General features: G+C 44.9%; 2 protein-coding genes across 6 annotated transcripts; one reads left to right on the top strand and one right to left on the bottom strand.

Annotated features, from left to right (window-relative positions):
- Positions 1-6,271: 6,271 nt before the first annotated feature.
- On the bottom strand, positions 6,272-33,100 carry ACSM5 (acyl-CoA synthetase medium chain family member 5). 5 transcript variants are annotated; one of them, XM_060282357.1, is made up of 14 exons: positions 32,780-33,100; positions 22,776-23,006; positions 22,053-22,407; positions 20,640-20,847; positions 19,509-19,652; positions 17,804-17,960; positions 16,289-16,368; positions 14,299-14,422; positions 13,875-13,955; positions 12,997-13,098; positions 11,429-11,556; positions 11,253-11,352; positions 10,453-10,572; positions 6,272-8,246 (listed from the first exon to the last, which is right to left on the bottom strand). In XM_060282357.1, the coding sequence occupies exons 3-14, from the start codon at positions 22,117-22,119 to the stop codon at positions 8,160-8,162; spliced, it is 1,398 nt and encodes a 465-aa protein (XP_060138340.1). In that variant the 5' UTR covers positions 22,120-22,407; positions 22,776-23,006; positions 32,780-33,100; the 3' UTR covers positions 6,272-8,159. The 5 variants fall into 5 exon arrangements, with proteins under 5 accessions (XP_060138340.1, XP_034987164.1, XP_060138339.1 ...); XM_035131273.2 differs by lacking the exon at positions 22,053-22,407 and adding an exon at positions 26,107-26,373 and having other exon boundaries at positions 22,776-22,986; positions 32,780-33,099; XM_060282356.1 differs by having other exon boundaries at positions 22,053-23,006.
- On the top strand, positions 29,903-57,576 carry PDILT (protein disulfide isomerase like, testis expressed). The gene is made up of 11 exons (XM_035131275.2): positions 29,903-30,157; positions 39,384-39,590; positions 41,553-41,686; positions 42,969-43,106; positions 45,005-45,115; positions 46,471-46,596; positions 47,344-47,541; positions 52,823-52,943; positions 53,465-53,646; positions 56,937-57,014; positions 57,362-57,576. The coding sequence occupies exons 1-11, from the start codon at positions 29,926-29,928 to the stop codon at positions 57,431-57,433; spliced, it is 1,599 nt and encodes a 532-aa protein (XP_034987166.2). The 5' UTR covers positions 29,903-29,925; the 3' UTR covers positions 57,434-57,576.
- Positions 57,577-65,596: the final 8,020 nt, after the last annotated feature.

The following is a 65,596-nucleotide window of genomic DNA, read 5'->3' as shown; positions in this document are numbered from 1 at the left end:
ATGAAATAAATAAATATCAAAAACATTCTTCTATCAAAAAATTCTATCTTTGTCGACTTCCTCCAATCCCTCCCCACCGCGTTTCATTATATTATTTCCTTAGTACTTCCATATCTTGATTCCATTCTTCTTAATAATTATCTAAACAAATTATATCACTTACTAACTTATCAATCTTATAATCACTTATAATTATCTCAAAATACAATTCTATTCTTATTAAATCTTAAAACTCAATACAACAACACTTAACTAAATCTTAATATATAATAATAACAACTCAACTATTACTCTTCCACAACCTCTTTATACTTCCAAATCTTTTAGTAAAAACTACTAATCTTAGAATTCTTTTCTAAATAAACTTTAAATTTCTTCCAATCTTCTTCCACCGATTCTTCCCCCTGGTCTCCCAGTCAGCTCGGACAGTTCCATAAAATCCCACAATTTTTGTTGCATTTCCCCACAACTTCCCAAACCGCAAAACATCTGTTTGCTAGCTTAAAGTGGATTTGTTGTGCCAGGGTAACAGAGTGCTTTAATTGCGCAAATCCAAAGTTTGTAGTATGTGCTTGAAACCCTCCTGCAAAGTACTGACAGTCTGGAGGTGAGCGGCGATAGATCTCTGGGTGACTTTGAATCACAGAATTGTGGAATTAGAAGAGGCGTCAAGAGTCACCTAACCCAATCCTCTAGCATTACGGTCCTAATATATGTATTAGGTATTTCTGCCTCTCGGTTGTCTAAAAATAGCAACAACTATAAATAAAAAAATAGCAACTAAAAAACTCCCCACCACCACTGAATTTAGGTTGCTGGAAAGATAGCGCTGGACAGCTGGGTGGGGAACAGGAATTGGTTTTTGTGTGGACAGACTTTTGAGCTAAGTTTTAGACTGGTACTGATTACAGATTCCTAGTCAAAGGCATTCCATACCTTAATTCTAAGGATACATCTACCAGGCCGAGCCACTATTGTTTCCTGGAGTTTCATAATGACCGTTCCCCACATAAAAGGGGAGGCACATTTTGTGCAGTCGCACACAGCTCCCTGGGGTCCCTGGGGCAGCCCTAGAAGTTTGGAGGCCGGCGCTGCCTTCCCGGGCTGGATACTGGTGGACTCCGCCCACGCAGTTACCTGTCCAATCCAGCTCGGGGAGGCGTTGCCGGGGGATTGGCCAGGTAGGAGGAGGTAACCTTACAGTGCACACAGCAGAAGCAGAGTCATTCTCAGGAAGCAGCCGACGGATTCAGAGCTTTCCCACCCTCCACTCCCCCCAAAATTAATGCTTGCTTTACTGGTTATTTCTTCCACAGGTGTACATGCACGCAGGCGCTGCTACGACAAGGCTGCTATTGAAGGGCCGGAAAGGAATTTCCCTGCATTGTCAGGTTTCACCTTTCCCGTAGCAATTCGTCACAACTTTGGCGGATGCAGGCCTCCTTTAGTCATCTACATAAATGGGGGGGGGGCGTGGGGGCAGTGACCCCCACCCCCATCACGGCGGCGATAACAGGGTAAATGGGGCTAGGGGGAGGCCTTGACCATACACCCAGAGGCTGTCATTGCCCTCCCTCTCCAGCGGCGCCGATTGAGGGGGGCGGGCTATCTGCTTGAACATATGTTCTCCAGAGCTAGCCCAACCCCCACACATGCTGGATAACCCGAAAATTACCCAGACCCCAGCTGGGGGCTGGGAAGGATAAACGCCCAGTGCCTGAGCCAAGGTCTCCCTACATCTGAATTTTAATAAAGTTGTGGCCAATTTTAATCCCATAGAACGTTGTCTTGTGTCATTATTTCCGCTCGGGGGCTGCATGGGGGTTCTTGGGGGATTCTGTCTGACCGTGCAATTGTCAGAAGTTTCCCAGAGTGGCTGGGGCAACGCAGTGAGATGGGTGGTATACTACTACTACTACTACTACTACTACTAATAATAATAATGTGTTGTTGTTGTTGTTATTGTTGTTGTTGTTTCCTCCCACTTCTTTTTATTGAATTGACAATGTAAGTGAGTTGATAACAGAACTATTCTCTCTCTCTCACACACATATATAGAGGTTTATGTGTGTTTTTGTATATTATATCATATTAAAAAGGTAAATGACCCCTGACCATTAGGTCCAGTCACGAACGACTCTGGGGTTGTGGCGCTTATCTCGCTTTACTGGCCGAGGGAGCCGGCATTTGTCCGCAGACAGTTTTTCCGGGTCATGTGGCCAGCATGACTAAGCTGCTTCTGGAGATCCAGAGCCGCACACGGAAACACCGTTTACCTTCCCGCCAGAGCAGTACCTATTTATCTACTTGCACTTTGACATGCGTTCGAACTGCTATGTTGGCAGAAGCAGGGACCGAGCAATGGGAGCTCACCCCGTCGCGGGGATTCAAACTGCCGACCTTCTGATCGGCAAGCGCTAGGCTCTGTGGTTTAGACCACAACGCCACCCACGTCCCATGTATATCATATTAAAACAATGCAAATACATACATATATAAAATAGACTGGAAAGAAAAGTTGCTGAACTGCAACTCATTACCAAACTTGGAACCATGGAGAGACCTGGCCTGAACAAAGACATTGGATTCTTATCTCATTATACATGATAAAGCTATCTTTAGCCATCTCACTCCTTGCTTTTTCCTGTAAGACAAATTGCAGTCGTTAACAGTCATCAACGAGTTTCCATACCTATCAGTCAAACACCCATTCCCATCACCCTCCTGAGAATACCCCTCCCCCACCCACCCACACTATATATATCAGGGTCTGGAGACTTCTGTTTCAGTGTATCTGAAGAAGTGTGCATGCACACGAAAGCTCATACCAATGGCAAACTTAGTTTTCCATTTTCCCCCAGTAGTGATGTATGGAAGTGAGAGCTGGACCATAAAGAAGGCTGATCGCCGAAGAATTGATGCTTTTGAATTATGGTGCTGGAGGAGACTCTTGAGAGTCCCGTGGACTGCAAGAAGATCAAACCTATCCATTCTTAAGGAAATCAGCCCTGAGTGCTCACTGGAAGCACAGATCGTGAAGCTGAGGCTCCAATACTTTGGCCACCTCATGAGAAGAGAAGACTCCCTGGAAAAGACCCTGATGTTGGGAAAGATTGAGGGCACTAGGAGAAGGGGACAACAGAGGACGAGATGGTTGGACAGTGTTCTCGAAGCTACGAACATGAGTTTGACCAAACTGCGGGAGGCAGTGGAAGACAGGAGTGCCTGGCGTGCTATGGTCCATGGGGTCACGAAGAGTCGGACACAACTAAACGACTAAACAACAACAAAAACAACAAAAGGTGCTACTGGAAGAAATTTTTTTTTTCGACTACACCAGACCAACACGGCTACCTACCTGTAACATATATATATATATATATATATATATATAGAGCTTATGTTTTATGACAGTGAAGAAGCTTCATGGCTGAGTAGGGATTTAACCCTGGCCTCCCAGATCTGGCACTTGAACCACTACACCACACTGCCAGAGAGAAAAATATGGGCTCACAGGTCTCCTGCTGAACAACAACTCCCATTATCCCTGACCATTGACCAAGTTAGCTTGGGTTATAGGGGGTTGTAGTCGAACAACGTATGGAAGACTTTCCCACCCATGCCATAAATGAAGAGGAAGAAAGAGAAACGCTCTTACAACGTCTGCTGGACAAAATGCAGTTTTTCAGCGCCATTTTTGCTGTTCAAAAGGAGTTGGGGATTTAGGCTAAGGTTACCAGACGTCCCCGTTTCCCAAGGACAGTCCCCGGATTTACAAATCAGTCCCCTGACAAAATCCTATCATTCCTACTGAAGTTGAAAAGTGTCCCCGGATTCATTGGGGGAAAAAATCTGGTAGCCTTAATTTAGGCCCATCTGCGCAGAGCACTAACCTGAGAGTTCTGGTAGGTCAGGAACTGGAGCGAAAGGTTTTTAGGAGAAAGGGCTTCCTCACTGGGCTCTGTCTCTTTTTCAGGGCACCTCTGTCTTTAAAGCAGTTGCGGCAGCTATTGCTTGGAGAACATCATACGCACTGAGGGTCCTGAATTGCCTTGGCATGTACTTCCACAGCAAAGAGGTGTGTGGCCAAGCATTGGATGCCAGCATCCTCTAATAATTGACATAAAATGTAAAAATGTGGTGGTACTTTGACCATTATATTCTCCCCTTCTCAGGCACAACTTGAGGAGGGAATGGAAGCAACAGGCTAAACATTTACATCTGCATACAGATCTCTTAACATTCTCTCCCCCACCCCCTTCATTCCTAGAGTGACCCAAAAGATCCTCCTTTCTCTCTGTGTTCCAAGGGCTACATTTCTGTGGGCTTTGAAGAAATCTCTGAGTTCTGTGCTCAGAGCAAATATATAGTGAGTCAGACCATTGGTCCATCAGCTTAGGTAGCTCAGTTGGTTAGGAGTGTGGCGCTGACAAGGCCAAGGTTGCAGGTTCGATCCCCGTATGGAACAGCTGCATATTCTTGCATTGCAGGGGGTTGGATAAGATGATCCTCAGGGCCCCATCTAATGCTACAATTCTAATTTGGTATCATCTGCACTGACTGGCTGTGAAGTACATTGAGCACTCGGCTGCAAACTATTATTGTACAGTGGTACCTTGGTTTGCATACGTCTTGGTTTGCATATGTTTTGGAATACAAACACATCAAACCCGGAAGTGCGTGTCAAACCCAGAAGTGGATTACAACCCAATTTTTTTGGATTACAAACGAAAAATTTTTGGAGGCCCCATTGGCGAAAGTGTGCCTTGGGTTGCAACCTGTTTTGGTTTACAAACGGCCCTCTGGAACGGATTACAACGGTACCTCGGGTTACAGGCGCTTCAGGTTACAGACTCCGCTAACCCAGAAATAGTACCTCAGGTTAAGGACTTTGCTTCAGGATGAGAACAGAAATCACATGGCGGCAACATGGCGACAGCGGGAGGCCCCATTAGCTAAAGTGGTACCTCAGGTTAAGAACAGTTTCAGGTTAAGAACGGACCTCCGGAATGAATTAAGTTCTTAACCTGAGGTACCACCATAGCTGCCAAGTTTTCCCTTTTCTCACGAGGACGCCTATTCAGCATAAGGGAATTTCCCTTAAAAAAAGGGATAACTTGGCAGCTATGGGTACCACTGTATAGTTGTAAACCAAGGTACCACTGTACTATGTACAAACTATTATTTTCATTTCTGGATGGCTAGATGTTTTCACTGCAAACCTAAATGCCTGCTCTGAATTTTCAGCCGTTTGAAATTTAGGAATATCCAAATCACGAGTATTTGTGGTCTGATTAGCTTAACATTTGAAGTGAGTCTGAAAATCCTTCTGAAACCACAGCAGTGATTGATTAGTTATTCTGCCTTCCATACAACAAGGACCCAATGAGTACAGAGATATTAGGAAAAGGTAAAATGGATGAGGAGGAGGATTTGCCTGCTTTTTGTTACCAGAAAATAGGGAAATTAGGGGGGGGGGACTTTTACATTAAGAGACTGACAGTCCCCCAAGTTTGTTATGGGTCAGAGAAGAATGAGCTAAGGCAGAATCCAGTGAAAGCAAGGCAGATTTTTGTTATTCTATTGCAGGCATCCCCAAACTTCGGCCCTCCAGATGTTTTGGACTACAATTCCCATCATCCCTGACCACTGGTCCTGTTAGCTAGGGATCATGGGAGTTGTAGGCCAAAACAACTGGAGGGCCGCAGTTTGGGGATGCCTGTTCTATTGCAACAGAATCCACCCCCCCCAGGAGGCGAGGACCCAGAACAACAGTGTGCAAAACCTTTTAAAGACTTTAGAAACCGCCCAGCTCCTTAGCCCAAGGACCACCCCAAAAGCATCATACACGTGTCACAGAAAGAGGTGGTCTACAACATAAATCTGAGAGTGTAGCTTGTCTCATGTCTGTGAAGATATCTGATAATGTTTCCTGATTGCCCTATCTTGACCAGTCTGGGTCATCCTTTTGAAAAGGTAAATTAGGGCTGCCATAGATCTGGACAATACTGGGACTTCAAAGGCGGAATTGATGTCCGGGAAGAATATCTGAAAGGTGGTTGCGTAGGCAAGTCAATACAGAAATCATTTTTTATTTTATTTTTTGGCATTTGGGGTTCGTCTTGAAAAGCACAACAAATTTCGGAGTGTCCTAGTTTTTACCTTTTGAAATATGGCAACCCTAGGTAAATACCTTTGTTCCTGACTCCCATTCACAATTTTGTACCTACTGATACACAGAAGATGCTCCATTGGCAGTCTGCTCTGGTTTTTTTAATTAGTATTTTATTAGAAGAATTTCGTTTATAAAAAGAGTGATGAAAAAGAAAAAGAAAAAAGAAAAACATGAATGAAAATAGAAATGAAAGAAAAACACTTAATTACATTTCTGTATGCTAGTATTGGTCTAGTACAAATATCTTTATCAATAACTTAATATATTCTCTGTAAAGTCGTTCCATATATCATTATACCCATCCAAAGAAAGTCTGTGTCTATATGCAGTCTGTTCATATGTTGCTAATGTTGTAATATTGTCAAGCCATTGATTAAGGGGAATCATAACTCTGTTCCTTCAGTTCATCAATATCAATTTCTTAGCCACCATTATGGCACGTAGAATCCATTTTCACTGTTCCGTTTTCACTTTCCATAGAATAGGTATGTAGTTCAAAAGAACGTTCACCTTTGAAAATCTTAAATTCCTCTGTAACGTATTATTTATACAATGCAATACTTTCTCCCAAAACTTAGTGTGGGACATTGTTAAAAACATGTGTTTCAAAGAAGCATTGTCCATATTCCACCTCCATTTTACACCTCCTGCTTAACAGATACTTGCCAAACCGCATTTGCAGAGGTTCCATTCCAAGCAACACAAAGGAGGGGAAATATATGAATGACTTGGGGATGGGATAGAGATTAGTTCAGTTCATATTTTAATACAAACCTACCACATTTGCACTTCCCGAACCAATACATGGGGGGGGGGGGAATGCAGCTCTCCTTTAAAACCCACATTTTACTGAATTTTGCAATGAAGTTTTCCAACCAAAGAATTTGTACATAGATGCACCAAGAAGTGCACACATGAAAATAATATTCAAAGATTTGATATATTAAGGGAAATTGATTGCCAAAATCTTTAAATTCGGTAACATTGCATACAAAAATGCATCTATTAGCAGAAATGCCGGCAGGAATGCCAATGAATTTTTCCGCAGACTTAAAAAACAATAGACAATCTAATCTAGAACCCGATTTAAGATTGGAAAAACAAGAAACCAGAATCAACAAATTTGCCCATCCCTAGAATGAGCTGAAGAACTGCAAGCTGCAGCAAACTACACATCCATTGCATTCTACACAGCAGGGTCTCTCCAGATGTTGCTGGACTACAACTCCCATCCTCTCTGACCATTAGCCATGCTGTCTTGTGATGGATGGGAGACTGAATCCACCAACTTCATTTGAAGGGCCACAGGCTCTCGATCTAATTTGGAAATAATAATAAAAATGTAACAGTGGAGAATTCCTGATGTATTGCAGTTTCACTTTGGCAACAAAGGCTGCATTATCACTGCAATTAATTCCATTCGCCCGATGTTCCCCTAGCTGTTATTTTGCCCATTATATTTGAGCTTCCACATGATGTAGAAAGGCAGTTCTGGAAAACTAAAGGAATGGAATGTAGTGGAAGTTTCATGCCCATTTCCGTGTTATTTAGGTCTAGAAAAAAAATCAATTTGCAGCCCCATCAACCTGGAAAATAACGGGAGTTTCGCATGGCAATTTGCCCATTTTTTTTCATGGGTCCATGCTGTGAAGTGTTGTGAAGTGGCACTCCCTGCCCATCTTAAGGCTCGTGCCTTTTCAAAACAGTTGGCCTGCTGAGAAAGCATGCCGGTATTTTGGCATAGAAAGTCATGCCAAAAAGGTAAAGCCAAGAAGAATGGGTAGAACGTCGAGATATTCATATGAAGAGAAGCAAACTTAGGAGAAAGTATAGTTATTGTTGCTGGACGACATGAATCTCTTTGCTTGAGATATCATAACTTAGCAATAGATTAGGGTATGAAGGCAAGATGGGGAAACTCTCCATCGTCAGAGCAAACAGCTGATTGCAGGACGATTCTGCATATGCAAATATCCTTCCAAAGCTAGACATTCCCCCACTCTCTTTTCCGTAAAACGTTCCTTCGCATTTTCCCTGCAGCCGTCTTTGGCAGCTCTTGGACAAACTCGACCTAGCAAAGTAAAAGACATTGACATCATTTATCGCAGTCACATTACCATGGCTCACAAGTGTTTAGTGCTTTTCATGTGAGTGGAAGTGTCAAGTTAATGGCAACAACAAATCCCCCCTGAAAACGTCCCCAGTCTATGATCATTGTTATTATTCATTAGACTTGCTCGTTACTTGAAGGCCTCCAAGCAACTTAACAGGATACAAAAATTAATATAAATATATTACACCTTAAAAAGCTAACAAAACAACTCTCGTAACAGCTGGAGGAAGCTTTGGTAGCACACTGGGAAGAAAAGGACAGCATCACAGCCTATCCCAAGGCCTGGCTGGAAAAAGGAAAGGCTTGGCCTGATGCTGAAAATATGTCAATAAAGGCACCAGACCTTACCTGCCAAGTCTCCCGTTTTTCGCGGGAATCCCCCGTTTTTAAAGCCATTTCCCCGCTGTTGTCCCGAATGGCAAAATATCCCGTAATTCCCCCGGATTTTAAAAAATCGGGCAGAGTGGCACCGGAAGTCGCTTCTACGCATGTCTGGACATGCGTATAAGCGACTTCTGGTGCTGCGCCGCTGCTGATCCCGGATTTTTCAGTCCAGGAGTTGGAGGGTATGCACCAGATGTACATTGCTGGAGGCAACATTCCACAGATGAATAGCCACAACTGACAAGGCCCTTTCCTTTGCCACTACCCTCCAAGCCTTCTGCAGATGTAAGACCTGGAGAAGGGTCTCTGAAGATCTAAGGCAGGCACCCCCAAACTTCGGCCCTCCAGATGTTTTGGACTACAATTCCCATCTTCCCTGACCATTGGTCCTGTTACCTAGGGATCATGGGAGTTGTAGGCCAAAACATCTGGAGGGCCGCAGTTTGGGGGTGCCTGATCTAAGGGCCCTAGTGGATCAGACATGGAAAGCCAATGCAGTCCAGACTCTTCTTTCTCACGATGGCCAACCAGGTGCCTCTGGGAAGCCTACAAGCAGAACATGAGTGCAATCGCTCCCTTCCCTTGCAGCTAGTAAGTTAGATGCTTGCTGCTATTGAAGCACAAGGAAGGAGTATCCCGCCACCATGACTAGTAACCATGGACAGGGCTGGGCAATATCTGGTTTTCAACATCACGATATATCATCAGCTAAACATTGTGCTATGCTGATATATCATGATGTCTGAAATAAGGAGGGAGCTATGCAGAGGCATTGGCTGGTTTCATGGTTTTCAACGCATTGTGATTTTTGCTGGAACCTGCTTTTGTGATATGCAGGACTCAGGGGAGAGCTGAGCCAGCAGAGTTAACAGGGGCTGCAAGATAGATAGATGGACTGTTGGTCTCACTTGGGGTAAGGCAGCTTCCTCTCTCCCTACACAAGATGATGATGATGATTAATAATAATAATATTTATACCCTGCCCATCTGGCTGGGTTTCCCCAGCCACTCTGGGCGGCTCCCAACAGAATATTAAAAACACAATAAAACATCAAACACTAAAACACTTCCCTAAGCAGGGTTGCCTTCAGATGTGTTGCCTTCAGATGTCTTCTAAAAGTCAGATAGTTGCTTATTTCTTTGACATTTGATAGGAAGGGATTGCACAGAACAAGCGCCACTACCGAGAAGGCCCTCTGCCTGGTTCCCTGCAACCTCACTTCTTGCAATGAGGGAACCGCCAGAAGGCCCTCGAAGCTGGACCTCAGTGTCCGGGCTGAACGATGGGGGTGGAGACACTCCTTCAGTTATATTGGGCCGAGGCCGTTTAGTGCTTTAAAGGTCAGCACCAACACTTTGAATTGTGCTTGGAAACGTACTGGGAGGCAATGTAGGTCTTTCAGGACTGGTGTTATACGGTATCGGTGGCCACTCCCGGTCACCAATCTAGCTGCCGCATTCTGGATTAGTTGTAGTTTCTGGGTCACCTTCAAAGGATAGTCCCACGTAGAGCGAATTGCAGTAGTCCATGTGGGAGATAACCAGAGCATGCACCACACTAGAGCATGCACTTAACACAGACCAGTGAAATCACTGGTGTCTTCCTGTACCTAGGGCCATGAGCAGGGAAAAGTCTCCCAGGTCAGCACCAAACCACTACCACTAGGGCGCATATCACATCTGTCCAACAGGAAAGTGAGACATAAGTTCTTAATTCCCCAAAGTTTGACCTCTCAACCCATTCTGTCATTTCCTGGTTAGGTCCTGGGAAGATACTTGCCTTTCTAGGATACTTGTAAGGAGCAGTCACCTTTTTCACATGATCCTGGAGCTCCTTGATTAATTCTTCTGGGTCATGTGATAAAAAGGCAGGTGACAAGACGACAAAAGCTTTCACCACCTATAGAATGCCAATTGTATGTGCTTTAATGGCTCAGAGAGAAAAAGTAGGTTTCAGTGTGATTAAGTGCTTGCTGTAGCAAAAGACACTCCTTTCTATTCCCCCTTCCCCTCGTCCCCTTACAGACAGACAGCATTTCACATCCACTAAGCATGCTCTATTCTCTATTCCCCACTTAGGAAATTCCCCTCTAAATATTGTAAATTTGGGGGTTCCCCTGAGCCTGCTGTTGCCCCAACTCTTGAGCACGGATGGTGCCATTTAATCTACAGAAGGATTCTCACTTGGAGTACTAAAGGCCAAGATAGATTCATAAATTCATTTTGTGTTGGCCATAGCCAGAGCATAGCAAATATAACTGTTTGGAGGTAAGGGAAGAGCAGGATTTAGGGATTCATAGAGGTTGGCAGCATCTCTAGGGACCATTGTGATCCTGGTAAGAACATGCATTGGGCTGTGTCTCCCCCCCCCAACTTTTCATTTGTACCCAGCTGAGCTAAGGTGCGTTTGCTCACTGAGAACATTTCATCGTTCCTCAACTCGGAAGCATCCCTGAAATGCAGCTCTGCCAGTGCCGCTGTCATTTTTCAAGATTTAGTACGCTTTCTCCGAGCAAGCAAACTGCATGCGACTGAGTATCGTGTGTTGCAGAATGTGTTGGCTGCCTGAATCTCCATTACCTCTCCTCTCACGGGATCCGGGCTGCTGACCACAGCTGATTCCACCACAGCCGGGTGCTCTATCAAGGCGCTCTCCACTTCAAACGGGCCGATACGGTACCTAAGAGAGAGAAGGAGGTCACTCCCGTGCCTTTTGTTGCAGAGCAAATGAAAAAGCCAACTGAACACAAACCTACCCGGCAGAATTAATCAAATCATCTGATCTTCCGACAAACCAGAAATAACCTTCTTCATCTTTAATCGCTCTGTCTCCAGTGATATAAAAATCGCCACGTTCACTAGCTGCTGTTTTCTCAGGGTTATCCTGGCAACAACAACCGGACAACATTTCAACCAATGCCTGCTGATCTGTCCCTTTTTAGTAATGGTGCCTCAAGATAAAATAGCAAGACTCTTGGGTTGATGACTGTGCCAGCTCCAGTTCTTGGAGGGTCCTTGGACCAGATGTTGTCACTTCCTCTGCTCTATCTGAGTGGGTCCTACCTCCTCTCTGTTGCCTCTATTTTCTCATACTCTCCACCGGACCCTAAACCAAACCTCCATGCAAAGGGAGAGTGAATGGTTTGAAAAGTGGCTTAGACAAATTCATGGATGATGAAGTTATGAATGGATTCTAGCCATGATAGCTATTTTCTATCTCCACCATCGGAGACGGTATGACTGTGAATTCCAGTTGTTGGGATTCACAAATGGGGAAAGGGCTGTTGCACCGAGGTCCTGCAAAGCCATTTCCTCTAATATAACACAGCTAGATATTTCCACTAACGTATGTGTTTTATGCAGTTTACCCTGGTATATGCCCTTTTTGGGGTACACATTCCACGACAATGCAAAATTCAGAGAAGTGCAAATTCCCAAAGATGGCTGGCTTTCAGTTTGGGTATTGTTTTGGGAAGTGCAAATGAAGAAGGTTCATCTTTACATGTGAATGGGATCAAATCCCTTCCCCCATCCCTTACCACAACCAAACCCTGTTACAAATGCAAACCCAGAGCAAGTGAAGCTGTTGGTGAACATTTTCACCAGACCTGCCGAGGAACACCAAATTGAGTTGTTGTTGTTATTATTTATTAGAAAACACTACACAAAAATGAACATAAAAACCCAAAATACCTCTCTCCCGCCAGAACAGAGAAGTACAACTCATTCATTAGAGCAGGGCCACAGGGGCGTACCCAGGATCAAAACTGGGGGGGGGGGAGAGGGGAAGAGAGAGAAGGAAGGAAGGGGTGAGAGAGAGAGAAAAAAAAAGGAAGAAAGAGAGGGAAAGGAAGGATGGAAGGAAGGAAGGACGGAGCCCCCATCTGCCCCCCCAGCTCAGGATGCTCCTCCCCCTTCCCACATTCTTGTTGCTGGCTGCAGCCGCGGAGGAAACAGCCCGATTTCCATAACCCGCAGCAACTTTTCCCCTTCAGTTTTCGGAGGGAAAAAGTGTGGGTTATAGTCCGTAAAATACGGCAAAAAATTTTTGCTTCTGGGGGGGGGCAGCTGCCCCCCTGCCCTGCTAGGTACGCCCATGCAGGGGCAGGCCACATGATGCCTTTCAGATGTTGCTAAATTACAGCTCACATCTGGCCAGGCTGGTTGAGGCTGATGAGAGTCAAAGACCTACAATATCTGGAGGGTACAGCTTTGCCTACCCCTGGCTTAAAAAGTTACACAGGAATGTGTAGCAAGAGTCTTACGTGTCGATTTCCTTCTCCTTCCTTAGTTTGCCCACGTCATCACCTCAAATAATACTTACTAAGTACCCTGGGAAAGGACAAAATGGTTGCTTGGGTTTGATCCTGATCGCAATGTACCCTTCTTGTCCTGGAGGTTGAACATTGCCTTCATCATCTACAATCTGTAAAAACAAAACAAAAAACAGAAGGAAGCTTCCCAAAATGCACATGTTATTTCAATCAATTGGCCTTGATTTAAAACTCATATGCATATCCTTGGTTCTCTGTGGCACCCATTAGGTTCTATGGAACAAAGAAAAATAGATAAAGCTTCTTCTCAGGGTTCTGTTACACTCCAAGAAATGGAAAAGAGTAGGAATATGTAGATGGAGAACTGAACTATGCAAGCGAGGATTGACTTAGTAATCAATGGTTCCCATTAAGCTCTATGGTGTGGGTGTGTGGGTATGTGTAGAGCATGCATAGTGTGTGGGTGTTTGTTCTCAGAGTTCTAGTACATGATATTCTATTGAGAAATGGAAAACATTTGAGAATATTTAGATCAGGCACCCCCAAACTCTGCCCTCCAGATGTTTTGGGACTACAGCTCCCATCATCCATAGCTAACAGGACCAGTGGTCAGGGATAATGGGAATTGTAGTCCCCAAACATCTGTTTGGGGATGCCTGATTTAGATAAAGAAAGAGGGGGCTAATAAATTCTCATGGATTCCCATTCAATTCTTTGGAACAAGGAAAATGGACTGCTCAGCTGGGACACAGCTGAGAAAAGAGCAAATTACTTGCATACACAGGACTTCCCCGCCCATGATAATAATGGGGATTTCCCTGGTGACAGATAAATTATAGGGAATTAAAGTTCAAGGATAAAGAATACTTTGTTTTCTTCCAGCCTTTCGATGGACACCATTCTGGTAAATATAAGTTTGTCTTTGTACCTGGACATCATATGGTGGAGAAGCCTTTCCTAGTGAGCCTGGTTTGATTTTCATTCCCTTTATATTGGAACATATTGTTACCTGTAAGAAAGAGAGAAAGAGAGAGCACAATGCAATTAATTGAAAATTGGGGTGGTTTTGGAGAGGGAGGAGATTGTTTTCATTGTGGCATGAGAGGACAGCATACTAATCTAAGACAAGCAAGGTTGGGTCAAGGAGCAAAGTGGATAGAGAGCTACATGTAGAAACTAGCGCCCAGGACAAAAGAAAGATTTACATTCCTTGCTCCGCCCACTTTTGTCCCTAGCCCCGCCCACCACTGGAATTTGCCCCCCAGAAGATTGGATGGAATGGAATGCAGCCCTTGGGCTAAAAAAGATCAATCAAAAGACCCACCACCATGCACTAACAAAGACAGACATACTGTTTCTGTTTGTCCATAGCCTTCATAGATATCCAGCCCCGTCTGAGCCTTCCACTGCTCCATCACTTTTGGGATGAGTGGTTCCCCTCCTGTCACACAGTGCTTCAGGCTCATGAATTTGCAGCTTGAGAGGAAATGGCAACCATCAGTAGCAATCCTATAGATCAGGGGTGAGGGAGCTTTGGCCCTCCAGATGTTGCTGAGCTACAACTGCCGTCACCTCTGATCACGGGCTCTGCTTGCTGGGTCCTATGCCCCCACCAGATGAATCCTCTACCAAGGAGCATCCGGAGCCCCAGAAACTCAGGAATAGCCCAGAACAATATCCATGGAAGAGTTGGGACCCTTGGGGGAGGCTGGCACGGTCCCCTCCCTGCAGAAAGGGAGCTTAGTCTGGGATGCAGAGGCAGAACAACACCTGTGAAGGCCTAGGGGTGATGGTACCTCAAGAGGCAGGCCGAGACCCTCGCAGTCACGAGAAATGCTCGGTTGCAGAAGGCTCCTCATGAGTAAAGGGCTATTTATTCATGGACCCTCCTCCTGAGTAGGACTCTCTGCAGAATCTCAAAGAGGCTGGAGCAGGGGCCAGGGTGGGGTTATGGCATCTCTGGCTTAACGCCTCAATGTCTTGCTACCACCGCTTTGTGTTGTACACAGAGCTAGCTGTTTTCTTCATGTATTTATGGTTTACATTTATATGCATTTCAATAGTAGTTTAACAGTAAATCAAACATTTCAAAACTTGACTTCCTTCCTCCTCTTTCTGCGGTTCGTTAAAAGTTTTTATCATCATTCCCTGCATATTCTAAATTATATCAAATCATTCTTTTATTTATCTATTTTCATATATCTATAATTTAAAAACTGCAGGTTATTACAATAGTCCTGCCAATGTTTTTAGAGCTAGCTGTTTTCTTTGACCTTGCCCTTTGATCTGTTCTTTGTCTGAGCTGCTGGTGAGCTGAACCTTGGGCTCCCTTCTTGTCTGAGTTCTTGTCTGAATCTCTGCTGCCCTAGACTGGAGCTCAGATGGACCCTTGCCTGAGCGCCTCCTGGAATCACTGTTTGCCTGGAATTGGACCCTGGGCTGGCGTTGGGTGTTCCTGCTGCCCGTACCCACAACAGCCTTGGTTATCTGGAAAGTCTCCTGCAACCTGGGACTCACCTAGAGCAGGACACTGGGGCCGATGCCAGTTGTGTTCCTGAAACATCTAGAGGGCTGAAGGTTCCCCACTCCTGCTAGAGAAGTACCAGCTAGAGCCAGCTGGATTTGTGCTGGTGTTTTCTTTTCACCTAATCCCTTGAATTGGATTAGACTGTGTTTCATAAACCACTTTGCAGTGGTATCATGCTTAACTCGATTAAGCAAATGGATTCTGCAGGGAACAGTATGCAATTTCTCTAGTCATGCAATTATTCAAATGATAGACTAGGTTAAGCATCTGTTTTCGTAGCATTTGCCATGGTGTACAGGCCAGGCTCCACCCCCAAGAACCCCCAAGCCTCAAACTACGGGCAATGACTCAAGAGTGTCTCTTTCTCCCATAATGCCATAGGGTGGAAATGAATTACAATCTTTCCTTACCTGCCCACACAGGTATTCTACAGTGTGAATAAGGTAAAAACACATACCCTTCAAATGTTCCGGTTTCCCCGGAATATCATGGAATTACAGAAGCCACCCCATCTTGCTGAGCTAACTAGTATGCTGAGCTCAGCAAGGAGGATGAGCCAGCGGTTGCATTGGTGCTGTGCTCTCGCATGAGTCAGTTGGCTCCTGCAAGAGCACGGCACTGAAATATGCTCATGTGCTAGCAAAATTTTAACAACCCATCTCCATCAAACAAGGACAGTGATCTACTCGGAACTAGGGCTGTCTGTGGTAAATGTGAGCAGCTGGAGCAAATGACAAGAAACGTTTGCTACCCATCCAATTCTCATGACAGTTCTACTCTTGCGTTCACCTTTCCAATTACACATTATAAAGTACCTGGTGAGATCGTGCTGAACCAACATCCGGTATGCAGTAGGAGCTGTGCAGAAAGTCGTGATTGGGTATCGGTTGAGAGTCTGAATGGAGGCAATGGAAGTACAGCCATTATTGCAACCTCAAATTCTGGTTTTGCAGCATAGGGTGAGATCCAACGTTAGGAGGCTAGCTTTTTGGTGGGACGTTAGAAGGAACTTTCGAAAGAAACTCTCTTTAGAAACATCAGAAAAATGGGTATGCAGTGTAACAATGTACACAAAACTGATTGCCCATCTCCTTAGCCTCTCCCTGCTGCCAGGTGGACCCTCTTTTGACAGCCCCAGATCACTCTGGGTGGACTTGATCTGATCTGGGGTGATCCCATGCTGCCTCAACCTGATCCAGCTGAATGTTGGGTCTACCAGAATCAGAAAGATAGAGTTTGGGACCCAGTGCACAGCTCTAGATTCTAGGCCACACCCCTTTCCAAGCCACAACCCTCACTGGTCCTGCTTTACACCTCTAGATTCTGCACACTCTCACACCCCTCTCTATCCTCCGCCCAGGGAATCAAGAGGCTTTATCAGAGTTGAAGGACACATTCTAGCTGGGCAAAAGTGGTCAAGGAGGGTGCAAAGCAGGACCAGTGAGGGTTGTGGCTTGGAAAGGGGTGTGGCCTAGGGGGAGTCTGGTAAGCCTTCTTTAGAAGCATAGAGGGCTTTATTTGGGCCCCAACCTTGAGGTTCCTCATTCCTGGTCCACAGACCCTACATAGCCTGGCAGATCCTCAGGCTCAAGTCTTTTCCATATTTGCCAAAGCTTGAATCTGAAACTTTTTGCATGAAATGCTCATTCCTTACCACTGAACCCTTTCCTTGAAAGGGAACCTATGACCTGCATGCAGGGTGTTATATATGCAGGCATTGTAGACTGAAGCCAGGCTGCATGAATGCAATGCAAGCCTGGAACTCAGGATAACAAAAGACAGAGAGGATTCTAAAACCCTCCAATGACACTGTTAGCAGCTGGCAGGCTGCCAATCACTGCTGAGATAGGGCCAGTGTTGTGATTCGCTAATTGCAGCATTAAGGCGGCCTATCACAGGCAGTGGGTGTGTTTTGCCTGGGCCAGCTTAAGGTATATATCAGGGGTCGGCAAACTTTTTCAGCAGGGGGCCGGTCCACTGTCCCTCAGACCTTGTGGGGGGCCGGACTATATTTTGAAAAAAATATATGAACGAATTCCCATGCCCCACAAATAACCCAGAGATGCATTTTAAATAAAAGGACACATTCTACTCATGTAAAAACATGCTGATTCCCAGACTGTCCGCGGGCCAGATTTAGAAGACGATTGGGCCGCATCTGGGCTCCGGGCCTTAGTTTGGGGACCCCTGGTACATATACTAGGCCAAATGTCCCTGTTTGTCATTCTTGTTGTTCTTGTTCCTGGTGTTCCAATAAATCTTTTTCGAGCTGAATCTCGGTCTTGGGTTATGCCCGTACCTACCTACACTCCACAAACCTTTATTCTTACATTTATTATGACCGTGGGTTCGAATTTCAACAGGTGATGTACAAAGACGCAGGACCCATTGATCCACGGAGCAAACACGCTGCTCCAAGCTGACTTCACCCATCCTGTGTCAGATGTATTCCAGAATATATCTGAAGGAGTCAGATTCATCCAGTGCCTGTTCAGTGAGAAAGAACACATTTGTATTGGCTGTTGATAGTCAGGATCCTGGGAAGGAGTTTGCAGGATGACCCAGCAAAGATGTCACACATCTGATTTAGAGGGTACAGGGAGAGCTGGTGGAGAAGTGCAAAATCCAAATGGGCAGTGGAGTGGAGCAAAGAGAGAAAACTCCTCACCTCCAGCAACGTTTGTTCCTGTTGACAAGTAAGACTTTGGGGAGGAAGTCTAGGGCCCCACTTAGCAGAATAGAAGACCCTGGAGGGCAAGGTCAGATCTAAAACTCTCTAACCACACCATTGGCTGAGCCTGCTGTTCTGTTCTTCCCCCACCTGCCTCCACCAGCATCTTGCAAGTTATGCCAAAGTTACGTAGATTATGTAAGTTACATAACTTACATTAAGTAGCAGACAGTGAGATAATACCGGTAGTAGTAGTAGTAGTAGTAGTAGTAGTAGTAATAATAATATAATAATAATATCGGGTCCTCCCTGCAAGAGAGGGCACGTGTTGTGGTGGGACCCGGCATTCAGGCCTAGGTGTTGGGGCGGGGACAACTGGAGCAGCCACAACACCCTATTGGTGGTCCCTCTGACGGGGAGCAATTGGGCTAAGGGCATGCCAGTCAAGGAGTCATAGGGACCGCTATTGAACTGCTGCACGTGACCCTCGAGATCCTCTTTTCGGGTCACAGTGCATCGGAACACCCGCCCACCTCTCCCTATATTTAGGGCTTGCACTTGACCTTGCTATGCCATCGTGTGTCACCTGTCTTTGTGACAGGGGCATGGCAGGAATTTTCCCCATTTGGCTGATGCCACTTGGGTTTTGCCTGCCACGTAGCAAATCATCACAACTTGTAAGGTTGGCGGATAGGCTCTGGTTCTTGTTGATAGGGGTGGCAGGATTCCTAGCCATCTCTATGCATGGGTATTCCTGTAAAAGGAATCCTAGGACTCATGGTTGGTCTTCCCCGAGCGGGGTTGTGCCCTGAGCCAGAGTTCAGGGCGCATCTGGGTGGACCCGGGCCCATTCATCTGATGGCCCCCGTCCCAGGTGTTCCCCCAGGCTGACTCATGGTTGCTGCCCTGAGTCAGCACTACTGTAGGTTGCTTGATGAATCAGAGCCTATGCAACCACTCACTTGATTTGTAATCAATAAAGTTGTGGCTTAAATTCTGCCAAAAACCAAACCAAAAATTTGAGTCCCGTCTGAATTTATTTCTAGGCCAGGTTAAAGGGTCTCCACACGCAAATAATAATTTATTATTTATACCCCGCCCATCTGGCTGAGTTTCCCCAGCCACTCCCCAATCGAGTGTTAAAAACAATACAGCATTAAATATTAAAAACTTCCCTAAACAGGGCTGCCTTCAGATGTCTTTTAAAAATAGGATAGTTGCTGAGCTTCCCATCCTTCTGATCCACCTGTCTCCCTCTTATCCTGAAGCTTTCCAATCCTGTCAGGGCCCTTTGCACCCTAATCCCAAATGGCGTTGCGCTGTTTTGCTACCGCAAGAGTCGGAAAGAAGTCAACGGGTGTTACCTGCCGCTTGCTGTAAATCCAATCCCGTAACTGCAGTGGGAATGTTCCACCATTTTGGGAGACCCTGTGCTCCCGCTAGTAAAGTAGATGACCATGGGCTCGTCGCTTGTTGTCTTAACACAGTCATGGTTGGCAGGTGCTGCTCTTAAAAACAGTGACATCGCATGCGATCAATGTGAAACACTTTCTCCTTTTGCAATGGGCATGCATTTCATGAATGGAACCCCCGGCAAGCTTCCCAAATTACACCAGCTTGGCACAAATCCAATGGATTGCTGTGCAGCATCCAAGTTTATCAGCCACCAAGAAGTTTTCTGGGCATGCCCCAAAGGACCCCCCCCCAAAAAAAAATTTGTTACGAATTTAATGCGTTCTGAACACACATTTGTAAGTAAAAAAAAAAAAATGTAAGTCGAATCCCATAGGAATGCATTGGGAGAAAAAATTCGTAAGTCGAAGCAACCCTATCTAAAAATTCGTAAGTAGAAAAAATCCTATCTAAACCGCATCCAAGATGGCGGACGGAGCTCCATTTGTAAGTAGACAAATTCGTAAGTAGAGTTATTTGTAAGTAGAGGTACCACTGTATATAAATTTAAAATTGATTATATATATTTTAGAGTGTGCTCTCATAGGTATCCCACTGTGATGCCAAAAGGATTTCTGTGCCTGTCAAGCTCTTCCAAATTTGTCCATTAAAAAAATAAATTTAAAAAATGTTTTAACTAACCACTCCTGAAGAATCCCTGCTGTGGTGTCAAAAGGTTTTTGTGATCTTCCTGACCCCCTCCCCCCACAAATGGGTTCTTTTTTTTTAAAAAAAGAAATAAATAGAATTGGCTAGCCCCACTTTTAGACTTCAGCTCCAGCCCCCTTAACACATGACCCCTGAAGGGTTTGTTGTGGGTCAATCTGGCCCTAGGCCTGAAGATAGTTATTCACCCTTGGTTATATCCATGCTTCCACCTACACCCAGCTGGTAAATAAATACCAATGTTACAAAACATCAGTGAGTCCTCAGTGATTTCCTTCCAAAGGAAGCTATAGCTGAGTAAGTGTTGTACACCTGGAACATCTTAGCAGAGTGAGCAGAGCAATTGGTTACTCTCGTTTCATGCTCTGTCCACTTACTGGAAGAGATCCTTGAAGTTCAGCCAGCCATCTCTGCTGCTGTCAGACACAAGAAGCTTGGTTTTCAGAAATGTGCATTCGGACAGGACCGAGTCCACTGCGGGGGCCAAGGCGTCGCTGACCACGATGCATTTGGCTTTGGAAGCCTGGAGCCTGTAGGAGATGTCTTTGGCGGTTAACTGGGGTGTCCCTGGAATAAAAACAATGCCTAGAAAAGAAGGAGGCAATGAAGTGAGTAGAGAGCCCAGAAAGTCTCCATGCTTGGTTAAAGCAGGTGTGCTGAACTTCTGATAAATGAATTAATAGCATAAGAACATAAAGAAGAGCTCTACTAGGTCAGAACAAAGGTGTCCACCTAGATCAGAATTCTGTTTTCACAGTGGCTGACCAGATGCCTCTGGGATGCCCATAAACAGAGCGTAATAATTCTCTTAATAATAATAATAATAAATTAATTATACCCCGCCCATCTGGCTGGGTTTCCCCAGCCACTCTGGTGTATTGTAAAATACAATAATTTATTAAACATTAAAAGCTTCCCCTAAACAGAGCTGCCTTCAGATGTCCTCTAAAAGTTTGGTAGTTGTTTTCCTCTTTGGCATCTGGTGGCAGGGCGTTCCACAGGGCGGGTGCCACTACTGAGAAGGTCCTCTGCCTGGTTCCCTGTAACTTGGCTTCTCACAGCGAGGGAACCGCCAGAAGGCCCTCGGTGCTGGACCTTAGTGTCCAGGCAGAGTGATGGAGGTGGAGACGCTCCTTCAGGTATATTGGACCAAGGCCGTTTAGGGCTTTAAAGGTCAGCACCAACACTTTGAATTGTGCTCAGGAACGTACTGGGAGCCAATGTAGGTCTTTCAAGACCGGTGTTACGTGGTCTCGGCAGCTGCTCCCAGTCACCAGTCTAGCTGCCGCATTCTGGATTAATTGTAGTTCCGGGTCACCTTCAAAGGTAGCCCCACATAGAGCGCATTGCAGTAGTCCAAGCGAGAGATAACTAGAGCATGCACCACTCTGGCGAGACAGTCCCCAGCCACTGTTATTCAGAGGCATACTGCCTCTGATACCTGAAGGTAGTACAAAACCACCAGGACTAATAGCTATTGAAAGCCTTATCCTCCATGCATTCGTCTAAGTAATAATACTAATACTGTACTACTACTAATAATTTATTATTTATACCCTGCCCGTCTGGCTGGTTTTCCCTAGCCACTCTGGGTGGCTCCCAACAGAATATTAAAAACACGATAAAAGGATGCTACTTCTATGCTCTCCTGAGCACATCCATTTTTATTTCTGCGGTGTATTTTGTAATCTAGAAGTATATTCTGCCTTGTTTGTTTTTCACTGCTGCTTTCTGCTGAATCAAGTCTCAACCTTTATATACAGGTAAGTAAACAGTGCTTTTATTCTTACTGTAAGGGGGAGAGATTGCAGAGAACCTCCCCCTCTCGTCAGAAGCAGTTCGTCCCCAAGCAGCCATGAAAGCGTGGGGTCTGAAGGGGCTAGTCAGGAAGCGGAGAGAGAGGGAGCCAGGTCTCTGGCAGCATGGGAGAGCCCCTGCTCCACAGGCGGGAAAGGAGAGAGACGGAAAAGGGGGAGAGGGAAAAGACGGAGCGCAGACCCTTTCCCCCGGCACCGGAATTAAGGAGGAGGAGAAAGGGGAGGAGATTCGCTGTCCCGCGACTCTTATGTTGGTCCAAGTCGCGAAAAGGGGCAGTGCCGGATTCTGGTTCGGAATAAGCAGACATGTTTCCAGCACCTCGTTACACTGTAAATAGAGTGCACCAATAAAGACTGTTAAAAGACAAGCATGTGGAAGGTCGTTACTCTAGAGTAGTCGCAACAACCTCTGACACTTACATTACAGTGTTGTTATTTAAATCAGATAAAAGGGATAAAATGGGAAGTTCTAGTCTGCTAAAGCATCCTGGATAATTACTAATAAGGTTAAGCAACCTTTGTCCCAAAAGTGTCTATATTTGATGCTGCAAAGGGATGCTAAATTTTAAACTCTGCTAACTAGACATTGAACTCACACAAGTAAGAGGAAGGATAAATAATAAAATAATATCCTATCCTACCCTCCAAATCCTCCCAACACTAATGACTATTTTATTGCCCGTAATATTGACTAACCTGTCCGCATACAAGCCACACTTAGTAGCCACCATTCTGGAATCCGGGGTAGAACTGTCATGATCCGGTCACCTCTTTGCAAGCCGCATGGACCAAGGAGCATGTTGGCAGCTTTCCGGGATAAGACTCCCAGTTCCTCAAAGCTCCACTTCACGTCTCCCCCGCAGTCATTCACCCACCAGAAGGCTGGATTCGGAGGTCTCTTTCCCTCCTAACAGATAACCCAAAAAGCTATAATAAGAGGAAAGACAATGAAAAATGGTGCATAATCTACAGGACCAAGCACATGTGTGAATCAGATAGGATTTTATGACCAACAGGGAAACGTAAGGGGAAGAAAGAGCGGGCAGGAGTGCCCCAGAATAGACTTGCCTTGGAAGCAGTCATCATAGGAACACAGGGAGATGCCTTATACTGACTCAACTCATGGGCCCATCTACCGTATTTTTTTTTTTTGCTCCATAAGATGCACCTGACCAAAAGACTCTCCTAGTCTTTAGAGGAGGAAAGGGGGAAAGCCCCATTTTTGGGGGGATCAGCTCACAGTTGTGCAACTTCTTTTACAAAGGGGAAAAGCCCCGTTTTTGAGGATCAGCTCAAAGTTGTTGAGCTTACTTTGCAAAGGGAACAAATCCTGTTTTTATGGGGTTGAACTCACAGTTCTGCAGCTTCTTTAGGAAAGGAAAGGGAGCCCTTCCTAGTTTTTCCAGACAGATAATCTAATCAGCCAGTCACATGTTGCTGGGGGAACAAACAGCCTCCATCTGCAGAACATTCAACAATGGAGGCCTGGGCAAGGGGGCGGGGCCTGAAAGGGCCAGTGATTGACCACACATTCGCTCCATAAGACGCAAAGACAATTCCCCTTACTTTTTAGGAGGAAAAAAGTGTGTCTTATGGAGCAAAAAATACAGTAGCTTGGTATTGTCTACAATGAATGGGTGTGGCTCATCCCCAGGTGAGCACCGTTTGTTTTTAGCTCTGCAGTTTGCTCAAGTTTTTATCGTTTTAAATACCTTTTGAAGTCCTAATTATTCTAAAACCGTTTCTTTCTTTTATTTGGTTGTATAACTGTAAGCAAGGGATGTGGGTGGCACTGTGGGTTAAACCACTGAGCCTAGGGCTTGCCGATCAGAAGGTCGGCGGTTCGAATCCCCGCAACGGGGTGAGCTCCCGTTGCTTGGTCCCTGCTCCTGCCAACCTAGCAATTCAAAAGCACGTCAAAGTGCAAGTAGATAAATAGGTACCACCCCAGCAGGAAGGTAAACGTTGTTTCCGTGCGCTGCTCTAGTTCGCCAGAAGCGGCTTAGTCATGCTGGCCACATGACCCGGAAGCTGTACACCAGCTCCCTTGGCCAATAAAGCGAGATGAGCGCCGCAACCCCAGAGTCGTCCACGACTGGACCTAATAGTTAGGGGTCCCTTTACCTTTACCTTTACTGTAAGCAACTGCATTTTTTTTTAATCAAGAACTTTTTTTATCTTATTGTCTGTTTTGGCTGTAGTGAGCCTGCATGTGTGGTGGGAGTCGCCCTCTATTTGGCTTTCTTTTTTCATATATATTTTTTTATTTTATTGCTGGATGGGATACTCTCCTGTTAGTTGCTGAATTGCCTAGAGTTTCTGCTTCTGTCTCTGCTTCATCTGGTTGAGAGGAAAAGATAACGTCTTACCAGTGGTAGCGTTTGCAACAAGAGAGGAAAGGTTCCTGTCTTTGTTTACCCCATTTATCCCCTGCAACTTTCCTTTAGTTGGTGGAGTTGCTACAATGAGTTGCTAAAACAATTCCTGACGTTGAGGGGGAAGTTATAAATTACAGGGGGCTGCAAAGCTAGAGCCATAAGTCTTCAATATAATATGAAACAAATCTCTACAATGAATGGTGAATGACAGTGATCATTCCCAGGTCAGAGGTCATCCCCAAACTGGGACCTCAGGCATGCAAAGCATGTACCGTGTTTCTCCTAAAATAAGACGTGCCTCTAAAATAAGCCATGGCACGATCTTTTAAAGGCAAAAAATATAAGACATCCCCCCAAAATAAGATGTGTTGGGGTACCGGTACCTACCCGACCCAGCGGGAGCCGGCAAACGCAGCAGTGCGCAGCGCGCCAAGCCCCAGCAGAGCGGGAGCCCCAGCACAGCGACGCGCCGAGCTCCGACTGAACGGGCCCCAGGACCCGGCAGCGGGCGGTGCGCGAAGCCGCAGGACCCCGGCAGGAGCCGGCAGCAGCCCCAGCCGCGCCGCACCGCACCGCGTGAAGCCCAGGGACCCAGCAGCGGGCTCAGCGGGCGGCGCACGAAGCCGCAGGACCCGGCAGGACCCGGCAGCAGCCCCAGCCGCACCGCACCACACCGCGTGAAGCCCAGGGACCCGGCAGCGGGCGGCGCGCGAAGCCGCAGGACCCGGCAGAAGCCGGCAGCAGCCTCAGCCGTGCCGCGTGAAGCCCTGGGACCCAACAGCAGGCTCAGCGGGCAGCGCAAGAAAGCCCCGTACCATACTTAACAATGCTGTACCATGCTTAATAAAAAAGACATCCCCCGAAAATAAGCCGCGATGTGTTTTTTAGAGGAAAAATAAATATAAGACGTGTCTTATTTTAGGAGAAACACATAGTCTGCCACAACGAACGGGAGGGGACATTCACTTCTGTTTGCATTCTAATGAGAATTTGGACTTTTTGAACCAAAATATGAACCGCAACATGGTTATCCTTTGAATTTTGCATCTCTTCGAAGTTTGTGATGCAGTTCTGCAATCAAGCGGTAAATACCAAAACACATATGTTAAGAGAAATTATGCACAAAGAATGCATTTGTTCATGAACATAACATACCAACATGCATTACATTAGGTAAAAGAGCTTTCCAATATGCAGCTTAGTTTTAAAAAAAACCCACAAAAAACACTGCTAGGAGAAATTCCCAGGCAAACGCTGATGAATTTTCGTGAGGATTAAAACAAATAATCACAAATTGTAGCAAGAATGTGGAGATTTAAAATGGGAAAAATAAGGAAGTCAGAGAAGTCGAAAGTGGTTGATTCATCGATCCCTGTCTACAACTGAATTAGATCCATAGTCAGCCCAGGTAACTCAAGGCAAATAAAGGGAGCTTCCAGAAATAATGGATCAGAATCCTACCAATGGCTAGAGTTAGACCAAATTCAATACTTCCTTCAGTCTCTTAGTTTGGGGAACACTTAACTTAACTGAACAAAGCCACAGGTCCCCTGTACTCCAAAGAGATCATAAATGTATACCTAGAGTACCAGCAATATCCTGTTTTCCTGCCAGCCATGAATGTCTTCCTAAAGCAGACAAATCCATACCTTTTCCACTTGGGTCCACCTGTCCAGAACATCACTAGCAAAATTGAAGTACTTGGGCACTTCCTGCTCACACCGGTTTATAGCTTCGTAGTGTGAGGTGATTGGAGAGGCAAGGTGTCTTTTGACCTGATGGAGCACTGTGTGAGGTGGCCGCAGATTCCAGAAGCATTTAAACAAGGTCTTCATGGCACCAGAGCAAAAGGCAGCTTGAGAACACCAACTCAGTTGGATTCTTTTGCAATGACGTGTTGTAAAAGCAGAAAAGTTCTTTAAAAAAAACATGTTTGCAGTTAACAGAAACATCTGATACATTAGGAACATTGTAAAATATGTTATACTAAGTCAGTATTGTGTTAGATGTGCCAATCTAAGAGTATTGTATTAGATCTGCCAATAGACTGACTTGCAGAATATTTCTGACTACACACTAGAGGTTGACTAATTCCACAAAATCACTTGAAAGCATACAGAGGAAATGTTTCATGTTGGCTTCTCCGGTTTTTGTTTGTTTGTTCTTGTTTGAGGTAAAGATCTTGAATCCGGGAGATCAGGGAGGTTGTGAGCAACTTGGGTGAGAGCACGTAGGGCTACCTTTTGCAGGTGACCCAGAAACTACAATTAATCCAGAATGCGGCAGCTAGACTGGTGACTGGGAGCGGCCGCCGAGACCATATAACACCGGTCCTGAAAGACCTACATTGGCTCCCAGTACGTTTCCAAGCACAATTCAAAGTGTGGTGCTGACCTTTAAAGCCCTAAACGGCCTTGGCCCAGTATACCTGAAGGAGCGTCTCCACACCCATTGTTCAGCCCAGACATTGAGGTCCAGCTCCTAGGGCCTTCTAGCAGTTCCTTCACTGCGAGGTTGCAGGGAACCAGGCAGAGGGCCTTCTTGATAGTGGCACCCGCCATGTAGAACGCCCTCCCATCAGTTGTCAAGGAAATAAACATCTATCTGACTTTTAGAAAACATCTGAAGGCAGCTCTGTTTAGGGAAGTTTTTAATGTTTGATGTTTTATCGTGTTTTTAATATTATGTGGGGAGTTGTCTAGAGTGGCTGGGGAAACCCAGCCAGATGGGCGGCGTATAAATAAATTGTTATTGTTATTATTATTACTAGCTATACGATGTTGGAAAATGAAGTGGTCAGTTATGGAAGGTCAGAGAGACCACTTACTTCCAGGATCTCTTTCCTTCCAGTTATTACACTGGGGATATTCTCATGTTACACAGTCCCTGCAGAGAAGTCAGCTCCACCTGGGAGACCAGGGTTCAAATCCCCACTTGGCCATGAAACTCACTGGGTGACTTTGGGTCACTCACTGCCTCCCGGCCCAGCCTACCTCACAGGGTGGTTGTAGGATTAAATAAGAAGGGGGAAAGTCGTGCATGCTCTCTTGAGTTCCTTGGAGACAATATGGGACATAAATCCAATAAAGAAATACTAAAGGAACACAGCATCTTAAAAAGCATAGACATCACCTTGCCTACAAAGGTCCGTATAGTTAAAGCTATAGTTTTCCCAGTAGTGATGTATGGAAGTGAGAGCTGGACCATAAAGAAGGCTGATCGCCGAAGAATTGATGCTTTTGAATTATGGTGCCGGAGGAGACTCTTGAGAGTCCCATGGACTGCAAGAAGATCAAACCTATCCATTCTGAAGGAAATCAGCCCTGAGTGCTCACTGGAAGGACAGATCGTGAAGCTGAGGCTCCAATACTTTGGCCACCTCATGAGAAGACAAGACTCCCTGGAAAAGACCCTGATGTTGGGAAAGATTGAGGGCACTAGGAGAAGGGGACGACAGAGGATGAGATGGTTGGACAGTGTTCTCGAAGCTACGAAGATGAGTATGACCAAACTGTGGGAGGCAGTGGAAGACAGGAGTGCCTGGTGTGCTATGGTCCATGGGGTCACGAAGAGTCGGACACGACTAAACAACTAAACAACAACAACAAAGGAATATTTGTGATGGGTGCAAGGTTTTTTTTTGCAAAAGCTTCTTCTAGGCCTAGAACAATCTTTTTAAATAGAATTGCGGGCAGGGCTTGTCAAACTAGCTCATTTCATCCCCCCCGTTTTTGGCAGAGGGGTATTGCCGATCTCATTAAGCTTCCGGTTTTTGTTCTGCAAGACTGTTTGTGCACAAACCTATCTTTTCCTGAAGCCGCTGCACACAGGCTCATTATATTAAGTATTCTGTGTGCTTAATGATAACAGGGGGGAAAGGTGCATTGTGGGTCATTTTCAAAGACTGCTTGTCATTGAGAGCACAAAAATGGCACTTTAGGTGGGGAATGTTTTCCAGCTTGCAGGGTGGATCAAGAACTGGGTCACAATCCATTTTTGACAAATGGATGGGACCACCTACCTGTAAATCATCTGATGCCATTACTGTGTCAGGTGACAACTTCAAAGCCCAGGTAGGGCTGGGAATGTCCCCTGCCTGAAACCCTGGAACACTGCTACCTGTCTGTGTAGACAGTACTGAGCTGGGTAGGCTAGTGGTCTGACTCAGTATGAGGCAGTTTCCTATGTTAACTGTGATAACTATTGCAATGAAATTTGCGATGTCCTATATTAAATAAATAACCCCTGAATACAGGTGAAATCAGAATGATCACCGTCACATGTCAATTTCTTTGACACAGGAATGAACATAACTTCCTTGAACTAGTTACATAGGGCCAGGGCTATTTTTTCTGGGGGGACGCAGGGGTACGCATACTCCTAAACATTTTGTGAATCTTTGTACTTTTGTCCATTTACTTTTCCCGATTTGAACTATGAAATGGTGATTTTCTTGAGTCAAGATGAGAGTACCCCTAAACATTTTTTAAGGGAAAAAAGCACTGCGTAGGGCATAGCATGAAATACCTCTCCAGTCTTGAGTGGATACTAACTGAACAGCTACCAGAAGGTAAACGAAGAAGATCTGCTTTACCTTTATCAAAAACAGGCAAAATATGTCGTATAGGACCCAGGATTTCATTTTTACCTGTGAGTACGCCGATTTCTGTATTCACGTGTGGCGGCCATTTATGGAAGATCAGTTTTCAATTTGTCAAAATGCTGAAACCTGTTTTGGGTGTTTCTGTTGTTTTAGAGTTTGTCAAATTGATCTATTGTTCTGAGACTGTTTCTGCACTTTATTCTTCTTTCACCCTGTGCACCACATGGTTGGTTTTATGCTATTGAAGCAGACTTTAAACTCGCTGAGCTAATAAATAAGATGGACCAGCGCTATGACTCGGTGTAATGTGAGCACCCCAGGCAGCGGCGGAGCAAGCTGATCGGGCGCCTGGGGCGGCACGCATGCCCTGCGCCCAGGGGCTGGGCCAGTCACCCGTGAGGCGGGGTGAGCCGGGGCAGGATGCTCCGCGGGGGCCCTGAGGTGTCTGCCTGCCTCCTGCCACTCAGCTACCTGACATCTGAGGGGTAGGCGGAGAGTGGACTGTTTGGGGCAGTGAGGAGTCTGCCTGGCCCCCAAGCCACCGTGTCACTCCCAGGAAAGATGCGTGGCTCAGGCGTGCTGCAAGCCCTGTGTTGAGTGCCACCCGCCATTGTGTTACCCCCCCTCAGTGGTGACGCCCGGGGCGTACCACCCCCACTGCACCCCCTCCCTCCAGCCCTGACCCTAGGCTCCTAAAGTCTTGGCAGCTTTAACAATTCAAAGAGGGAGCAGACTCGATTCTCTTTGCAGCGAGCCCTGTCCCCTATCTCTAATTATGTGGGAATTAAGCCACGTGGCCTGCTGATAAGGCCATGGGCATTTTTATCCAGAGCAGACCCAGGCTAAGTCCCCTTTCTCCTCTTCCATGGTGTCTGCAACGTCCTGGAAGGCCACAATGAGAGCTCTGTGGCTGCTCGTCCTGACTGGTTTAGCGTGCCTTCCTCTTTCTACCGCAGAAGGTGGCATTGGCCCGTCGGAGAAGAAACAAAAGAAAGCCAAACTGTCCCAAATCAAGGAGGAGGACAATGTTCTGGTCCTGAAAAAGAGCAACTTTGACAGGGCTCTGAATGGAACACAGTACCTGCTGGTGGAGTTCTGTAAGTATTTCTTTTTCCAAAGGAGATATTGCTATTTATTTCTTTCTTTCTACTTTTCCATTCCCTCTTTCCTCTAAGGAGCTCAAGGTGCCATACGTGGTTCTGTTCCTCTCCATTTTGGCCTCACAACAACCCTGTGAGGTAGGCTAGGCTGAGGGACTGTGACTGGGGCCCAAGGCCATTCAGTGAGTTTTATGGATGAGCAGGGGTTTGAACCCTGGTCTCCCGATTTCCTAGCCCAACACTCTAACCACACTGGCTGATGAGCTAATCTTCACAAAAATGGGCAAAGTCTTGTGGCACTTTAAACCTGAATGACTAACAACAGCTAAGGATGTAGGGTAAATTTTTATTCTGCTGTCATTTAAAGGTGAATCTGCCTAATTTGTACTTTCGGGGGGGGGGGAGAACAAGGACCAAAACACAGTCATCCTGCGAAACATGCACTTCTCTGAATTTTGTGGCGCAGTTCGTCAAGAAAGTCATATATACAAAAGCATATATTAGCATAAAGTGTACCTAAAGATGCTTACATTCATGCTAACAACATGCAAAAATGTGTTATATTAGGGGAAGTCACTCTACAAAAATGTAGATATTAGGCAAAATTGTGTGTAAGGAGAAATTAGCGCTAAAATGCTGGTGAATTTTCATGAATATCACACACACACACACACACACACACACACACACACTGATGTGGAAATGTGAAGCAAACTTAAGATTGGAAAAATGAGGAAATGAGGGAAACAGAAATGAACATATTTGCCTTGTGGCACCTTAAACTAACTGTGCAATCCTTACAATGTCTGCTCAGAAGCAAAATAAGTCCAATTGAATTCAATGGGAATTACTTCATATGTTGTCCAGAAAGGAATGCTTCCCTTGGGGTGAAAAAGTTCCCCCATCTCTTATTTATTCCATCCTTTCCATGGGGTTATTGAGCTGGGGTACCTAAAGGCCAACTAGTCCACTCACCAAGTCAAATTTAGGACTGCTAAATCTCCCCCACTCCTAACCAGTATAGAAACTGCAGCCAATTATCTGCTTCAAGCAAAGAAGAAACATATTATAAGAGAATCTAGATACTGTGAAAGCAAGTCAAGGTGCCGTGCCCTTATTTTCTCGCTGCATAATGTACCAGCTCAGGGCGTGTTCCTGCTGTTGACTTTTCAGTTTAATCCAGTGGTGTAAAAAAAGCCAAGGATGATTTTCAGTTTGATCTAGCAATAGTTGTAGTCACTTATTAACTTTTTAGCAAACTGAAAAATCTATGCAAATAATGAACACCCATTACTAGTGCAGAACCATTTTGTGGATACAGTAAATGCAGAAGAATTCTGTTTGAAGTTTTGAAAATGGGACTTTGGGTCAGCAAGTGAGCTTGCCAATTCTGTTTTTGTTTTTTTCTGTTTTCCTTTTTTCCAGTTTCCATATTTCTAGGTTTGTGTTTGTTTGTTTTTTAAGTCTTCATGGATGCCCATTCATTTCAGAACATTTGTTCCCTAATATACAGAGTTCTGAATGCAGTTTTTCCTGAAGTAAAAAAAAAATTATGCAAGTAATTTCCACTGATATAATGCATTTTAATATGTTGTTTTCATGAATATATGCATTTCTAAGCACATTGGTTGGCTCGGAAAACAGCATCGCAAAACACGAAGTGCTACTTTCAAAGGATAATTGTGTTTTGGTTTGCATATTGCTTTGGAAAGTGGTAGTTTCACGTTGGAATTTGAACAGAACTGAATTTCTCCCCTCTCCCTGGAGACTACTCATACATGCCTTTCTTACCAAAAAATAAACAAATATATAGGAAGTGAATATGGTATTGTGTGTTTTCAATGCGGTGGTGGTGGTGGTGGAAACACATTTTGAATGTAAAATGTGTTATTGTATGTGAGTCACTGAATTTCTTAGAAGAGGCTTATTCATGCAACTTACTCTTTGACCTTCTTATGTAACAGGGGGGGGATGCATATTTTTTTCTTTTGACAAAGAAAAGTATGTTCATTAGAATTATGAAACTCTGGAGGATCAAAAATTTGTTATCTAGAATGGGGTGGGGAAGGAATCTCCCCAGGACTCTGCCCTTTCTCTCCACTTCCAGGGGTGCATCTAGGGACTTTCTGCAAGCTCCCTACCCCTGCGCTGTGACCCTTTCCCTATACAGTAACGGAAGCATTGATGGGCACTGAGCAAACCCCCCAAATAGCATATTGCACAGTGCCCACAGCTGTCTGCATTTTAATTTTACTTTTTTGTAATTTGAGAGTGAGGGCTGGTTGTCAGCACACACACAACTTTGGCCTGTATGTAGCAAAGTTCTACTCAGAGTAAACCCATTAGAATTAATGTCCCTTCTGGGGGTACTCAGGGGTACATGGTACTGGCACTTTCCCCTCCCACCACGTGTTAAAAGTGTGGCACTTACTGTCACAACTTCATGGTGAGCACCTTTTTTTTGAAAAAGAAGAAAAAGAAGCACTGATCATGTCCATTAATTTCTCCCCAGAGTAGGACTAGAATTGGATACAGCCATTTGTTGACAGGGAGTGCCCCAAACAGAGTGCCCCAAATATTTAAGCTGGTGTAAAATATTTAAGCCTCTGTAGTACTCACCTGTCCTCGGGATTTGGGGAGTGGGTGGACGTCTCGACTGAGCCTCTCGCTATGACTGCTGGGTCCCTGGTGTCCTTTGCAGATCCTTTCCTGTGTCCTGTGCCTGGGTTGTTGATTTTAGGCAAAAGTGAAAGCTTGCTCGCAGCTGTAGCCTGAATTGCCTGGCCCGACTGTCATACAACCGGCACAGCGGTGATGGGACAAAGTCCAGCCTTGGCTTGGCGCGGTGCCCTCGATGCTCACATCTGCTGTGTGTAGTGAGGGGTACCCTATCCCTTCCTTTCTTTACTTATCATTCGTGGTGGCTGCTGCCTATCGAGACTGGTAAGGCAGAAGACTGGGAGACCAACAGTGGGTGGAGACAAAGGCAATGACAAGCAAGAGCCGGCTCCTGGCTCCTTGTCAGTAAGAAGAATGGCATGTAGGGGTTGGCTGAAGGTAGTCTGAGATCGATGGGGCCATGCAAAATTTTGTCAGCCTCCACTGCTTATAAACTGCTTTCCCTCTGCAGTAGGTAAAGGTAAAGGGACCCCTGACCATTAGGTCCAGTCGTGACCGACTCTGGGGTTGCGCGCTCATCTCGCATTATTGGCCGAGGGAGCCGGCGTATAGCTTCCAGGTCATGTGGCCAGCATGACAAAGCCGCTTCTGGCGAACCAGAGCAGCACATGGAAACGCCGTTTACCTTCCCACTGTAACAGTTACTATTTATCTACTTGCATTTTGACTTGCTTTCGAACTCCTAGGTTGGCACGAGCTGGGACCGAGCAACGGGAGCTCACCCCGTCACAGGGATTCGAACTGCCGACCATCTGATCAGCAAGCCCTAGGCTCAGTGGTTTAACCCACAGCGCCACCTGGGTCCCTCTGCTGTGGAGACCCCCAAAGCAGCAGCCCCCCTGCTGCTGCTGCTATTATTATTATTAGTTTATTATTATCATTAGTTTATTTATTCCTCAAGGAGCTCAGGGTGCAGCAAGATAAGCTTTCATCATGTGATGGGGCAGGGAACCTCGGGCCGAGGGTCTGAATGCAGCCCTCTCTCTATCAGGCCCTTAAGACTCTGCCCAGGCCACGCCCCAGAGGCCACGCCTTTCACTGGCTTGGCTATGTGCCCTAATCTAGCGATTTCACTAGGCTGGAATGTGTCCTCAAATGGTGATAAAACCTCTCCCTTCCCTGGATAGAAGTTGGAAAGTTGTGCATGTCTGATTACATCGGTTTTCCCCATGGCCAGCACAGGTATGTGGCCCCCGGAATGAGGGAATGTGGCCCTCAGGCTGAAAAAGTTCCCTATCCATGTTGTTTTCTAATGATGCACCACTTTACCCTGCTGAATTATATGCTTAGGAACTATTATTATTACTGTATTATATTTTGATCCAACCCTACCTGCAGGGCTCTCAGAGCAACATACAAGGTTCTCCCCCTGGTGTTATCCTCACAACGACCCTGTGAGCTAGGTTAGGCTGAGAGATTAGTGACTGGCCCAAGGCCACCCAGTGAGTCTCATGGCTGAGTGGGTGATTTGAACCTGGGTCTCTCTGACCATAGGTTCAACACACTAAACTTATGGCCACATTCCTTTATGCAATCAGCGATGTTGAAAGATTTCTGATGCTCAGCCGTGTTGAGACTGGGATCAGCATCCATAGCGTTGCAGACCCGTGAGAACATAAGACTTGTGTACTTGGCCTTGAAGCAGCGAACTACGCCTTGGTCAAGAGGCTAGACTTTGGAGAAAGACAACTTTGACGTCGCTATGAGCAAACCAGACTCCGTCGGGGTGGCCGGGAGCATCATCGACAATCAGCAACACCTTAAAGTTGATTCCTTTTTCTTTCGATTCCTATGGGTCAGAAAGACAACTTTGGCATCACTATGAGCAAACCAGACTCCGCCGGGGTGGCCGGGAGCATCATCGATTCCTTTCTCTTCGAGGTACTGCTTGACCTCTGGAACGAAGCATCGGTGGAACCAATCCAGGAATATTGCTGCTGTCACCCAAGCCTTTTTGCTCAATTGCCAGAACACAGGGAGGAGGTGTTAGTCCTTGCCTTTTAGGGCACGAGGATTTGCAGACCCACAGAGCAAGCCGTCCTTTATTAAATGCCCGGCCGCGTTGCAGCAAAGCAACAACATCACAACGTCTTGGGCCGCCTGTCTTTCTGCTTTCGAAATGTACGTGCGTCTGGGCATTTTCTTCCAGAAGAGCCCCGTCTCGCCAGCATTGAAAACTTGCTTGGGGGAGATATCCCTTTCCTTCTATCAGTTTCTTTAACTGTTTGGAGTAGGGTTTTGCCGCTTGTTTATTGGCAGGTGCAGCCTCGCCAGGGCTGGGCCCGTTTTTCAGGTTGAAGCGGTTCCTAAAGCTGTTGAGCCAACCTTGGCTGGCTTTGAACTCCTTCTCATCACAAGGCCTCCCCTCTTCAGTAAGACGTTTGAACAGCGTGTACAGGTCAAGAGCTTTTCCTCGCATCATGTTGCCGTCAACGGGAACGCCTTGTGTCTTCCAGCCACAAGTACAATGCCTTTTCCGCCTTAATCAAAGTCTGATCACGAGGATTTCCCAAAGTTGGGTCTCCAGCTGTTTTTGGATTACAATTTCCATCATCCCTGACCACTGGTCTTACTAGCTAGGAATGATGGGAGTTGTAGTCTAAAAACAACTGGAGACCCCAATTTTCGAAACTCTGCTCTAAATGCTACATCACACTGACTCTGTGTCAAAGTGGGAGCCAACTGCTATTCACGCCAGCTTCTGTATGTTGCCATTCGCCCTAAGTAGCAAAATAGATTGGGCAAAATATTTTGGGCTGCCCTGGTTGGGAGTCCTCTCACAAATTGCCCTAAGATCCATGATTCTTGAATATCCCCATCCCCAAATGTGGTTAGATAAAAGCCTAACAGGCAAGGATCAAAAGTCTTCTGTTTGAGTTCTCTTCTCTATCGAATGCCATAGAAGACATTAGATGAAATAATTAACGTGCCAAGGAGGCTGCTGGGTATTATTTCAAGGCGGCTGATGGCTGTGGCAGGCTAGAGGATGATTAATTGAGGTCTCCTGGTAATTATGATGAAAATAAATGTTTCGGGGATCTGCAACTGATCAGCAAGTTAAGATGAACAGATTAAAACCTTCTAGCCATTTATCAAAAGTCTAATGAAAGTGACTGTCCCATGCTGGTTTTGGATGGGACGGTTGCATAATACGGTGTCTTGAGGAATGCATACAAGGAAACTTATTTCTGCATTCAGATGGCTGCAATGATCCATAACTTCCTATGCTAGCTCAGCCTTCTCCCCCGCCGTGGCAGAGGATGCTGTGACCATTGGTCATGCTGGCTGGGCTAATGGGAGCTGGAGGCCAGCAAAATCTAGAGGGGCTTGGTTGGAAGGGGGCTTTTATTTTAATGGCTGTGTGCTCCCAAGGTCAGTTTAAAGAGAAAGGAGAGGAGGGGCATTCATGAGCTCATAGCTCTCTCCTGCTCATCAACCCGAGAAATGGAATACAGAGTTGATGCCTGGGTGTCCTGGCCTGGGACCCAGGTGGGTGTTGTGGCCCAGGAAGTATGTCAGAATCCACAGTGCACAAACCCCTATGCAATTACATCCTCTGACACAGAACATGTTTCTGATACACAACTGACCTTGGCCTGCTACGTGCATGAACATGTTCTCACCGTCACAACCACAACATATCTTTGCCACTGCCCTGTACTGGAAATGTGTTGGAAATAAAGCCATCTCTCTCCTGCCTGCTTATTTTGCAAGAAATTCAGTGCTGTCTTGGCCTTGAAGCTCCGACAGCTTGCTACAGTACTTAGTTTTAACAAGAAGCAGATACCTAGCTAAACAGAGATTTTTAATGCGTTTGTTTTACACACTTGGTCTAATGCTCATTAAATCCCAAAGCCAGAGGTCTCCAGTATCAATCAGATCATCTCTGTCAATTGAGTCAATTAAGGATCGAGGCCCCTTTATGTTTTCACACTGTTGAGTCAGAATCACAGAGTTGGAAGTTTAAGCATTTTCTCCTTGTAACCCTCCCCACCTGCAAATAAAAGGTGTATTTTTTGTGTTTTTGCTAACAAACAGTGCCTCTCTTATCAGCTCTGCATAGCAGAATGAAACTGGCCTTCAACTTCACAGCCAGGACAACTATAATTTCCCCCGATCCAGACAAGTCTTCATGTAAGAGATAGCAGAAAAGAAACATTTTGTATGGGACAGAAGAATAGCGAATTTATAAGCTTTGATTAGTAAAACTTTGACAGTGAGAGCTCTTCGACAGAGGAACAGTCTCCCTCTCCTTCCGCGGAGGTTTTTAAGCAGAGGTTGGATGGCCATCTGTCGTGGATGCTTTAGCTGAGATCCCTGCATTGCACGGGGTTGGACTAGATGCCCCTTGGGTCCCTTTTCCAACTCTAAGATGATTAAAGATACTTATTGCCTTAGTAATTAGGAGCAAGTTGTTCTGACCAATGAATTTGATTTTAGGGGTCTGTTATCCAATCATATTACTGAAAGGGATCGCTCATGGGCTAATCATGTAAAGAGAATGTTATGAAAGTCCCTTGAATTTTGTATCCGGGGTCCAGAATTTGGAGAATTCCTCTGGGTCATTTATTCTTACTGCAGTCTGCAATAAATCTGAACTCTTTCCACGACGCTGCTGTCTTTATTTGGCTAAAGAGGACTGGTGTCATTTCCAGACCCCCTTTGTAGGGTAACAGAATCACTCTGGCTCTTGAAATGGAGGTAATCTTGTCATTGCGACTCCTACTAGCCAAATCTTTCCTCGCCAAAAAGGGCATGCTGTGATCTGCCAGGGGAAATTTGGCATTTTAAAGCTTGCTTTACATTGTACTTTATTTGGGCCTGAGCTAAACCTCTGTTGTTGTTGCTTTGTGTTACTTTCATTCATTTTGTAACAGTCTGATACAAGTAAGCAGCTTTGTCGCCCAGGAATTTGCCTAATCCTCTTCAAAGTCATCCAAATTAGTGGCCATCCCTACTCCTTGCGGGAGGGAATTCCATAGGTTAACTTCCTATGAAAAAGCGTTTCCCTTTGTCTGTCCTGAATCTCCCAACAATCAATTTCATTGGAACATCCCTGCTACAGTACACAGTAATTGAAGTCTTGTTGCACCACAGAAGTTTCCCATCCATAGTTACTGGCACTATTACACATGCCAAGTAATGTTTGTGTCATATTTGTGGGAGATCAATCTTTTAGTGCTGCAGCAGCTCCTTTCCTCTGGAACTCCCTGCCTCTTGATATTAGGCAGAGCCTTCATTGCACTGCTTTTGATAGCCACTAAAAACTTTTTAAAGGCAAACCTACCCAGACACCTGATTTTATTGTGTACATTTTTTTAATGTTGATATTATCTATGATGCATTTAATACATCTACTGCTTTTAAAGCCTGCTTTATTACTATCTTCAACAAATATTTTGCATTGTTTTATTAATGTATTTATTAATGCATTCATTATAGTTGAAATTTGTACACAGCCCTACATCTGTAGAGCTCAAGGCAGTTCACAATATAATATATAAACTGCTTAGAGATTATTATTATTTGATTAAGCGGTATATAAATCTTGCTAAGTAAATGAAATAAAGAAATATAAAGCACACACTTCTCCTGGTCACAGTCCTTCCCACTATGAAGATGTACTGTAATTCTATTTACATTAGCATAGTTCTTTCTAAATTTGCATCTATAAACATGCATTAGCATATGCAACTTGTACACAAACCCATACCAAATCTCATTCTCTTCTGTGGTGATTCAGTGCCGGATTTACGTATAAGTGAAACAAGCGATAGCTTAGGGCCCCACTCTCTTGGGGACCCCCCAAAAAAAATTGAAGGAAAAACCTGGATGTACATTTCCAAAGTAGAAGAGTTTGGATTTGATATCCCACTTTATCACTACCCGAAGGAGTCTCAAAGCGGCTAACATTCTCCTTTCCCTTCCTCCCCCACAACAAACACTCTGTGAGGTGAGTGGGGCTGAGAGACTTCAGAGAAGTGTGACTAGCCCAAGGTCACCCAGCAGCTGCATGTGGAGGAGCAGAGACTCGAACCTGGATCACCAGATTATGAGTCTACTGCTCTTAATCACCACACCACACCAAACAAAATAAAACCTTCATACAGCAACAGTGTTTTGTGTTGTGTAGGCTCCTATGATGTAAGTAATGGGCCCCACCTGCTAACCTGCTCCCTGAAATATCACTGATTTGCTCATTTTTAATATATTTCTTCTTAATTGTATTTCACTTCAACAATTACTTTGATAAAATACATATTTTGTTATGTGCAAATGGCTTTAGATACCCATTAGGTCCATAAATTTCCAATGTATGTATATTCAACAGAAAAAACAGCAACAACTTGTTGTTGACAAAGGACAGCTGGATATATAAAGGGCCCCATTACCTTCAGTATCTTAGGGCCTCATCAAACCTAATCCGGCCCTGGTGGTGATGTGCAGGCATGTGGCTGGCCGTTGTTCTTATGTTCTTCTGTGTAAGGGGCATCCTAGCCAATGTGGATAAGCAACTGCTTTTCTTTGTCTTGGCTTTTTCTAGACATCCCGTTATCTGGACCTTCTCAGAGCTTGGCTGCAGAGTTTGCCAAAGCTGCAGAACAGTTGAAGAAGGAATCTGTGGATATCCGATTTGGCAAAGTGGATGTGACTGATCAGAAAGACTTAAAGAAGGAATTCGGCATCCTGGAATATCCGACCCTGAAGTTTTTTGTAGACGGTGACAGGAAAAACCCTGTTGATTGCAAAGGTGAACTTGTACGCAGCTGCAAATATGCCTGTTTGCTCACAAGGGGGAGCTTGTGCCCAGCACTCCAGCATACAACGGAATAATTTCAAAACTTGATAAATTTGAGCACATGCAAGAGTGCTGAAAAAGGACAGGGGCAATTAGGGCTGTGTGGGAAGGGGTGGGAGGGAGACAGTTTCACAAAACACTTCACCCCCCACAAAATATGCCCACTGCATTGGGAATGGTTGGCTGTGTGTGTCTATGAAATGGGATGAAAATGTTCACCTTTCATAAAGGTAAAGGGTAAAGGGACCCCTGACCATTAGGTCCAGTCGTGACCGACTCTGGGGTTGCGCGCTCATCGCGATTATTGGCCGAGGGAGCCGGTGTATAGCTTCCAGGTCATGTGGCCAGCATGACAAAGCCGCTTCTGGCAAACCAGAGCAGCACATGGAAACGCCGTTTACCTTCCCGCTGTAGCGGTTCCTATTTATCTACTTGCACTTTGATGTGCTTTCGAACTGCTAGGTTGGCAGGAGCTGGGACCAAGCAACGGGAGCTCACCCCATCACAGGGATTCGAACCGCCGACCTTCTGATCAGCAAGCCCTAGGCTCAGTGGTTTAACCCACAGCGCCACCTGGGTCCCTTCACCTTTCATATCGGGGACATAAATCTTTGCTCACAAAAAGCACCCTCTGAATATGTCGTCTGCCAACACCACCAGATGCCAGCATACTCCAGAGATGGGGAATTCCTGGCCCTTTCGATGTTGATAGTGTTGGAATGGGGGGGGGGAATGAAACAGAGTGGCTGCAGTCTCCATACTGCAACATTTTGTTGCATGGACTCACTTGTTTCAAATCTTTAAAAGCCGCTTTCTACTTAAGCAGATGGATCTCCAGGAGTTAAAACTTTGCATCCCTTCCCACTGGGGAAAGCTCAGCTTCAGCACTGAACAGCTCTTCCACTGCTTCTCAGCACCTTTATATTTCCCCTTTTGTTTAGCGGACAAACATATGGTTTTGCTTCTGACACCTAATTCAATTTGGCAGCCTGCTCAATAAGCTGTGGAATGATCCTGAAATCATTCTGGATTAAATTGCTAGTCGATATTTTCTGCAGGGGTGGGGTGTGGGCTAAATGGTGCTTTCCAGAGTTGCCATGTAAATCACATCAGGACGTGCTCTTTTCAGGGTTTCCTTTAAATAATAATAATAAAAAGGAGAGTGGCTTGACCTGAACAAACCTGAATAGATACGAAAGCTGGTGATTAGGCAGCTAATTGGCAGCACATCCAATTACACAGGAAAGGCACAACCGTGGATTAGTTAAGCCAGGAATGGGGAACCTATTTCAGCCCAAGGATCACGTTTCCTTCTGGCAATCTTCTGTGGGACACATGCCCTGCCAGTGGTGAGGAGTCAGAGTTAAAAATGGGCGGAGCAGTGAATGTGAATATTTACATTTAGACTCGTTTCTACAGCCTTCTCTCCCTATCTTCCATCCAGGCAACCAACAGGCACTGTTAGAGTTCAGTGACATATTCCAGCCAGGCAAAAACACTCAAGGGTGCAAAACAGGACCTGTGAGAGGTGGGACAGTCCTGAGGGCCAGATAGAGAGATCTGGAGGGCCGCATTCAGACTCCCGGTCTGAGGTTCCCCACTTCTCAGTTAAACTCTCTTACAGGTGCTCTGTTTGGCAAGTAGGGATATGTGGGGCATTGGGGCCCATCTAGACCACACATTGAAAGCGCTCTCATGCCACTTTAAACAGCCATGGCCGCCCCAAAGAATCCTGAGAATTGTAGTTTGTGGAGGGTGCTGAGGATTATAAAGAGATCCACTATTCACCTCACAGAACCACATTTACTAGTGTCCTGTGGGAAAGAGGGATTGATTGTTTAACGCTTCTGGTAATTGTATCGTTCCTGCGGATAAACCTGTTGATTCTTCTTCTTGTTGTCTCCCCCCCCCCAGGAGTTAGAGAGGCTTCTGCCTTCATTACATGGGTCAGGAGACAAATAGGACTCAGTACTGTACTTCTTAATAGCACAGACCAGGCCAAAACCTTCATAGACTCCGATGATTTGGTGGTGATCGGCTTTTTTAAGGTAAATTACTGTGGATGTTAATTAATGTGATGCAGCAGCAAAAAGAGCTAATGCCATTCTAGGCTGCATTGACAATGGTGTAGTTATCAGATCAAGGGAAGTAATACTACCTTGGTCAGACCCCACCTGGAGTACCATGAAATTTAGCAAAAAAACCAAAATAACATCTGAGGTCCTAAACTGCAGCTGACTGAGCCTGTGTGCAAATTCAGCCCTGAGTTTCCCGTTGCTTCCTGTTGTTGATGTGCAACTCTTTAAATGACTTTAAAGGAGGCTTAGACAAATTTATGAAAGATAGTGGCTACTAGGGTGATGACTTTTTTACAACCTCATTTCCCTGTATCATAATTTGATGAGCTTTCATTAAAGATTAGATAAAACCTTACTTTCAAAGAGCTTTGATAAAAAAAACCTCACGCACAAAATGATTTTAAAAAAATTATTTATCAGTTTTTTGACCATTTTTGAAGGGTCATCAAAGACACAAGGAAGCTTTTTTTTAGCTGCAGTAACAGTATAGATGCCGCTAGAGGACGATGTTTTGCTACCTCTCCTGTAGGTTCTTTTCCCAGCATGCCCGGCAGGGTCTGCTGGCTGAGTTTTGAGTTCCCAAAAAGGGGCTTTTACCTTGCGCAGGTGTGACATTTGTATACCCTACGTTGCTAAGAACACTCCCCATTGTGGAATGTGGTGTTGTGTCCAAATTTGATACGAAATACATATAGAATTGTTAATACAATTTTATGAAATGGTAAAACGGCATACAAAAAAAATTAAAAACGGTTTGTGCGTAACCTTTTTTTATATTTCAATGGAATATACCTCATTTTAGTCATTAATAGGCAAAAGTTCATCCATTTGTGCTACAGGAAATAATTTTTGAGGGGGAAAAAATGAAAAAGTCATCACCCTAGTGCAGGCATAGGCAACCTTGGCTCTCCAGATGTTTTGGAACTACAACTCCCATGATCCCTAGCTAACAGGGCCAGTGGTCAGGGATCATGGGAGTTGTAGTTCCAAAACATCTGGCGAGCCAAGGTTGCCTATGCCTGCCCTAGTGGCTACGAACCATGGTGGCGATGCTCTGCCTCCATGGTCAGAGGCAGAAATGCTTCTGAAAACCAGTTGCTGGGAGCTGTAGGAGGAGAGAGGGCTCTTGTGGGTTTCCTACACGCCTGTGGTTGGCCAATGTGGGAACTGGATGCTGTACTAGATGGGCCACTGGACTGACCCAGCAGGATTCCTCTTATGTTTTTCTCCCCCCCCCCACTGCCATATACAGAGCCTTCGAGGTGGAGTTGTGGAGGCCTTTTATGATTCTGCAAGAGATGTCCCTGAACTTCCGTTTGGAGTATCAGCCAGCGAAGAAGTTTTTGCTGACTTTGGCATCAGAGAAGACATGGTGGTTGTGTTCCAAAAGGTATTATTAGCATGTGTATCTTATAAACAGTGGTACCTCGGGTTAAGAACTTAATTCGTTCTGGAGGTCCGTTCTTCACCTGAAACTGTTCTTAACCTGAGGTACCGCTTTAGCTAATGGGGCCTCCTGCTGCCGCCACGTGATTTCTGTTCTCATCCTGAAGCAAAGTTCTTAACCCGAGGTACTATTTCTGGGTTAGCGGAGTCTGTAACCTGAAGTGTCTGTAACCCGAGGTACCACTGTACTAATGTTAAACTCATTCTCCAGTGAGATCCCTATCTAGTGGAAACAGTGCAAAAATACATTATATATAAAAAATCTGTAAGGGAACAGAGACAGGCCAGCAGCTTTTTGCTCTCCTCTCCTACAATGTGGTGTAGTGGTTAAGAGCAGTGGACTCATAATCTGGTGAACCGGGTTCGATTCCCCGCTCCTCCACATGCAGCTGCTGGGTGACCTTGGACTAGTCACACTTCCCTGAAGTCTCTCAGCCCCACTCACCTCACAGAGTGTTTGTTGTGGGGGAGGAAGGAAAAGGAGATTGTTAACCACTTTGAGACTCCTTAGGGTAGTGATAAAGCGGGCTATCAAATCCAAACTCTTCTTCTTCTTATTATTCCATCCAGCTGCTTGTTACAGGAACTCCATTATGGTCTTAGTGTCTGACTTGTTGTTTTCCTTCAAACTCCCATTTTCCTTTCCTTTTGTGCTATGTCTTTTATATTTGAAGCCTGAGGTGATATTTTGTGATCTACAACCAAATAGCTGGATAAAATGAGAGCAGTGCAACTTTTTCACATTAGTGGGAATGGCCACTGCGATCTGTCATGTGATAAAACACAGCCATAATGCTTTGACCGATGGAAAAATGTCATGGCTCTTTAAAAAAATGAGTTACAGGTAGGTAGCCGTGTTGGTCTGGGTCGAAGTAAAATGAAAAAATTCCTTCAGTAGCACCTTAAAGACCAACTAAGTTTTTATTTTGGTATGAGCTTTCGTGTGCATGCACACTTCTTCAGATACAGTGAAATAGGAGTCCCCAGGCACTTATGTAGAGAAGGGGTGGGGAGGGGGTGGGGAGGGGGAGGGGAGGGCGGATCACTCAGAAGGGTGGTGGAAGTGGGTGATTGACTGACTGATAGCTGTAGATGACCGAAAACGACTGCAAATGGTTTTGCATGAAAAAGCAAGGGTTGAGATGGCTGAAGATTGCTTATCATGTATAATGAGATAAGAATCCGATATCTCTGTTCAAACCAGGTCCCTCCATGGTTTTGAGCTTGGTGATAAGTTGTAATTCAGCAACTTCTCTTTCCAGTCTATTTCTGAAATTCTTTTGTAGTAAGACAGCTATTTTGAGATCTTGTATAGAATGTCCTGGGAGATTGAAGTGTTCTCCTACTGGTTTTTCTGTCTTCTGAATGTACTGGGAGATTGAAGTGTTCTCCTACTGGTTTTTCTGCCTTCTGAATGACTGTGTTTGATGGAAGCTATAGTCCAGAGCACCCTAGGGCTTCGGACATGGGACATTCCAAGCCCCAGCTGAAGAGGCCGAGGATTAAAACGGGGACCTTCTGCACACAAAGCAGATGGTTAGAGAGGCTGCTTTATCATAGAATTGTAGAGTTGGAAGGGATCCCGAGGGTCATCTAGCCCAACCCCCTGCGATGCAGGAATCCTGCCCCCAGCCATCCCTGGGTGGGCTTCAAACCACGGACCTTATGGTTAGCAGCCAGACACACTGACTCATTGCACCACAGGAGGGCAGCCATTTTTCAAACATCATTTCTCGAAAGGCACCAGGCAGCAACTGAATCCAACGATTCGCCCCCCCATGTGAATGTTAACAGGGGATGTGGCTCACTTTATTGTTAAATCGACTATTTCTTGTGCTCCAGGGAAAGCCCATTCATAATAAAGCATCCGAAGAAGGCAAACTGAACAAAGTGGACCTTACTGGATTGATAAAAACATTCACCATGGATTTAGTCATAGAGTATAATCTTGAGGTGAGTTTGGTGCTGCCTGAGTGGTTGGAGTCTCAGATTAGGACTGGGGAGACCTGAGTTTGGGTCTGCACTCAAATCATTAGGCTCCCTGGATGATCCGGGGCCATTCTTTATGACTGAGGGTACACTGAGATGGGTGGGTCTGTGCCCCATTTGCCCTAATGCAGCGTTTCTCAACCACTGTTCCGCGGCACACTATTGTGCCGCGAGAAGCTGGCTGGTGTGCCGTGACGTGAGAAGGGCAATTTTGCAGCATCGTGGTCCCCTTTCGCTCTAGCTGCAGGAAGCCGGCCAGAGCCTCCCCCCTTTTTTTTTGCAAATAAATTTTGGGAGGGAGACCGAGGGAAAGCCGCCCGCTTCTTTCTCATGCCGCTTTACGGCTGCTGAAAACCCCCCTGAGAGAGAGCAGCGCCACCGTACAGCGTCCAGGCTCCCTCCTCTCCCAAGGTAAAGGGATCCGCCGCCGAGAGTGGGAGGGGGGAGAGGGGGCGGGGGGAAGGAGGAGCGCAGGCGAGAGCTGGTGGGCAGAAAAGTTGGCCAAGTCGCGGCAAGGCGAGGCAGGCGCACGGGGGGGGGCGCAGGTAGCGGCTCGCGAACTGCGAGGCGCCAACCCAGCAGCGGAGAGCTAGAGCGCGCGAGGAGGGAGCGCGCGCAGGCGCCGCCGCCGCTCTTCCAGCCCAGCTGCCATTCTCCCAACACTAAGCGCTCCCCTCTCCCCTCCTTCCTTTTATCCCACACCCCCATCTTTGCCTCGCTTTCTCCCGCCCTGCCCGTGGCCGCAATGAGCTTCACCCGCCGGAAAGCAATATTTGGCAAGTGTTTCTTACAGTCATAATTATAATATAGGGCGACAAAGAGTTAATTTTTTAAACTTTTTTAATGGTGGTGTGCCTCGTGATTTTTTTCACGGAACAAGTGTGCCGTGGCCCAAAAAAGGTTGAGAAACACTGCCCTAATGGACCATACTTCTCTGCTCAGCTCAATATTCTCTACAGCAGGGATGTGAGCTACTTCTATCTCCCACTCCTAGTAAATCCTCCAGACCCCAATTACTAGAATATCTCCAACAAGAAACTTTGAGGGGAAAAAATCCTTCCAGTAGCACCTTAGAGACCAACTAAGTTTGTATGAGCTTTCGTGTGCATGCACACTACTTCAGATACACTGAAACAGAAACTTTGAAATGGTCCCACAGATTTGACGCCTCTGAAAGGGGCAGTAATGAATTCAGGTTCATTCATTTCATCAGGTCTACCCTGAGTAGGGCTTAGCTGACTACAACCCTCAGTCTCTTTCTGGATTGTGACCTCCGTTGCCAGGCTTCTGAGAGAGAGCTCTGATGTTTTGTTTTCCAGACATCTGTGAAGATTTTTGACGTGCCCGTTGAAAATCACATCGTTCTCTTCATGGCCAAGAGCGCTGACATGTTTGGCTCAGCTTATGACAATTATACATCTGCTGCCTTGGAATTCAGAGGGAAGGTTGGTATAATGTTGTTTTCTGGAGTTCTCCTGGATTGCAAATATTGGATGTCAGAGTACTGAGGACATTGTAGATGTTTGCTTTCCTGGGATCATCTCGCAAGCCTAGATTCAAATTCAGCTCCAAAGGCAGTCTGTATGTGACTGACCGGGGACGAGCAGCCGTGCACTATGAAAAATAGCCCCAGTCATATAGTTGTTTATAGGTTTGACATCTGACGGGAGGGTGTTCCACAGGGCGGGTGCCACTACTGAGAAGGCCCTCTGCTTGGTTCCCTGTGGTAGATATTTTATTCATTTATTTAAACATTTATAACATGCACTTTCATACAAATATATCAAGGAAATATACAACAAAAAGCATCCATAAATATATCATTTTAAACATGCGTGTTGAAGTTTTTTCTACAATCAAACAGTATATTTTTTTCCTTAAATAAATAAATATTTGTTATTGTTATTTGAATTTCTATATTGCCTTTCACTTGAGGATCACAGAGCAGTTCACAATAAAATAAAATAAAATAAAAATCAGTCTTCTCTTCAGGCACCATCTTGGACAGCCATTTTGAGGCCCCAAATGCTGTTGGATTAATAGCCCCACTGTTCCCAGACAGCATGGCTAATGGTCAAGGATGATGGGAGTTACAGTATAATCTGAACAACGTCTGGGGGCCCAAGGTGGGAAACTGTTTTGGGATGTAAGGCGGTAGAAATACAGTATTTCTTGCTTCTTTCATTCTTCAGATCATGTTCATCTTTGTGGATACTGATGAAACCAGAAATGGCCGTGTGATTGAGTACTTCCGGGTAACAGAGGTAGAAGTCCCTTCCGTTCAAATCCTGAACTTGACAAGTAATGTCAAGTACAAGATGCCTGCAGATGAAGTGACCCCGGAGAATCTACGACACTTCTGCCGGAACTACTTAGAAGGAAAAGCAAAGGTGAGCTTTTGGGATTGTCACAGATGGGTGTTGGCTACTCCCGAGTAAGCACTCCACACATCCTCTGGATTTTCAGAGTTTTATTGTGCATGCTATATACAGAAGCAATCAGTGTCACGCTTTTCATTTGGTATACCACGGCAAACAATTTGTCGGTTTCATTGACCTGGCTCCTATTGAGCCTCACAATTGCATCAATTGCTTTTTTTGCAGTGGTTTATTAATGTGCATGCATATTGTATATAGTGAGGATGTTTATCTGGGGAAGGACATATCTGTGACTCAGTTACTCTCAGCTTCTCATTTCCCTGATCCTAAGTTTAATTTGTTTGACTGGAAAGCTGCAATGCAAAATTTGGATAAGTGCAAATCATGAAGGGTAGCTGTGTTTCGGTTTGCGTGTTGATTTGAAGTGGGTAGAATCACATGAGTCTGAATTGGGTAGATTTGCATCAAAATATGAATCAAACAACCCCCCCCCCCAGTGGGGAGAGATAAACCACAAATGAACTGAAATAAGTGAAATGTGGGATGTAAACAGGTGCAGTCAACTCACAACAGTTCCTAGAGTGTCCACATGGAGGAACACCTGACCAGGTCAGTTTCCTGTTCCTCCACACATGCAAATGAGATGGGAAAGGTGGCAGATAAATTCACCGGCCAGTAGCCTTTTCCCCTCTCTTGGACCACACACTTCGAGCAAGCAACTTCTTAGTGAGGAGACTCTCTCTAGGCTTCCAGCCAAGAGAGAGAGGAAATGGAGTCTCACTTCATATAAGTGAACTTCACATGTATATACTACTTTTATCTAAGCTAGTCTACCTCTTGAGTTGTGCTGTATCTCAAGAAGCTTGTAAGTAAACTCTTTTTATACTTTTAAAAGAGCACTGTGTCATGTCTTTTCTTTTAAGAGGGATAAAGGGGAAAATCCAGGATATATACTTTATTCTAGAGGTTTAAGCAAACCTGTGCTCCCGTTTTCTGCTGTGCATTGAAAGGGAATGCTACTCTGCTAAGTTTGGAGCTTGTTAACACAAGCTGGGAGAGGATATATTTAATAATATTTCCTCATCCACATTCCTGAACATTCCCACATGAAAGCTGTAGCGCAAATACACATACAGATCCTGAGTGGTAATAGTTCCGCTTTCTAGTCAGGGTCAGGACACAACTGGAGGACTGTGTCCTGTTCTGCATGCAACACTTGAAAAAGAACATTGACAAACTTTAGCCACATTCCCACTGTACATTTAAAGCTCCATGATGTTAATGCTTGATATTTTATTATGTTTTTATATGTGCTGGAAGCTGCCCAGCAAAAATATATTAGATAATATAAGATAAGATAATAATAATAATTTTAACAGTCATAGCTTTCCCCAAAGAATACTGCGAAGTGCAATGAGTTAAAGGTGCCACAAGTTGTTAGGGGACTCCAATTCTCCTCATAGCATAGCTGTCAAGTTCTCCCTTTTTAAAAGGGAAATTCCCTTATGCTGAATAGGCTTCCTCGCAAGAAAAGGGAAAACTTGACAGCTATGTCCTCATAGAAGGTCAGTTCCCAGAATTCCCTGGGGAAGAGGGCTTGAACCACTCTGTGAATTGTAGTGTTGATGGCAGCTGACGATTGGTGGGTTCTTTGGCTGGCAGCCAAAGGGAGCTTGTAAAATGCAGGCTTTTCTCTCTCACACCCACCTGGGGAGAAAATGCTTTGCCAACCCTATGATCAGCGCTCCCCACAGCACTGAGCGTAGGGCTAGCAATGCCCTTTGTGCTCATACCTACCAAGTTCCTGTGGGAGAAATAAGGGACCGGACCGGAAGTAGCAGACCAGAAGTAGCGCTGCTGCCATTTTGGAACTGGGCGGAGCATGCTCAGAAGTTACTATTGATGCTGCTTTGCCCAGTTCCAAAATGGCCGCCACGCCAGAAGTCGCACTGCAGCCATTTTGGAACTGGGCAGAGCAGCATCATAAGTCGCTTCTGAGCATGTTCCGCCCAGTTCCAAAATGGCCACCGTGCCAGAATAAACTTGGAAAAAACAAAAAAAAATCGTTTTTTTCAGCTGAGAACAGCTAGAAAAACGGGGGTTTCCCGGGGAATACGGGAGACTTGGCAGCAATCACCCACCAGCAATAATAGTGCCGTGTCAGATTTGGCCCACGAGGCTGATCCTGATAAGGATTTGGTTTGTGGAGCCAAAACAGTTCCCCACCATTGCACTAAACCCTGCTGTCTTTTAGCTATAGTCTTGTAATTTTTCTTTGCTGTTTCCTTCAGAGTTGCCTTACTTCTTTTTTAAAAAAAAAATGTTGTGGTTGGTTGGTTACAACAAGCCTTTCCCGGGCATGTACTTTTAATATGTACATATGTCTTTAATATCTGCTGAGTTTATCTCTATCTTGATCATTTTATTATGTCTACTGTTTTTAAAGTCTGTCTTGCTTTTGCTCTTTTTAATCAATATTGCATGCAGCATTATGTGAATTGCCTATATATTTTGATGAAGTGGTATATAAATCTTGCTAAGGAACTATATAAATCCTCAGCCAGAGTTTGAAATGAGTGGAATCCCAGGTGGAGCTACCCCTTGAGACATGGTTCAATAATATCTGGGATATCGCTAGTTCAGAACAACTAACTGGGCTCAGAAGAATTGCAGATGGGGTTATAAAAGAAAACACCTTTGATGAAACCTGGTTTCTCTCTCTTTTCATATGTAAGGGGAAAAGACTGCCAATGTTTTAAAACCACGTAAAATGATGGGCCCAGTCTTATTCAACATCTTTATCAATGACTTGGATGATGGGCTTGAGGGCATCCTGAGCAAGTTTGCAGATGACACCAAATTGGGAGGGGTGGCTAATACCCCAGAGGACAGGATCACACTTCAAAATGACCTTAACAGATTAGACAACTGGGCCAAAGCAAACAAGATGAATTTTAACAAGGAGAAATGTAAGGTACTACACTTGGGCAAAAAAAATGAAAGGCACAAATACAGGATGGGTGACACCTGGCTTGAGAGCAGTACATGTGAAAAGGACCTAGGAGTCTTGGTAGACCACAGACTTGACATGAGTCAGCAGTGTGATGCAGCAGCTAAAAAAGCCAATGCAATTCTGGGCTGCATCAATAGGAGTATAGCATCTAGATCTAGGGAAGTAATAGTACCACTGTATTCCGCTCTGGTCAGACCTCACCTGGAGTACTGTGTCCAGTTCTGGGCACCACAGTTCAAGAAGGATACTGACAAGCTGGAACGTGTCCAGAAGAGGGCAACCAAAATGGTCAAAGGCCTGGAAACGATGCCTTATGAGGAACGGCTTAGGGAACTGGGTATGTTTAGCCTGGAGAAGAGAAGGTTAAGGGGTGACATGATAGCCATGTTCAAATATATGAAAGGATGTCATATGGAGGAGGGTGAAAGATTGTTTTCTGCTGCTCCAGAGAAGCGGACACGGAGCAATGGATTCAAACTTCAAGAAAGAAGATTCCACCTAAACATTAGGAAGAACTTCCTGACAGTAAGAGCTGTTTGGCAGTGGAATTTGCTACCAAGGAGTGTGGTGGAGTCTCCTTCTTTGGAGGTCTTTAAGCAGAGGCTTGACAGCCATATGTCAAGAATGCTTTGATGGTGTTTCCTGCTTGGCAGGGGGTTGGACTGGATGGCCCTTGTGGTCTCTTCCAACTCTATGATTCTATGATTCTATGCCATGGTCTTGGTGCTATGTTCTTTGCCGTGACTGCATTGTATAGTGCATTTTTGTTTAAGATGAGTGGAATGCCTCAGAAGATGCTGAGGGAACAGAGTACAGTGGAACCTCGGTTTACAACTACCTCTGTTTATGAGCGCCTCCGTGTTTACATTTGGGTTCCGCGGAGTCGGATGCGCAGCTCGCGCATGCACAGAAACTATCTCGCAGAAGCTCTCTATCGGCGCTTCGCACACGTGCAAAAGCGTGCCTTTGGGGAGCGAATGCCTCTGTTTACGAATGCCTCGGTGGAACGGATTGTGTTGGTAAACCGAGGTTCCACTGTACCTTGGTTTAAGTACGCCTCGGTTTGAGTATTTTCAGTTTAAGTACTCCGCGGACCCGTCTGGAATGGATTAATCCACTTTAAATTACTTTCAATGGGGAAGTTCGCTTCAGGTTAAGTATGCTTCAGGTTAAGTACAGACTTCCGGAACCAATTGCACTCATACCTCGGGTTAAGTACAATTCAAGTTGAGTACTCCGTGGACCCGTCTGGAACGGATTAATCCACTTTCCATTACTTTCAATGGGAAAGCTCGCTTCAGGTTAAGTACGCTTATGGTTAAGTACTCTACGGACCATCTGGAATGGATTAATTCACCTTCCATTACTTTCAATGGGAAAGTTCGCTTCAGGTTAAGTACAGACTTCCGGAACCAATTGTGTTTGTAAACCCGAGGTACCACTGTAGAAGGAAATCCACTCCCTTTTCTGTACATGATTGGGGAAAGTGCCTTACAACAGGGAAGGGACATAGCTCAGTAGCCGAGCATTAGTCTTGTTTGCAGAGGTTCAACCCCCAGGTTCAATCCCTACCATCTCCAGGTAGAACCTGGAGAGAACTCTGCCTGAATCCCTGGTGAGTTGCTTGCTAGTCAGGGTAGACGATGCTGAACTAGATGGAGCCAAGGTCGACTCAGAATTTCACCAAGGGCCATGGAGTGACAGAGCATCTAATTCGTATACAAATGGTCTCAGGACGAGTCCTTGGCATCTCCCAGTAAGTCTGGGAATGTCTTCAAGAAAGAAGATTCCACCTAAACATTAGGAAGAACTTCCTGACAGTAAGAGCTGTTCGGCAGTGGAATTTGCTGCCAAGGTGTGTGGTGGAGTCTCCTTCTTTGGAGGTCTTTAAGCAGAGGCTTGACAGGCATATGTCAAGAATGCTTTGATGGTGTTTCCTGCTTGGCAGGGGGTTGGACTGGATGGCCCTTGTGGTCTCTTCCAACTCTATGATTCTATGATTCTGCCTGAAATACTATAGATGGACCCATGGCTTGACTCAGTATAAAGTATCATCCTATGTCCCTGGGATTTTGAGAAATTGCTCTACTATAGTGAGTAGTTCTGCTCTCCTGCTATGGGACAAAGCAGACAGCTGGTAATTAAAGTGAAAGGGAACATGTGGCCAGCCAGATAAGCCTCACCAAGGACTTTTAGCAAAGAGAACCACTTAACCACCCAGCACAGCTTCAAAGATGAGCCCCTGTTGACATCCACCCTTATCTCTTTCCCCCTTATTAGCCACATAAATCCAGCGAGGAAATCCAAGAAGGCTGGGATAAGAAGCCGGTGAAAGTGCTGGTTGGGAGCAACTTTGACCGGGTTGCCTTTAATAAGAAGAACCACGTGTTTGTCCTGTTCTGTGAGTATCACTTGTGCTTCTGAAGAGGAGACACTGGAGGATGAGCTCTCACAGGGAAAGAATTACAGTACTTGATTTTATTGAAAACAGCAGCAGAGTGGCACACTGAGCTGATAAGGAGTCGGCTTGTGTATATTCAAGCAAATGCTGCTAGTTTAAATTGGCCTGCAGCGGAATCAGTTTTCACTCCCATGGCGTACATGTCATGCACACTTGGACCACTTTAACAGTCATGGAGGATCCTGGGAACTGTAGTTTGTTTAGGCTGCTGACCTCACAGAGCTACAATCCCAGCACCATTAGCAAACTACTGTTGCCAGGATTCCCCTTTTTTAGGGGGGGGGATAAAAAAAACTTACTAGTGCATCCCAATATCTTTCTTTTGTTTCTCCGTAGTCTGACTTTGGCTACAGTTCTGTCGGCACTCACTAGCTGACTACACCATTAGAAGGTGTTATAAGTTCCAGCGCCACCACTATTTATTTATTTTAAAATGGCACATTCTTGGTTTTCAATCCCAGATGCACCCTGGTCTCGTGATTGCCAAAAGCTGCTACCTGTATGGGACGAATTTGGCAAGTTGTACGAAAGCCGGAAAAACGTTGTCATTGCCAAAATAGACTTCACGGCAAATGACATTCTGTTAATCAACCTGGAACGGTACCCGTTCTTCAGGTACTTTCCTGCAGGATCTGAAACGGAGGTGAGATGTTTTCCACCCTCATCGGGTGCTTATGGGTAATGGATGTCTCGTGATGAAATTGGGGTGGGGGTGCAATTCTAGCAGCAAGCAAGGGTGTCCTGTGGACTCAAAAGCAAAGGAAAACTACATTTCTTGCTGTTGTCATGCTTGAATCATGGAGAAACAGGCGCACAGGTCTGTAGAAAGTTAGGGGAGTAGCAATACTGTCCAATTACATTTGTGGGTATGTCAGAGCTAGGGTTGCCATACATCCGGAATTTCCTGGAAATATCTGGAATACTGCCGTCTGGGAAAATCCGGACCTATGGCAAGCCATGTCAAAGCTCAACAACTTCTCTGTCCGGATTTTCACTGTTTGAAGTATGGCAACCCTAGTTAGAGCACACCCACTGGTGTGAATGAAATTTAGCTGGCAGATTGGTCAAAAAGCTTCGGTTCCATAATGCAGCAGGTATTACAATGTGAAAAACATTAGAAAACAGGACAGAAGCACTAGCATTATGTTCGGGAAATGAATTCAGCATTCCCCCACATCGTAATGCACACTTAATATCTCAAGCAATGCTTGAAACGACAAGTGCCTTCATAGGAGATGCATGTATGTATTTGCAGCAATTGTTTGTGTCCCTGCTGACCATAAAATATTTCCTTAACAAAAATGGAAATTTAGATAGGATACTTACAGATTTTAAATGTATACACTTTCAACATGTTTTTTTTATTTAGTTTTTTATCTGAGGTGCATAATTTTGGTTTCGAGATTATTTAAGAAAAAACATCTGCCATTTATTTCTAGATACTTCCTGCACCAGCTAATTTAATTGCATTTGATAATCTTTTAGCCAGAGATGTCTTAGTTACAGAAGATTGTATGCTACACTATCTGACGTTTAGAAGACATCTGAAGGCAGTCCTGTTTAGGGGAGTTTTTAATGACTGATGTTTTAATGTATTTTTTCATCTTTTGTTGGAAGCCGCCCAGAGTGGCTGGGGAGGCCCAGGCAGATGGGCGAGGTATAAATAATAAATTATTTATTATTATTATTATTATTATTATTATTATTATTATTATTATTGAAACGTTTCTGAGTGCAACAGAAACTTCTGGCGCCTTCGTCTTTGATTACGTTTCAGACCCACCATTCTCTTGTGCTTTTCCCAAAAAAAACAACAACAACAAAACAGCAACAACCATGGAATTAGTCTTACAACAAAGGAGGTCACAAATAAATCAAAATTTTATTGCATTAGCCGGTTGGCCATAGCACATAACACATAAAACATTAATAATAATAATAATAATAATAATAATAATAATAATAATAATAATAATAGCAGTAACCTACCGCTATTATACAGAACATATATCAAACACTTACAAAACATTGGATATAAAAACATGCGATATAAAACAGAATTTGGTAAAAACTAGGATGCATCATGTGTGTTTTGTCCACTGGGGAATGTGTAGTGAAATCCGCATCTAGAGAAAGTTAGCCAGTCGAGAGAGCTCTGAGTTTCAGGGCCTGCAAGATATAAATGGCCACTCTGCGGGTAACCCTGGGATTAGCGTCCACCAATAGAAATTTCATGCGGTCGTCTTCCAAGGCGATAAGCGAAGGGATTAGTATGAGGAGCCTTGGCCTCATTGCGTCGTATAGAGGGCAGTGAAAGAAAAAAATGGATAAAATCCTCTATCTTCCCCTTGTTGCACGGGCATAGTCGGAGATCAGGGGGAGTGTTGGAAAATATACCCTGTAAAAATGCTGTGGGGATGGAATGGAAGCGGGCACAAATAATAAAAAATACATCAAACAAATGGCTGTGCTCCACCATTTGGATGGATAATCTAACTGAACTGAGAACATCACCTCTGGAGCCAAGTAATTCAATTCAATGGCACTCTTTCATAATTAAGACATTACTCAGGTTTTCATTCCTCCCTCTCCTCTCTCCCCCTATTCCCCACACATAAATTACATTCAAAGACATTTGTCCTCATTTAATCCCTTAGGAAGGTGCTCCGGTGCTGTGTGTGCATGCCCAGATTCTAATGAACCAAAGAGGGAGCCCTGAGCATTTAGGTGGCGTGAAAATGTGTCTGTTTACAGAAGCCTGGGGCATTTGATTCTTTTTGGAATATAAATGCCTTTCCTTTTCTTGTTTTGCATTGCTCCTGGCCTGATGTGTTTTCACCCTCTAGGAATACTAATTGAGAAGGCTGGCAGCTGGCATATGTTGCCATTAGTTCTCTCAATTGGCCATGCACTGTAATAAAATAATCAAATCACAGATTTGGAGGGCGGAGGGTGGGGGAAGGACTTGTATGCCATTGGGTCCAACTTCCTGCTTGGTGCAGCCAATCCAGAGTGAGAGCATCCCCATCAGATGGATGTCCCGTCTCTGTCTGAAGATGACTAGCGTAGAAGAGCCCCTCCCCTCCACAATCAGTAATTGGTTCCATTATTGAACTGCTCCTACCATCAAAAAAATTATCATAATGTTTAACCATAATTTTCCCTGTAACTTAAAACTCAACAACAACAACAACAACAACATCTATTTGGGAAAGTTGTTTGCCTCTTCTCTAGGCATTTGGACACCTCTTAAGATACTGTAAGCAGTTTTCTTCATGGTAGTTCTTCAGATCAAGGAGCAGGTTTTTGTCTAAGTTTGGATTCACTTGGACGCCATTTTGAATCAAGATGGCAGACTGAACGTTTCAAAACTGCACTGACTTTAACCCCCAACTGTGCACTGATATTTTTGGTTTCTCGAGCAATGCCAGGCACTTTCTGCTATTTTAATTTATGTACTGCTTTATGCCAAATTGGCTTCTCAACAGTTCACTACACACACACACACACACACACACACACACACACACACACACACAAACAAGGTCCACAAATATTGAAATATAAACATTCAGCATTAAAATATGAAATTAAAAAAAATCCCATTAATTAAAACAAAAGATTCAGGTTGAGAGTTCAAGGGAAATGCCTTCATATATGTCTTCAAAAGCCAGCAGAATGGCAATATGGATTGGGACCTTCATAAGCATTGGAACAATGGGCTGTATCCAGCTAAGTCCCACTTTGAGCAAAATTCATAAACCAAAGTTAGTAATGCGCATGAACTTCAATTAGTCTACTCCAACTATACAACCCAATATCTGTCTTAGAGGGTGTCTGTAGGGCAAGCATGTACCAAGTTGCCCTATGAGTCCACAAAATAACAGACAATTCACCATTCCATTCACCCCCCCCATTTTTTATTCCTCAAAGGTTGTCCCATACAAAGGCGAGCACAATCTCGATGCTTTTGCCAAATTCTTAGAAGAACAAATTAAGGCAAGAAAGAAGGTAAGGTATACATTTATGTTTAAAGGTGGTTTTAGAATTGTCTTGCACACAATGAATTCATGTACCCATGCCTGAGGAATCCTGTCTTTGTGAATTCACAACGTGAAATTAACCGATCCACACCTCTTGGGCTAATGTGTGGCTCGGAACTTATAGCAAAGTCCTAAGCATGTCTACTCAGAAGTAAGACTTCTTGAATCCAGTGGGGCCCAATTCCTTCACAGAAGGCCATTGGCCCACCCCCAAGTTGTAAGACCAGCCTGGGCAGTTTGCTGCTTGTTCTAACACTAACTTGTTATGAAGAGTCTTTGTTGCATAACTTACTTTTTTCTTTGATTGTTTCTCAGGACTCATCCAAAGCCAAGAAAGAAGACTCTGAGAAGGAGAAGGAAAGAACTGTGCAAAAGGAAGAGCTGTAGGTTTACCTTAAAGCACAGATAACATTGATTTTTTGAAGGATGGTAGCGTTGTTTACAAGAATCTTGACATGATCATGGGAATTTGGGAAGGTATTCAAACAAATAAAGACAAGAGAAAGAAATGCACTGGTTTGATTGTGTGTGTTTTGGCTCAGTGATGATCATTCTTAGCAGGAGTGAAGATTGGCCCATGATGGAGAATGGAGAACTGGCCTATCCACCTCAGTCTTTTATGAACTAGCCCCCACCTGCCTCTCTTCTTAATGCCAACCAATCAGGACATGGCTCTGCCTGCCATTGCAATTAATCCAGAATGCGGCAGCTAGACTGGTGACTGGGAGCGGCCGCCAAAACTACATAACACCCGTCTTGAAAGACCTACATTGGTTCCCAGTACGTTTCTGAGCACAATTCAAAGTGTTGGTGCTGACCTTTAAAGCCCTAAACGGCCTCCGCCCAGTAAACCTGAAGGAACATCTCCACCCCCCATTGTCCAGCCTGGACACTGAGGTCCAGCTCTGAGGGCCTTCTGGCGGTTCCCTCACTGTGAGAAGTGAGGTTGCAGGGAACCAGGCAGAGGGCCTTCTTGGTAGTGGTGCTTGCCCTGTGGAACGCCCTCACATCAGATGCCAAGGAAATAAGCAGCTATCTCACTTTTAAAAGACATCTGAAGGCGGCCATGTTTAGGGAAGTTTTTAATGCAGGCATCCCCAAACTTCGGCCCTCCAGATGTTTTGGACTACAATTCCCATCTTCTCTGACCACTGGTCCTGTTAGCTAGGGATCATGGGAGTTGTAGGCCAAAACATCTGGAGGGCCGCAGTTTGGGGATGCCTATTTTAATGTTTAATGCTGTATTGTGTTTTTAATATTTGGTTGGGAGCCATCCAGAGTGGCTGGGGAAACCCAGCCAGATGGGTGGGGTATTACTACTACTACTACTACTACTACTACTAATAATAATAATAATAATAATAATAATAATATAGCTTCCTTGTTGCTAACCAAAGCAGACCCAAAGTGTCCAGTCCCGTAGAAAGAGGTCTGCAGGCTGCTCTGTTCAAGCTTTTCTGTTGGCACAGCTCAAATGCCCAGTTTGCACTTCATATTAACTCAAGCATTTGTAATTTTAATTGTTACATTTTGGGAATTGCAGCTGTGTGAGGGGAATAGGGGTTTCCTAACAACTCTCAACACCCATAACAAACTATAAGCTTTCCAAGATTCTTTGGGGGAAGCTGCAAGTGTTTAAAGCTGCATCACAGTGGTGTGGATGTGACTTTTGCCATTTGAACCTGGCTCCAGGTGACCCTGGAATGTCTGGGAGAAGGTTAGATCCCATAAGCCCAAAGCCTGCCCTCTCCCACTCTTAAGGTACACTGAATTGTAGCCATCTCGTTTATTCAGCTCCTGCATAGATAACCAGCAAGTTCGGCTGCCAGTGAGTTGAATAGATTGAACTGAAGATGAAATGGCAAGATGCAGAAGCTGAATTAAAGATGCAGGTTTCCCTAGAAACTTTGAATATGTAAGGTGCCTTACATCCTTCCTTGTGTAACCACAGATGGTAAGAAATTTGATCCAATTTTAATTTAAAGGCAAACCTACCAAATCCACAGTTGTTGTTTTTAAAGGGGCAAACCAAAACACCACCCTCTTCTCAAAACTGCTTTTTTCTTAATTTTAAAATGGAGTTCTCCAGCCAAGTAATGTGCACAAAGAATGCATATACTAGAGTGATTTGCGCACAAAAGCAACTATAATAGTAAAAATAGCATACCAAAATGCATTATATTAGAGGAAGTTGCTTTGCAAAAATGTGTATGTACATTGGGAAAACAGGCACATGCAAAATGTGTATGTTGGGAGAAAAGGTGAGAAATCAAGGCAATAAATAAATAAAAACTCCATTCCATTCCTTAACGCAAAGGGACTATTGTTGTGAAAATTCCTATGCATAGTAGCAAATGGGTGTTTGTTTCAATATGACTTAATAATGATCAGGGTGATAATGTTCTTAAACAGCCTTCTGAAACAAGGTGAACCAGCAATAAGAAAACCTAATGCTATTCTAGGCTGCATCAACTGAAGTCTAGCGTCCAAATCAAGGGAACTCATAGTTCCACTGTATTTTGCCTTCGTCAGAGCCCACCTGGAGTCCTGTGCCCCATTCTAGGCACCACCATTTAAGAAGGATATTGACAAGCTGGAACGTGTGCAGAGGAGGGCGACCAAGATGATCAAGGGTCTGGAAACCAAGCCTTATGAGGAAGTTGGGTATATTTAGTCTGGTAAAGAGGAGACTGAGAAGAAATACAATAGCCATCTTCAAATAGCTAAAGGGTTGTCACATGGAAGATTTAGCAAGCTTGTGTCTCCTGCTCTGGAGGGTAGGACCCAAACCAATGAAGATTCCAGCCAAATATCATGAATAGCTTTCCGACAGCAAGAGCTGTTTGATAGTGGAACAGACTCCTTCAGAAAGTGGTGGACTCTCCTTCCTTGGAGGTTTTTAAGCAGAGGTTAGATGGCCATCTGTGATGGATGCTTTAGTTGAGATCCCTGCATTAGTTGAGATGACCCTCCAGCTCCCTTCTATGCTTCCATGAAAGTTGAGCAGGTTGGGCGGGTGGAGTTCGGGGCAATGTATGTGCATGAGTTTTTAAGGAGGAGTCAGGGATCAGGACCAGTAGTGGCTGGTACACATTGGGACTGGTGAGGTGGAAAGCAGGGAGATCAAGAGTGGATGGAGCCAGAGCCAAGGACAGAGACAGCCACCTCCTGATTGGTTGTAAGAAAGAAGGCAGGCAGGTAAGGGCTGGTTGAGGGCAACAGAGGTTGGCAGTGCTTTGTTAGCATAAATCCACTCACCTTAATGGAGTCACATTTGCTGATGAGAAGTAGTCCTTGAAAGAAGCAAACAGTCTCCAGGCGAAGTGATGTAAGATCTTGAGTGGCTAAATTCCAATTACTTGACACTTCTTAATGTACAGTCAGGCCTTTCTTTCTCTTTTATTGAGGCTACTGAATCAATCAGTTCTTTGAAAGCTCTTCAGTATCACAAGGCAGCTTTGAGATTGCCAATATTTACTTCAATGAGTTAGCCAAGGTCCAGGCATGGTCCATGCAAAAGAGAAGCAAGCTAACTATTCCACTCCCTATTCTTTTTTAAAATATTGCATCATTGTTTGCAAGCTGGCATTGCTGAATCCCACTGGCTTCTGTTCTGAAGGTTGTTTGGGCAAAATATTGAGTTGTGTTCTTGGGTGGCAGAGAAAGGAAAATCATATGATATGTGAAATGCCAAACATTTAGTTTATATTTATTTTATTTTTTGAAAAATGAGCTTGGTGCTTCTTTTTGCTCTCCTCTTCAAACGGTGTCTGTGACCTTTATTATTTATTGTAAAATAATCATATGGAAATGTCAAACAACAGGGCAAAATTGCAAGGCAGATCACCCATTCCAATTGGCATCAGAAAATGTGAAAAGCCTGTGTCCTTCCAAGGTTAAAGATGGGCAAATCACGCTAATTCCAGTCTGTGCTGCTTTTCTTTATTTTTTATTTCTATTTATTAGATATATACAGGCAACTCCCCACTTACACAGGAGTTACGTTCCAGTGCAGCAGATGCATAAGTAAAAATTGCATAAATGGGGAACACCTTCTAAACACCCACTAAATTTCCTCTCAGCCACTCTCCCTCCAAAACACTACTCTCCAAAATATAAAAAATACTGTACCCTAAATATCCAGAACTGGAATTGAAGCTCTGGGGCTGGCAGGAGGCTGGAGAATACGTAGGAACATGGCTGCTGCTGCTGCTTCAGCTGTTAGGCGGGGAGGCTGAGCAGCCTTAAACAAAGCCCTGTTGCACCTCTGGTCTTTTCAGGGCTTCTTCTTTGGGCTCAGACACCATGCACACACATCTCCCAACGCAGTGTAGGCCGGTGCAACATCATGCCAGGCTGTGCAGGTCCCCGCAGCATCTCCCAATGGCATGCAGGCCAATGCAGCCTTCTGTGACGTCGTGCCAGGCCCCCTCAACACTGAGGAGGCTGGGCTGCCTTCAAACGAATACAGTGGTACCTCGGTTTAAGTACACAATTGGTTCCGGAAGTCTGTACTTAATCTGAAGCGTACTTAACCTGAAGCGAACTTTCCCATTGAAAGTACAGTGGAACCTCGGTTTATGAATTTTCGGTTTATGAACGCCGCAGACCCATCTGGAACGGATTAATTCATTTTCCATTACTTTCAATGGGAAAGTTCGCTTCAGTTTATGAACGCTTCAGTTTACGAACAGACTTCCGGAACCAATTACACCCATGCTTCGGGTTAAGTACGCTTCAGGTTGAGTACTCCGCGGACCCGTCTGGAACGGATTAATCCACTTTCCATTACTTCAATGGGAAAGTTTGCTTCAGTTTATGAACGCTTCAGTTTAAGTACTCCGTGGACCGTCTGGAACAGATTAATCCACTTTCCATTACTTTCAATGGGAAAGTTCGCTTCAGTTTATGAACGCTTCAGTTTATGAACAGACTTCCGGAACCAATTGTGTTCATAAACCGAGGTACCACTGTAATGGAAAGTGGATTAATCCGTTCCAGACAGGTCCGCGGAGTACTTAAACTGAAAGTACTCAAACTGAAGCGTACTTAAACCGAGGTATGACTGTACTTAGGGGGCCAAAGACACCTCTGTCCCCTAGAGTTGGCACATCTGCCACAAAGTGGTGAGGAGCCATTGCAGCTTCTGTAAAGATTTTGTGTCCTTTGTGAGATCTCATGAGATGACGATGAGATTTCAGTGAGATTTTGCGAGGTCTCACTGGAAGCCGGCACTGCTCACTGGACTGCCCCTTGAGCCTCTGCCGCCTGAGGTAACCAGGGTCACACCACTTTATGGGCAGGCCAGCCCCTGTGGAATGGTGACTGGCCAGGAGGTGACTGGAATGGAGCTTCCTAAAACAGAGCAGAATTGACTGGCTGGCTGGCTGCAACCCTGAATTCGATTATTCTGCACAGCCACATGTTGCTGTAAAGAACCCCCCTCCTCTTTTCACACACCAGTTGATATTTATGGTTTTGGCAACTTGAGAAACCTGAGAACCAGGAAAAAGGAAATGTGTCCACATACCCCAAAGGTTAGTTTTTGTTATATAGCTATACAAACAAAGCTGATTAAACAGCCTTAGAAACATTTCCTTTTCCAAAGGCTATATAAGGGAAAAATAAAATCTAGCTCCCCAGGTTTTCTGATCTTTGGCATCAATTTGTAAGTATAAGTTGATTCGATATGGACTATTACTAGAATTTGACAATGGTGGAGTTTCTACAGGGCAGCAGCTGAACTTAATTTATGTGATTGGCGGGTGTTATTGGCAGTCATATTTTAAGGGAGAAGCAGACACATAACCAACTTTTTTGGAATAGGGGTGGGTTAAGAAGAGCCAGAACGAAAGAACACCTAGCTGAATGTCCTTAAGGTGAATACCTGAGTGAACTGGTGGAGGTCTGGGGGAAGGGATAGTCCACTTCTTTAAAAACCTTCATCGGCGAGGGCAGAAAGGTTGTAGTTCTGTGGTAGAGCATCTGCTTTTCATGCAGGTTCAATCCCTGGAGCTTCAGTTAGACCCAGGAGATGCCCCTGTTTGGACCCTGGAAACCAGACACCTCAGTATTGTAGACAATGGTCTCATGGGGTGGAGATCCTGGTTGGGCAACTTTTCGCCCTTTCCCCCATCCTGTTATTGGAACTTTTATTTCAATAGAAGAATAAAATACTTCCAGGGCTGGAGCAATTTTTTCTCCCTTATCGGGCTTTGTGTGTGAGTGTTTTTCCCAGGGAAATCAGAAGACTATGATCCTGAAGATTCAACACCTTCTGTGATCTGTGCTGATGTACCCTGCCACAAACCAGACCCTCCAAGTGTCCCTATTTTCCAGGGACGTCCCTCATGTAGAGAAGCCATCCCGGTTTCTGATTTGATCCCAGAATGTCCCAATTTTTCTTAGGATGTCCCTATTTTCACTGGAGAAATTTTGGAGGGTATAGAGTTATCCAACCCCCGAGCCGTCTGAAGGCAATCCTGTATAGCAGGCATGTCAAACATGCGGCCCTCCAGATGTTTTGGCCTACAACTCCCATGATCCCTAGCTAGCAGGACCAGTGGTTGGGGAAGATGGGAATTGTAGTCCAAAACATCTGGAGGGCCGCAGGTTTGACATGCCTGCTGTATAGGGAACGGTTTGTTTTGTTGTTGTTTTTTAAAAAATGTTTAATGTTTTATTGTGTTTTTATATATGTCGGAAGCTGCCCAGAGTGGCTGGGGCACCCCAGTAAGATGTGTGGGGTATAATTAGTAAAATTATCATTATGGAATGGGACGTCCCTCTTTTCATCGGAGAAACGTTGGAGGGTATGACATCCACTTTCGAACCCTGCCACCATTAGGGCATCAATGGCAAAGTGAGGGCCGCAGAGCTGTCACAATGAGGAGGCTTCTGATGGCAGAACTTTTCTGCTCACAAATCTCCAATGGCAGAAACAGAACCCTGCAATTCCTAAGGATCCTTCGGTCACCCTCTCTGGGATGCTAGGATTATCCCTGTAATTGTACGCTTGGGATTCCCACTTTTGGGATTTCCAACCACTGGTTTTCAGAGGCAGACTGCCTCCGGCAGCAGAGCGAGAACATTAGCTATCATGACTATCACCACCCGCCCTTCACCATCAGTTCCCTGTGCCAGATGTGACCATTTAAAATCTAGAAATTAAAAACAATTAAAACAAATTGCAATCCTAGGTATAGGGTGGGTCCTGAAAACACACAATTCAAGTGTCAAAAGCCAGGGTAAAATAGATAGGTCTTTAGCATTTGAAAGCTGGTTAGAGCATGGTGCTAATGCCATACCTGCCAAGTTGCTGTCAGAGAAATAAGGGACCGGGCCAGAAATAGCACTGCCGCCATTTTGGAACTGGGCGGAGCATGCTCAGAAGTGACTTTTGATGCTGCTTTGCCCAGTTCCAAATTGGCCGCCACGCCAGAAGTTGCACTGCAGCCTTTTTGGAACTGGGCAGAGCAGCATCAAAAGTCACTTCTGAGCATGCTCCGCCCAGTTTCAAAATGGCCGCCACGCCAGAATAAACCGGCGAAAAACAAAAAAAATCTGTTTTTTCAGCTAGGAACAGCTGGAAAAACGGGGATTTCCGGGGGGAAACGGGAGACTTGGCAGCTATGGCTAATGCCAAGGTTGCAAGTTCGGTCCCCGTATGGGACAGCTGCAGAGTTCTGCATTGCAGAGGGTTGAACTAGATGATCCCCAGTGGCCCTTCCAATTCTATGAATTCGTGAAGGTGTGGAGAAGGAGTTCCACAACTTAGCAGTGCCACAGATAATGCTCTCTCTTGAGTCACCACCCCCAAACTTCCAAGAGCGAAAGATCCACCCACAGGGACACCTCTGGTTATCTTAATACCCGATAGGGTCTGTAAGGAGGGAGGTGGTCTATCCTATATCTGGGGCCTAAGTCGTTGAGGGCTTTAAATGCTAACATGGGCACCTTGAATTGGGTCTGGAAACAAACTGGAAGCCATCACTACATCTTGGGAGGGGGGGGGATTCCATAGTTTAACTGTGCACTGTGAAGAAGTACTTTATTTTGCTTGTTCTAAATCTTCCAATGTTCAGCATCATTGGATGTCCGCAGGTTTTAGTGTTACGAGAGAGGGAGAAACAAAAAGTCCACTGTAGAAGCCATGGGAGCACAAGGATTATGTCATCCTGTTCAGGGTTTAAAGCCTACTGCAAGGGAGGGCCAGTGCAATAGTGGGATAGTATATTATGAGCCATGACCAGGACAGCATGGAGTGATCCTTCCATTGGTTCTTCTTGTTCCCACAAGAGCATGACATTTAATTAAAAAGGATTGCCTTTCAAAAAAGCTTAACATCCTCTTGTGCAAATGTTGATAACAAATATTTGTTGGCTATTCTGAGTTTGCAGCTGAAGCATGTTTAGTGGAAATTACTCTAGAGGTTGGAGCAATAAAATGCTGGAGAGCATTTGATAGCTTGACATACATTAGGATCCAATAGTGTTTGATAATGGCCATGCGATGATATTGTGCATTTCATGTTACTTGATAACTGACATG

The sequence above is a fragment of the Zootoca vivipara genome, chromosome 14 (assembly GCF_963506605.1).
Source record: "Zootoca vivipara chromosome 14, rZooViv1.1, whole genome shotgun sequence".
In the NCBI taxonomy this organism is placed as follows: Eukaryota; Metazoa; Chordata; class Lepidosauria; order Squamata; family Lacertidae; genus Zootoca; species Zootoca vivipara.
This window is presented reverse-complemented; position numbering and strand designations above follow the sequence as displayed.

Excerpts from the sequence above, each read along its gene's own strand:
- ACSM5 (XM_035131273.2), bottom strand. The coding sequence starts at position 26,292 with ATGAAGACCTTGTTTAAATGCTTCTGGAATCTGCGGCCACCTCACACA. Across the intron at positions 17,961-19,508 it reads GGATTTACAGCAAGCGGCAG|GCACTGGATGAATCTGACTC; the intron begins GTAACACCCGTT and ends CTCACTGAACAG. Across the intron at positions 8,247-10,452 it reads CTTACAAGTATCCTAGAAAG|GTCGAGTTTGTCCAAGAGCT; the intron begins GCAAGTATCTTC and ends TTACTTTGCTAG.
- PDILT (XM_035131275.2), top strand. The coding sequence starts at position 29,926 with ATGGTGTCTGCAACGTCCTGGAAGGCCACAATGAGAGCTCTGTGGCTG. Across the intron at positions 52,944-53,464 it reads CCACGTGTTTGTCCTGTTCT|ATGCACCCTGGTCTCGTGAT; the intron begins GTGAGTATCACT and ends TTTCAATCCCAG. Across the intron at positions 53,647-56,936 it reads CTGCAGGATCTGAAACGGAG|GTTGTCCCATACAAAGGCGA; the intron begins GTGAGATGTTTT and ends TATTCCTCAAAG.